The sequence below is a fragment of the Phaseolus vulgaris genome, chromosome 10 (assembly GCF_000499845.2).
Source record: "Phaseolus vulgaris cultivar G19833 chromosome 10, P. vulgaris v2.0, whole genome shotgun sequence".
Classification (NCBI taxonomy): Eukaryota; Viridiplantae; Streptophyta; class Magnoliopsida; order Fabales; family Fabaceae; genus Phaseolus; species Phaseolus vulgaris.
The window spans coordinates 7,971,890-8,043,978 of NC_023750.2; the positions used below are offsets into that span (position 1 = coordinate 7,971,890).

General features: G+C 34.7%; 5 protein-coding genes and 1 long non-coding RNA gene across 8 annotated transcripts; 5 read left to right on the top strand and 1 right to left on the bottom strand.

Annotated features, from left to right (window-relative positions):
• Positions 1 to 7,261: 7,261 nt before the first annotated feature.
• Positions 7,262 to 14,140, top strand: LOC137818715 (protein PIN-LIKES 3-like). Its single transcript, XM_068622289.1, has 11 exons — positions 7,262 to 7,399; positions 7,732 to 7,904; positions 8,100 to 8,179; positions 8,286 to 8,410; positions 9,802 to 9,923; positions 10,650 to 10,880; positions 11,685 to 11,792; positions 12,287 to 12,387; positions 12,505 to 12,557; positions 12,659 to 12,844; positions 13,840 to 14,140. Exons 2-11 carry the CDS (start codon positions 7,770 to 7,772, stop codon positions 13,962 to 13,964), a joined length of 1,266 nt encoding a protein of 421 aa, XP_068478390.1. The 5' UTR covers positions 7,262 to 7,399; positions 7,732 to 7,769; the 3' UTR covers positions 13,965 to 14,140.
• A 16,220-nt stretch (positions 14,141 to 30,360) lies between these two features.
• LOC137819452 (uncharacterized) lies at positions 30,361 to 36,270 on the top strand. Its single transcript, XR_011082293.1, has 2 exons — positions 30,361 to 30,674; positions 35,876 to 36,270. It is a non-coding gene; the product is annotated as an uncharacterized lncRNA (long non-coding RNA).
• Positions 36,271 to 38,148: 1,878 nt separating this feature from the next.
• On the top strand, positions 38,149 to 43,508 carry LOC137819453 (protein PIN-LIKES 3-like). Of its 2 annotated transcripts, none has more exons than XM_068623307.1 (10): positions 38,149 to 38,428; positions 39,239 to 39,318; positions 39,518 to 39,642; positions 40,411 to 40,532; positions 40,640 to 40,879; positions 41,211 to 41,306; positions 41,975 to 42,075; positions 42,342 to 42,394; positions 42,509 to 42,694; positions 43,227 to 43,508. In XM_068623307.1, exons 1-10 carry the CDS (start codon positions 38,294 to 38,296, stop codon positions 43,349 to 43,351), a joined length of 1,263 nt encoding a protein of 420 aa, XP_068479408.1. In that variant the 5' UTR covers positions 38,149 to 38,293; the 3' UTR covers positions 43,352 to 43,508. The 2 variants fall into 2 exon arrangements, with proteins under 2 accessions (XP_068479408.1, XP_068479409.1); XM_068623308.1 differs by having other exon boundaries at positions 42,509 to 42,690.
• A 2,445-nt stretch (positions 43,509 to 45,953) lies between these two features.
• On the top strand, positions 45,954 to 47,871 carry LOC137818571 (uncharacterized). 2 transcript variants are annotated; one of them, XM_068622077.1, is made up of 4 exons: positions 45,954 to 46,068; positions 46,220 to 46,340; positions 47,189 to 47,249; positions 47,331 to 47,871. In XM_068622077.1, exons 1-4 carry the CDS (start codon positions 46,035 to 46,037, stop codon positions 47,649 to 47,651), a joined length of 537 nt encoding a protein of 178 aa, XP_068478178.1. In that variant the 5' UTR covers positions 45,954 to 46,034; the 3' UTR covers positions 47,652 to 47,871. The 2 variants fall into 2 exon arrangements, with proteins under 2 accessions (XP_068478178.1, XP_068478179.1); XM_068622078.1 differs by having other exon boundaries at positions 47,334 to 47,871.
• Positions 47,872 to 55,318: 7,447 nt separating this feature from the next.
• On the top strand, positions 55,319 to 55,826 carry LOC137819649 (TPD1 protein homolog 1-like). The gene is made up of 2 exons (XM_068623553.1): positions 55,319 to 55,413; positions 55,498 to 55,826. Exons 1-2 carry the CDS (start codon positions 55,365 to 55,367, stop codon positions 55,800 to 55,802), a joined length of 354 nt encoding a protein of 117 aa, XP_068479654.1. The 5' UTR covers positions 55,319 to 55,364; the 3' UTR covers positions 55,803 to 55,826.
• Positions 55,827 to 59,351: 3,525 nt separating this feature from the next.
• Positions 59,352 to 59,672, bottom strand: LOC137813715 (secreted RxLR effector protein 78-like). The gene has a single exon (XM_068616116.1). It carries the CDS (start codon positions 59,670 to 59,672, stop codon positions 59,352 to 59,354), a length of 321 nt encoding a protein of 106 aa, XP_068472217.1.
• Between the last annotated feature and the right edge of the window lie 12,417 nt (positions 59,673 to 72,089).

Here is a 72,089-nt window from a genome sequence, read left to right on the forward strand (position 1 = left end):
GCAATCTTCCTTCAGCTTTGGCCAGTAGTACCCCGCGCGGAGTACTCTACTTGCCAAAGCTCGACCACCTACGTGGCTTCCGCACACCCCCTCGTGCAGCTCAGACATGAGTCTGATGCATTGCTCGCCGTGTACACAGATCTGCACAGGGTGAGAAAATCCAAATCTAAATAGGCTTCCATCTATAAGAGTGAACTTACTTGAACCCCTCTTTATTCTTTTTGCCTCTGCCAGATCGAGCGGGAGTACACCATCTTCTAAGTATAGCTGGTATGGCGTCATCCAGGTGTCGGGTTCCTTCTCCGCATGGACCTCCATCAACTCATCGGTCTTTGAGGGTCGCGATCTCACCCTCGGTGCTCTTAGCATTTCTTGGGTCAACGACCGATGACCGATCGTTAGACGCTCCATTGACTTGTATACATGAAGCACCTGGTTGTCTGATACGAACGTGCGCGGCACCTTCAGGGTCTCCTGAATGACAGTCCTCTGCTTCCCCCCCTTGCCCGAGCTAGCCAGCTTGGCAAGCAGGTCTGCTCAAGCATTTTGCTCTCTTGGCACGTGCACTAACTCAAACTCGGTGAAGGACGTCTTCAGGAGCTGCACATACTCCAGGTAGGCTGCCATCTGGGGATCCTTTGCTTGGAACTCCCCCGTAACCTGCCCGGTGACCAGTAACGAATCGCTCTTGGCCAGCAGATTTCTTGCTCCCATTTCTCTTGCTAGCAACATTCCTGCGATCAGGGCCTCATACTCCGCCTGATTGTTGCTAGCTTTGAAGGCAAAGCGGAGGGACTGCTCGATCAGTACCCCATTTGGTCCTTCCAGGATGACTCCAGCGCCGCTTCCCTGCTGATTAGAGGAGCCATCCACCGATAACACCCATCGGAAATCTAGCCCTCCTGCAGGTGTCGCGATTGATGATAGCTCGACTACAAAGTCCGCGAACACCTGCCCCTTGATCGGTCCTCGGGGCTCGTACTGAATATCAAATTCTGACAATTCTACTGCCCATTTGACCATCCTGCCTGCTACATCAGGTTTCTTCAATACGTTCTGGATAGGCAGATCAGTCATTACCACCATTGTGAAGCTGTGGAAGTAATGCCTGAGTCTTCTGGCTGAAAACACCACCGCCAGAGCAGCCTTCTCGAGGGCTTGGTACCTTGTTTCAGGGCCTTGCAGCGCTTTACTCACGAAGTAAACAGGCCTCTGGGCCTGGTCCTGCTCTTGCACCAGGACCGAGCTGACTGCTCTCTCCGTCACAGCAACATATAGACAAAGAGGGATGCCTACCTGAGGTTTTCGCAAGACTGGTGGGCTCGCCAGATACCCCTTTAACTTGATGAAGGCCTCCTCGCACTCCTGTGTCCAAAAAAATCTGCTGTTGCGTTTGAGACACTGGAAGTATGGGTGACCTTTCTCCCCTCCAGCGGACATAAACCGGGACAGAGCTGCCAAGCGACCGGTGAGCTGCTGCACCTCCTTCACCGTCGTTGGGCTCCTCATTGCCACGATCGCCGCACACTTCTCCGGGTTAGCTTTGATTCCCCGCTCTGTCAAGAGGAAACCCAAGAACTTCCCAGCCTCCACACCGAAAATGCATTTCTCAGGGTTGAGCTTCAGCCTGTACTTGGCAATGGTGGTGAATAGCTCTTCCAGATCAGCTGCATGATGCTTCTTCTCTTCAGACGTAACCACCATATCATCTACATAGGCGTGTACGTTCCTTCCCAGCATGGGCGAGAGCACCCTGTCCATGAGCCGCTGGTAGGTAGCCCCCGCGTTCTTTAACCCGAATGGCATGACTTTGTAGCAATAGCACGACCGTTCGGTCATAAACGCAGTCTTGCATTCATCCATTGGGTGCATCCTGATCTGGTTATACCCCGAGAAAGCGTCCAAGAAGCTGAGTAGCTTTCCCCCCGAGGCGCTATCAACTAGAGCATCTATGCTGGGTAAAGGGTAAGAATCCTTGGGGCACGCCTTGTTGAGGTCAGTGAAGTCCACGCACATTCTCCACTTGACGCTTGCCTTTTGAACCAGTACCACATTCGCTAGCCACTCGGGGTACTGGATTTCTCTGATGTGCCCTGCGGCAAGGAGCTTCTGCGCTTCGTCGTGGATCACCTTCCTCTTTTCCTCGTTGAATTTCCTTCGCCTCTGTCGCACAGGTCGAACCATGGGGTCCATCGACAGACGATGGCAGAGGAAATCGGGGTCGATCCCTGGCATGTCGGATGCTGACCACGCAAAGGCATTCATGTGCTTCTCAATCACACCCATGATCAGCCTTTGCTCTTCTTCAGCGAGGGATCCCCCTAACTTGAACTTTCTTCCCCCGATGTCCACTTCGACCCATCCTTCAGCTGGGTGGGGCCTTCTCTCGCTGGCGATGACCGCCCTCGCGATCCCTGACTCGCGAGGAGTGATCGCGCCTTCCTCTTCTTCTTCAACTTGGGCTACCTGGGAGCCCCCCACCGCAGCATCTTCCATCCTCTGAGCGCCCCGTGTCTCCCTGACCACCGATCGCTCTTCGCGCATGCCTGGTGGTGGTTTTGTGGTGACGTGGCACACACTTCTCTTTTGCTTCAAGTTGTTCTCATAACAGCGTCTTGCCTCAGCCTGATCCGACTTGATGGTTATCACGGTCCCCTCCATCGACGGCAGCTTCAACTTCATATGCCTTGTCGATGGTATTGCGCCCAGTCTATTGAGTGTTGGCCTCCCCAACAGGACATTGTACGCAGAAGGGGCGTTCACCACCAAGTACTTTATCTTTTCAGTGCGGGCTGTCGTTCCGTCAGTGAACGTTGTCCTCAGCTCGATGTATCCCCGCACCTCTACCTGATCCCCCGCAAAACCGTAGAGACAACCAGTATACGGTCTTAGCTGGTCAGGGGATAACTGTAGCTTGTTGAATGTTGGCCAGAACATGACATCCGCCGAGCTTCCTTGATCTACGAGTACTCTATGCACTCGTCTTCCTGCTGTGATGAGAGAAATGACCACAGGGTCGTTGTCGTGCGGGACAACGTCCCGTAGGTCAGCTTTCCTGAAGATAATGTCCACTTCAGGGTAATGACTCTCATTCACTGCATCTACCGCCATCACCGATCGAGCGTATCTCCTTCTTTGTGAAGCTGTGCATCCCCTACCAGAGAAGCCTCCCGCGATCGTCTGCACTTCCCCATGCACAGGGACTTCATGCTGTTGTTCTTCGATCTGGGATCCTGACGCGCGATCACCCTGCGGCTCACGTAGGTAATCTGCTAGGAAACCAGACTTCACCAACTCTGCCAGTTGGTGTCCCAGCGCCAAACAGGAATGAAGTGTATGGCCAAAGGCCTGATGAAACTCACACCATTCATTCTTCTTCCTTCCAAGTACCTTATCTGTCTTCTCTGGTACTCGTAGTCTTGCTGCTACAGCAGGAAGGGCGATGAGATCCGCCAATCCTACCATGAAGTTGTATCTCAGGGGTGCGTTATTCTCCCTTGCACGCCCCCTGCTCTGGTCTTTGCCTGGTGCATAGGGACGAGGTTTTTACCGCACCTTCTTCCCCTCCTTGGCCTCATGCACCCTTGCTTGCTGTGGCTTTCCTTGCCCCCCACGCGGTCTGGGTGGTGCAGCACTTCCTCTCTTCTCAGAAACCTCTGTTTCTGCCACTATGTGCGCCACCGCACGTCGTAGGATCTCTGCAAAGGTGCTGGGATGGCTCTTGATGAGAGACTCGCTGAAGGGGCCAGGCAGCACTCCCTTCTTGAACGCGTGCACCAGCATATCTTCATCTTTGCTGGGCAATCTAACTACTTGTGCCCCAAAGCGGTTGAGGTAGTCCTTCAGCGACTCCCCCTGGTATTGGCGCACGTCGAACAGATCGTAGGACACCACTGCAGGTGCCTTGTTGACGATGTATTGCTCAGTGAAGAGCTTCGAGAACTGAGAGAAAGACGTGATGTGTCCTTCTGGTAGGCTTACGAACCACTCCATGGAGATTCCGCTGAGCGTACTCATAAACATTTAGCAGTAGACAGCGTCTGAACCCCCAGACAACATCATCTGGGTGTGGAACGCCGTCAAATGCGCATCCGGGTCTTCTACCCCCTTGAACGATGCCTTGACCCCCACCAGGTTGGCAGGCACCATGGTTCCCATGATCTCAGGGGAGAATGGCATGGGGAACGCTCTTGGAGGTGAGGGCATCCTAGACACCCTTTCGTCAACCACGTGTTCCCTCTGCGCCTGCAGCGTCCTTCTCAACTCCTCGTTGACGCGATTCAGCTCGTCGTTCCTGCTTTGCGACGCAGCTAGCTCCGTCTGCATCCTCTCTTGTTCAACCTTTGACGCTGCGACGTTATCCTGCAGCGTGCGCACCATTTCCAGGACCTGCGCCATTGTCACAACTCCTTCGTCAGCGGATGGCGCAGGTGATGGTTGTCTGTTTCTAGGCATCTTTCTCTATCAACGAAACTGATAAGACTCTGGTAAGTCTTTAACACTGCGGTATATATGGGACAACGATTCACTCGGGCCCCACGGTGGGCGCCAAATGATCCTGCCGGCAACTCGATCGTGGAGGAATCGCTCCGTAGCACTCTCTGCCCTGTCTACGCGCTGCGTCTTCTGCAGAATCACCCTCAGAACCTTCTCTTGCTTCTCCAAACGTGGCCTGCAAAACACACAGACGGCGCCTCTAGCGGCCGTTTGCACTCCGACGATCAAGTTAGTCCACAGAACCACCAAAGACTAGAAAACTAGTAATGTGTGTGAAAAACTCTTGCTCTCTCTTTTTTTCTCCCCCCACTCTCACCCTGATTCTCTCTTTTATCTCTCTTTCCCTGCTTCTGGGCATAACAAAATTCTGTTATGCTTTTCTGGCATGTGTCAGAACCCTGTTATGCTTTTCAGAGAAAGCGTACCTTCAGAATCAGCAGTGGGAGCGTGAGAGTCTGTGCATGTCTGCGCGTCTCTGCGCTTGGCTGCGCCTGTCTGTACCTTTAGTGGTACGAAGTGCTCTTTTGTCTGGACCGCACCCCTTTCAGATGATGACACGTGGAGGCCTGCAACTCACATCTAACCACACACGTGTCACTTACTGGAAGGGCTCTAGCGCCTCTCTTTGTGTGCCTAAGTTACGCCCTTGCGAAGTAACTTAGGATGTTTCTCTTATCTGGGCAGATCGCATACTCTTGGGAGAACGTCGGGTGTGGCTGGTCTAGGCACACTCATCAGACGTTGCTCTCTGCGTATACAGCTTACCCTTCACGATGCCATGCACGTAATGGGTTGAGGGAATCACCAACCACTGACTGGTTTACTAGTTCCCTCAGGCCACTCTCGTGCATGATTCCCTGAGGTGTGCTCATGCGAGATCCATGCGTAACGCTCTCGCTGGGAACCTCATTCCCAGTTTAACTGCGTGTAACACGAGACCCCGATGACAATACCCCGATGACTGATCAGTGTTTATCTGTTTCTCGCGTTCTGCCTTCAGGCGTTAGTCTGAGAACTGGTCTGTTGGTGGTCACTTGGTTACTGACCACCGATCACCTCTCTTGGCGATCGTCCCCCTGACCTCTCTGCCACCTGGTCTACGTGTCACCCTGCGAGTGGTCCACGTGGTTCTCTGATGCTGACGTCATCGACTACCGATAACCGATCGGATCAATAATACTATATATTAATTTAATATTATTTATAGTAACTTTTTATAAAACGTTAAAATATTATAATTACATTTTCTTATTAGTAACATTTATATTAAAAAATGTTACTATAATGATTAAAATTGATATATTGTAACATTTTATGTAATGTAACTAAGAAAATGTTACTAATAAATGGTGGAGGGTCATGTCTCTTCCAATACAATTTTGTCTCCTATTTAAATGGTGAATTTTAGGCTTTAGGCTTCTTATAAGATTAAAAAAAGAATCCAATACGAGGGAATGGTGGAAGAGGAATTTTAATTTTTCTTTTTCTTTTTCTTTTTTAAATATTCACCACAAAATCTTTTTCTTGTTATATATTTGTCTTTTTCTGAGTTGGATCCTAGAATGGCTTAGAGAAAAAAAAAGTTGTCTTTTAAGGATACAGCTAAATCAACAACTTTGTGGTGTAATTAATTAATGTTATTAATTTATCTGTGAGATTATGCATAGATAACACATTATAAAATAAAAATATAGCCATTTACTAAAATATATAGTAAATCTTAAAATATAAATATAAATAATTAAAATATAAATATATAAATGTTAAACATTTACAGGATAGTTATTTAATTAAAGAAAAAATAATTTTACCTTTATTAGTGGTTCCTATAACAATGTATGTTTCTTTTTATTGTACCTCTTTTATATTCTTATTCTTTAAATATATTTTAAAATTAAAGTTAAAAATAAAAAAATTATTCAGATATTAAAAATAACGTTACATACTTCAATAAAATATTATAAATAACCCAGATCTTTATCTATATTTGTTTTTTTTCATGCTTCTTGTCCCGTCTCTTTCTATCTCTGTCTCTCTATATCTATATCTCTGTCTCTCTATATCTATATATAGATTATAAATAAATGTAGATGCACCAAATACCACCTAAAATTCAACCATTTAAAGAGCACAAGTTAGCATCACTCCCAATAAAATTTGGTTACTTCAATAAGAGACAGTAAATAAAACAGAATACTTTTATATTTTTTTTCAATAAATACATACTCATGATATAGGAAAAAAAATCAATTATGCTTAATGTTATCCTTACATTAAGTTTTGTTTGTCTTAAGTATAAAATATTCATCAAATTTAAAAGATTTCATAAAAAATTAATTACAACTTTCTAATAATTTTTTTTCAATTAATTATGAAATTTTTTTATGAATAAAAACACAAATTTTCTACTTGTGACTCAATTTAACACCCGAGTTTCTAATCATACATAGAACCTCCAACAATTAAAATCTGTCATTACAGAAGATTATCAATCTTTTAAGTTTAGAATTTAACCAGAATGATTAATATGAGAACTAACACAATGATACTAAACAAAATCAATTCTTCTTTCATTTCATCAAAACTCACTTTTCAATGTAAGATCAGCAACCACTGCATGGTGTCCACTTATTTGTCTGCAATGTAGGAAAATCCATGACACTTGGAGGCACTTCAAGGTAACAATGGTGATGATATGCATCGAATGAAGGAAAAATCACATGTGAATATGTTGAACACAGAAAATAAAAAAGGGTGATTGATTGAGTTGGGTTGCTAAACACAGAATAGACACAGAATAGATAGGTTCAGACAGCATTGAAAGTGTATAAAAACCACATATCAAACACATTGAAACACAGCTAAAAGGAGAAAGAAGAAGGAAGAAGGATTCTGAAGAAAGATGAGTTCATTCTTTCAAAAACATTTTCTCTTTGAATTTATGTTTATTTTCAATATATTCATTGTTTTGTTTCTTATGTGTTTTTATTGTACAAATCTGTGCATAGAACTTTGATGATGCAAATTCTGATTATATACTTCCTTTTTAACTGGGATGCTTAGTTTCTGTGTAAGATAAATTATTCTTCTGATAACATTTTGTTTCACTTACTTAAATATGAATCACTTGTGTTTTTTTTAGCTGAAGGAAAATTCATATAACAGATTTGAGTAAGAGAAAGAGAACTTTTTGTTACATTGAGATTAATGTTTTTTTTTTTCTACTTGTTCCACATATCAGAACTTGATTTGTAGAAAGTGGAAAAACCAACATGGAGATATTGAGGCTTTTTGTGATTGCATTAATGCCAAATCTTAAAGTACTGTTGATTACTGTTCTTGGCTCCTTCCTTGCTATGAAAAGATTCGACTTACTCAGTGAAACTGCCATCAGTAACATGAACACTGTAAGCTTCTTCTAACTCAAACATATCTCAGTATCAACCTCATGAATACTTGTTCTTTGCATTTTATCTGTCTTTAAACATGAAAGTAAATTTTCTTGATTTTGATAAGTAACTGTAAGATTTGTTTTTGAATTTAGATCACAATATATCAATCTAAATTTAGAAATGCTATATAATACTTGAGTTTCTTTACAGCTGGTGTATTTTGTGTTTTCTCCTGCTCTTGCTTGTAGCAGTCTGGCAAGTACCATGACTCTAAGGGGTTTGATTACACTGTAAGTTTGTTTTCTGTTTTCACAGTGATCTTCAAAATAAAAATTTCTCCATTTTGATGGGTTTGATAAAAGTAAATATGATTTAAGTTGATGAATGATTATGCAGGTGGTTCATGCCATTTTGTATTGTTCTCACAGTTGTTGTTGGGACAGCACTTGGATGGTTACTTGTTAAAATAACAAAAGTTCCTTATCATCTTAAAGGTCTTGTGTTGGGATGCTGTGCTGTAGGTATGAACAAACTTTTTTTTTTTATATTAATAAGGGATATACACACTAAACATAAATAGGTCTTCATCATGTCACATAATGAAATAGATGAGAAAATGTTTTATAAACTAAAATAATTAATTAAAAAATGAAATAAAGTAATCCAAAAAAATAATAAGTATCACTTTTCTTAAGTTTTATTATATGAGTTTTGACCTAAATTTCATATTTATTTATATTTTATTTTTTTAATAATATTTTTATATTATGGTGGTAGATGATGGTTGAAATTGGAGGTGTGAGTCAAGTTCTAATTAAGATATTAAGCTTTATAATAATACTTAATATTGTAATTTTTATAAAAAAATAAAAAGCTTCAATTTAACAAATGTTTGAACAATGGTATAGTTATCTTTAATTATTGTGCTACTAGCAATTAAATAGGCTGACCTCTCTCAATATTAAAAATTCAATCTTTAAAGATATATCTTAATTATTTAATTAAAATTTAAATACTAAATTAATCAGATAAAACTGATTTTAATTGATCATTTATAATATTAAATTTAAGTTTTATGAACTGACAATGTATAATTTTAAAAATTATTAAAAATAGTATATTTATTTATTTATTTTAATTATTGAAATTTTATTCTTTCTTCTTTTATGTTATACAACTATGACATTTACATTGAATAAAATAATGAATTTTTTATTAACCTATAAGTGAGTGGATTGATATATAACAGTTGAAGCCCTATATATGATAGTTTTAAAATTTAAAATTATACTTTTATTATAAAATTCATTGTATATATATATATATTATTTATACAATATATTTCAAAATATAATTTATTAAATAAACATACCAATTTTTTAAAGTTTAAATTAAAATATTATTTTTTTAGTTTAAAAAATATAAACCTAATCTTTTTAATACATAGACTAAGTCATAGAGTAGATAAATATTTTGATAAGAATTAATATAAGGGAACATTCTAATATAGTAGTACAAAGAAACAAACAATCTTCTTTTCTGAAAGACTCTTACATATATGAACCAAGATAACTATAGATAAGGTCTATGATATTAATAATTTATATTTTCTTTACAAAAAAAAAATGTTAGATTTGATTTTTGTAAAGTGAGTAAAGTCACATTTTCAAAAGGGTAAATAAAAAAAAAGTACTAATTATTGATTGATGAGAAAGTTAAAAACATGAAAGTATTAGAATATTCAAAGTTGATTTTTTTTCATAATTTTTTTTTGCTTAATCTACACTCACTTTCAAGCAGTCAAATTAACAATTTCAATATAAAAAACTAATAAGTGCAAGTTTGATAAATATCATTGATATATAAGAATCCTTTAATGTGTGTGACATTATTTGAAGTTTGATGTGTGCAGGAAATCTTGGAAATTTGCCTCTAATGGTGGTTCCAGCCATTTGCAGAGAGAAAAGCAATCCATTTGGAGATGAGACCGTTTGTTACAAAAATGGAATGGCATATGCATCACTCTCATTGGCAGTATGATACCAACTTCCAACATTATTTGCAAATTAACTTTCTCATATAATTCATTTTTTTAGTATTCCTCCAACCTAATTATAAGCAAAATCAATCAATATTGCTTATGTTAATCATGAAGATTATTAGTTAATATTTTATAAGAAACAAATGATACTAATAGTGTGATTTCTACCATTATTTGCCATTTTTTTATATAAAAATAGGAAAGATATTATCATTTAATTACTAATTTCATTTAAAAATAATAATATATTTTCTTTTAAAATGACCTAAAGTCTGATAGAAAAATATAATTTTTTGGTACTACATCCTTCAGGAGTTTGAGATTAATGATAATTTATATACTTGTTTTCTTTTTTAACTCATCAAGATGTCTTTTAAAGATAAAACTGTGACGGAGTATTGATTTCTATAATAGACAATACCTCGAATGCGAGAATTGACTTTACCAATGATATCTCATGAACTTGATGTTAGAATATTTTTAACTTTTTTTTTTTGATAAAAAAATAGTTAATTTTTTTTTCAGTTTATAATTAGGTTGAGTAAGTGTATTATTTATTATTAAAGGACTTATCATATAAGAACTAATTCAGTGGCATTTATGTTAGATTTATATGAATTTTATTTAATAATTAAAAAAAGGTGTGTTTCTAATTATCGATTTGCATCACATAACAAATTATTTTAACTTTTTCACCATATTTTTTTTTTCCTTTTCAGCTAGCATCCATCTTAGTATGGTCTTTTGCATACAACATTGTACGCATATATTCACCTAAAGAGATTTGCAATGAGGAGAAAGTTGATCAAATCACTCAAAATCCAACATTTGCATCAGAGAGTGGTGAAAAAACCCTTTCAAATTACAGTGAAAATGGGGATAGATCACATACTAACAATTGTGATCAACATGAAATTGAAACATATGCAGTGCCAGAAGCTAAAAAGAAGGTATGTAGAACATTGTTGCATTTGATGTTTGGGTCATTAGGGTTACATTTCTTTTTTAAATCACAACACTTTATAATTTTGAAAACTTAAAAAGGTTTAAGTAATCAATGGTATTTATCCAAGTTTTAATATAATATAATACTTCATATATATTCTAAAATAACTATAGTTTTAACTTTTTTTTTATTTGTAAGAAAATATTGTTTTATGTTCTCTATTTTAATAAAAGATTATTTTTTATTTCTAATTTTCTCACAAGTCAAATAGAAATAATATATTTATTGAAAAATAAATTTGTTTTAGTAAAACTTTTGCACAAGTAGTATTTAAAGATAACACTAAAAAAATATTTCAATAGAACCAATTTTAGAGACAAAAAATAATTAGTTGTTATATTGACTAAATTGGATACTATTTTATATACTAAAAAAATTATTAGCATCTAAATTAATTTTTATTTATTTATAAATAGTTTCTAAATTAGTATCTAATTAGCTACCAAGATTTTATTTAGCAACTATTTATCAATAATAGAAACTAATTTAGATATCAATCATTTTTGTAATCTATAAAATAATATATAATTAATCACTATAGCAACTGATTATTATTTTTTTTCTCTAAAACTTAATTTTTATTTAATGATTTTCTAGTAGTATAAAAAGATAAAGTTCTAATTTACTTACTCATAAAAAAAATATGGAGATTAGAAGTACTATTAAACCTAATAATAAAAAATTGTATTATTAGGGTTGAATGGAATAAAAATGAATGATTGGTGTTTTTTGCATTACATATTTTCAGATGGTTACTATGTTGAATATTTTAGAGAAGAAGGTAATACAATACCTAAAGATGTTAAGTAAATGGAGCAACTTGAAGCTAGTTTTTCCTCCTACATTGATTGGAGCGGTATGTGAATAGTTTTCTTTTTTTTTTCACTCTACATTTTTTATTTTTTCATCCATTATTGTTCAAGTATATGAGTTTTTTTTATCGGTTATAAAAAATAAATAAATGGGAACTACTTCAGTGATAGTCCAACCCTTATACATAAAGAGCAAAACATCTTACCATACTCTTATCAAGAAACACCTACCTGATTATCTAAGGAACAACCAAACTAATCACAGGAAAACATTAAACAACCATCCTCATACAATCCACTGGGTTCAAAACCCAATTAAAGTACGCGAAGAAAGCACAACGGGACGTTCAAGCATATAAGTGGTAGACTGAAGTACAATCACACTAAAAAAATAAGAATAATAACATTAGTGTATAAAATTTATAAAATAATTTTTAAATTAATATATAATATTAATTATCATAATTATCAAAGTTTTAGTTATTAACTATGTTTAAATTTTGTTAGTTGTTATGTTGAATTCCATTTGTGTGTGCAGGTGATTGGATTGATAATTGGAGTAGTTCCTCAATTTAGAAATTTAATAGTAAGTGGAAATGCTCCTCTCTATGTGATTCAAGACTCTATAATTATGATAGGGTAAGCATCATCATACTTCTAAACACCATCATTTGTGTATACTAAGTTAAAAAAAAGAAGAAGAAAAACAATACCTTATCTAATTCTTCTTTCTCTATTACTTTCCTTGCTTTATAGGAATGCATGCCTCCCAGCAATGACCATATTGGTTGGGGCAAATCTTCTTGAAGGTAACTTTAATTTTTCAAATTTGTCTAATTCATTTCTTGCAGTGTGAGATAAACTTTTTATAGTTCCATTTGGAAATGATAATTTTGATGATTTTTCTCAGGTTTGAAAGGAGACAGAGTGAAGTTTTCACTTATTTTTGGCATCATTATAATTAGAAACATTGCATTGCCAGTTCTAGGAGTAGCCACTGTTAAAGGTGCTGTTCATTTTGGCTTCATTCACCATGATCCATTGTATGAGTTTGTTTTACTGCTTCAATTTGCCCTTCCACCAGCAGTGGCTATAAGTAAGTTCTTCATCAAATTTAATGACCATTTCTTATTATTTTTCTAGATATCATGTTCATCAAATGGAGTGTTTCAGAAAAAAAAAAGTTATATACAATCTGTTTGGATATATAAAGCTAAAATGAAAAATGTTTCTGGAAGTTTTTCTACTGATTTTTTATGTTTCTAATTGAGAAATTACTAAAAAAAAATTGTATTTTGTTTTCAAACATAGTTTGTTTTTATATCATAATACTACATATAAGACTGTTCTTTTTGAGAAATTGCCTTTTACATGAATTACTTTTAAATTAAGATTCTTTTAATTACTTTCTAATTTTTATATTTCAATAAAAAATAAATAATATAAATTAGTAAACAAGAACTTATTTTCTATCTTGTAAGAGTTGAAAAACATTATTATCACACATTAGTTAATAAGCTAAAAAAGTGAAATAATGTATCTTAATATTATATATATATATATATATATATATAACAAATTTAATATTTTATTTTTTTGAACTAAATCAATTGACTTTCTTTTAATTTTTTATAAATTAGTTAAAATTTATTATATATATTGTGAAATAAAATCCAATGTATTTATGACTGAATAATTTATTGTGAAATAAAAGCCAATAAATTTATTAAATATACTTATTGGCTAAAATATATAAAAATAATAAATTTTACTAATTCTCAACTTTTTAATTAATGAACTTGGTTTATGAATTTATAATTTTTTATAAATATAAATCAATAATAAAATGTCTGGGTATTCAACTTAATTTGATATTCACTGAGAAAAAAACAGTATACATTTTTAAATATGCCTTCAATTTATACACTCATTTGTCCATACACATATCCTTAATTAAATACACATGTTGCTTACTATTCAACTATATATCAGTTCATTATTCATCTGTGTGTATAGTTTATTATTCTTAATTACTTGCAAACTATATATATATATATATATATATATTTATTTATTCTGTGGTTGGTTCAGGTACATCTACTCAATTGTTTGGATCTGGGAAAGGTGAATGCTCAATTATTATGCTTGCAACTTATTCCTTTGCTGCAGTGTCCCTTACTCTCTGGTGCACATTCTTCATATGGCTTGTATTATAGTTATATTTCTTATTGACAAGAAATAATTCAACAAATTGTACAACAATTTGCACATCCAAAAGACACAAACAATTTGTAATAGATGATGGCTGAAACAGATATAACTATGTTGTATAATTTGTTGTAGTATCATGCTCTTAATTCAATTGCAGTTACTTATTTATTGTGAATTGCTCATACATGCCTCAGAGATATATACTCAAATAATTGCGAAAAATATATTTAATAAAATATATTTTTTTCATACAAAGTACAAAATTTATGTGATAATTTATCAAACATAAAAGAAAAAAAGTGTGAATATTAGGGAGAGTGGTATTATAAATGTGTTTAGAAAGAATAAGTTTGAACTTTTTCTGAGTTTTAGCAGAAAAGGTATGAACCATTAGGTAAACTTGGCGAATAGGAGGTGTAAATAGAAATATTCGTCTCCTATTTATTCAACCTAAATCATTTTTTGATTGATTCCTCCCTTCTTTTTCTTTTAATATTCTTCTTTCATTTTCTTCTCCTTATTACCAAAATCAAAATCAAATTTTTTGAATCTAAGCTAAATCGCATCTTATTTAAGTTTTGTTGTTGTAGTGCAAGTTATCATGATCAGACTCTGATGGTTGTGCTACTGAAGCGTAGTTTTCTGTTAGCCTTGTAACTAACTCCATGCTGTTGCGGCATTGACAGTAAGAAGTTGTTAGAGTTAGTTAGATTAGTTTTGCTTATAAATAGAGGTTGTAAACAGAACTAAAAAATATATAGAGATTGATTTTACTTGAGATTACGTTGTTGTTGTTGTAATGCTCTGTTTTCGATTAATAAAATTCCCAACTTCAATACTTTCAAACTCTCTCAAGTTTCTCTTAGTAAATTTCACGTTAGTTTTCAATCACAATAGAGAGCCTTGTACCAACAAACTGGTATCAGAGCATTTGTTAAGATCCAATTTCCGCAATGGCAAATCAAAGTACGACGAGTTCCCAATTTCCAGCGAATCTTCCGGTGTTCAAAGGCGAGAATTACGATCGGTGGTGTGCGCAGATGAAGGTCATATTCAGATTTCAAGATGTGCTTGAAATTGTGAATGATGGAGTTGCAGAATTGGCAGCAGATACCAATGAGGCTGCAAGAACCTTGCATCATGATATGAAGAAGAAAGATGGAAAGGCTTTGTTCATCATACATCAATGCGTTGATGGTAATGTCTTTGAGAAGATCATTGAGGAAGAAACGGCGAAGGGAGCATGGGAGACTCTAAAAAGGCTCTATGGAGGTGATGAAAAGTTAAAGAAGGTGAAGTTACAGGCTTTGAGGAAGCAGTATGAGGTGTTGAATATGAAAGAAGGTGAAGCCATATCAGAATTCTTTTCAAGATTGGTAGTCTTGACCAATCAGATGAAAACATGTGGTGAAACGGTCACTGGTTTGCAGAAGATTGAGAAGGTGTTGAGGGCCTTAACTGCAAATTTTGATCACATTGTAGTTGCAATTGAAGAGTCTAAGGATCTTTCTGTTATGAAGCTTGAGGAGTTACAAGCTACTCTGGAAGCTCATGAGATGAGGCTGAAGCAGAGGAAAACAGAGAAGGGAACAGATCAGGCTTTGCAAGCAAAATTCACCAAGAAGGTCAAAGATGAGGCTTCATGGTTCAAGAAGAACAAAGAGAAGTGGAAAAAGAAGAAGGGTAATACTGAATCTGAGAACAAATGTTCAAAGAATCAGAATGATGCCAAGAACAAAGGTGCTTCTAGTAGTAAGAATCCAAAGAAGAAGGATCTAAATGAGGTACAATGTTTTTGTTGTGAGATGTATGGTCATTATGCAAGAGATTGTCCAAGTAGAGGATCAAACAATCAAGGGAAAGATGAGGCTCAGCTGGCAGAAAGTGACTCAGATGATGCAATGTTGATGGCTACAACACAATTGGATGATGACACATCAAATGTGTGGTACCTAGACACAGGTTGCAGCAACCACATGACTGGAAACAGAGGTTGGTTTGTAGATCTGGATGAATCTAGTTCTAGAGGAATCAGATTTGCAGACAATAGTCAAGTGAATTCTGAGGGCATTGGAAGCATCATGGTGAAGAGGAAGGATGGCAAAGAGGCTATCATCACAGATGTGTTGTATGTGCCAAGCATGAAGAGTAACTTGATTAGTGTTGGTCAATTACTTGAGAAGAATTATACAGTGAAGATGGTGGATAAACAAAATGAAGCTTTTTGATTCAAAAGAGAGATTGGTTCTTAAAGCTCCACTGTCAAGTAACAAAACCTTCAAAGTGTGCATTAACATGATTGATCACAAATGTTTTGTTACCACTGTTGCTGATGATCAGAATTGGACATGGCATCATAGATATGGCCATTTGAATTTTAGGAACCTGAGCATGTTGAATGCAAAGGGTATGGTGACTGGTCTTCCTAAAATTCAGGTTCCAAGACAACTTTGCAAAGAATGCTGCATTGCTAAGTCTGCAAGAAAGGCATTCAAGCATGATTTACCCATGAAATCATCACAGAAATTGCAAGTTGTACATTCTGATTTGTGTGGTCCTATGGAGGCTCAATCTATTGGAGGTAATCACTATTTTCTCACTTTCATTGATGAGTACACTAGACATGTGTGGATATATATGGTTGAGAAAAAGAGTGACACCTTCCACAGTTCAAGAAATTTAAGCTACTTGTTGAGAATGACAGTGGTTGTAGCATTAAGAAATTGAGAACTGATGGTGGAGGTGAATACACTTCCCTTGAATTTGCCAAATTCTGTGAGAATGAGGGCATAATTCATGAGATTGTAGCTCCATACACACCACAACATAATGGCATTGCTGAGAGGAAGAATAAGAGCATAATGAATATGGCTAGAAGTATGCTCAATGGAAAAGGAATGCCAAAGAGGTTCTGGGCAGAAGCTGCTGCTACTGCAGTGTACATTTTGAATAGAAGTCCTACAAAGAAGCTGCAAGGTGTGACACCTTATGAAGCATGGACTGGTGAGAAGCCAAGTGTTGGTCACTTTAGGGTGTTTGACTCACTGTGCTATAGACATGTACCAGAACAATTGAGAAAAAAGTTGGATGATAGAAGTCAAACAATGGTGTTCGTTGGTTATCACTCAACTGGTGCTTACAAATTGTATTCACCAACAGATCACAAGATGGTTAAGAGTAGGGATGTACAATTTGATGAGGCAAGAGGCTGGTGCTGGAATGAAAATTCAACACAGAGAGAAATTGTACCACCTACAGTTAGAGCCACTCTTGATGACTGTGATGCTGAAGAGAATCCTATCAGGGTTGGTACTGAAACTGGACCTGAACAACCAGCGGTCAGAAGATCAATTAGAACAAGGGTACCTTCAGTGAGATTGACAGAGTATGATGTGTTTCCTGATCAAGCAATAGGCCAAGAGGGTGAATTACTTGAGGAAAACATGTTAGCTGAATCAGAACCAATAAATCTCGAATTAGCAATGAAAGATTCAAATTGGTTAGATGCTATGAAAGAGGAATTGGCAGCTATTGAGAAGAATAAGACTTGGGTACTTGTGTCACAAACTGAGAAGAAGGCAATTGATGTAAAGTGGGTTTACAAGCTGAAGCTGAGGCCAAATGGTGAGATTGCAAAGTATAAGGCAAGGTTGGTAGCAAAGGGGTTTCTGCAGAGGGCAGGTATTGACTTTAATGAGGTATATGCACCAGTAGCTAGACTAGAGACTGTCAGGATTTTGGTAGCAATAACAACACAGTATGGATGGAATTTGCATCAACTGGATGTAAAATCTGCATTTTTGAATGGTCCATTAGAAGAGGAAGTCTATGTGAAGCAGCCACCAGGTTTTGAAGTTAAGGGTCAAGAGAGCAAGGTGTATAGGCTCAAGAAGGCACTGTATGGGCTGAAACAAGCTCCAAGAGCTTGGAATAAGAGGATTGATAGTTTTCTGATAAAGGCAGGATGCACTAAGTGTGTTTCAGAACATGGAGTATATGTGAAGGGCTCTAGTAAGTCTGATCATATAATCCTATGTCTTTATGTGGATGATCTACTGATCACAGGTGCAAATGAGCAAGAGAATATGAAGTTCAAGTCAATGCTGATGAAGGAATTTGAGATGAGTGATCTAGGAAATTTGTCATATTTTCTAGGGATGGAATTTAAATTCACTGACAGAGGGGTCTTTCTTCATCAAAAGAAGTATGCTGAAGACATTTTGAAGAGGTTCAAAATGGCAAACTGCAATCCAGCTATTACACCTATGGAGACTGGTTTGAAACTGAGCAGAGAATCACCAGGGGAGCTTGTAGATGCTACACTGTACAAACAGATCATTGGTTCACTGAGATACTTGTGCAACACTAGACCTGACATCAGTCATAGTGTTGGGTTATTGAGCAGATTCATGGAACAGCCAAGGTCATGCCACTTGCTTGCAGTCAAGAGAATTTTGAGGTTTATCAGAGGAACTACTGATCATGGCGTGTTGATGCCAAGTGAAAACAATTTGAAGAAAATTGAAGTTTTGGGGTATTCAGATTCTGACTGGGGAGGTGATGTGGATGATAAGAAGACTACTGCTGGGTATTTGTTCATGATTGGGAAGGCATTGATATGCTGGAGCTCAAAGAAACAGGATGTGGTAGCTTTGTCATCGTGTGAGGCAGAGTATGTAGCTGCATCATATGCTGCTTGTCAAGCTATGTGGATCAAAATGCTATTGGAAGAAATGAGGATTTGTGACAGTACCAAGGTGAAGCTGCTGATTGATAACAAGTCTGCAATTGATCTTGCAAAACACCCTGTTAGCCATGGCAGGAGCAAGCACATTGAGAGGAGGTATCATTTTCTTAGAGAACAAGTGAATGAAGACAAGCTTGATGTGGAGCATTGTAGAACCGAGGTTCAGTTGGCTGACATACTGACCAAACCTCTTAAGAGAGTGAGGTTTGAGGAATTGAAGAAGCTTATGGGAATGGAAAGCTTGGATAACTTGTACTAGGAGGTGTGTTGTTGTAGTGCAAGTTATCATGATCAGACTCTGATGGTTGTGCTACTGAAGCGTAGTTTTCTGTTAGCCTTGTAACTAACTCCATGCTGTTGCGGCATTGACAGTAAGAAGTTGTTAGAGTTAGTTAGATTAGTTTTGCTTATAAATAGAGGTTGTAAACAAAACTAAAAAATATATAGAGATTGATTTTACTTGAGATTACGTTGTTGTTGTAATGCTCTGTTTTCGATTAATAAAATTCCCAACTTCAATACTTTCAAACTCTCTCAAGTTTCTCTTAGTAAATTTCACGTTAGTTTTCAATCACAATAGAGAGCCTTGTACCAACAAGTTTTAACCTTTCTCTATTGTCTTCGTAGTTCTCCATGCACATGTTTGTTGGGTGCCAACACTTTCGAAATTGGAGTTTGATTTTATGAATGTTTTATGGGTGCCAAAAGTTTCATTCTTGAAGTGATTTAGTAACTTTTTTGTGTGTTCTTAATTCATCACCCCCTTCAAGAAAAATTAACTTAAAAGGGAAACTAGTATAGTTTTAACCTTAAATTAATGTTATAATTTGGCAATGGAATGATAAATTTGGATAGTTAGGTTTTTGCATGTAGCAGTTGAATAAGAATAGTTAAAAATGTTAACCTTTAAGATCCATCACGAACATCATGAATAGTTGTAGACTCAAAAATCTTTTTGATGATTTAGTATCTTTTAGTTTCAAATTTTACTTATGAGTTGTAAGGATTTACCGTATACCTATATTTTGTGATTAAATTGTAAGATGATTGAAAGATTTAAAAATGTGAGATCTTGCTACATTCTTAAGATTTGGTGGAATCGGATATGACAACAATGTATTAAATTTGGTGAATATATATATATATATATATATATATATATATATATGAATATATATATGGTGTAATCTCTTGAACAAATGTTGTGACTTTTCCTATGTGTATGTATCTTAAAATTAATCTTGTAATTTGTTGTTGAATCGTTGATAAGTTTAATTTATTATAAATTTAGTTTTAGTTTAGTAAAAAACTATTCTTAATCAGTGTTTATAATATAAGGGAATTCATAAAAATAGTTTAAATAAATAAAAGTTCAAACAGTTGAATTGCAAAATGTTGAGGTCAATGTAGTTTTGACTTAATTTAATATTTGTTGTAAACTTATGTTTAGTTAAAAATATTTGTTTTTTATCAATTCTATTAAGTTTTTTTTTTATCAGCAATAATAAATATATAAATGCGAATCACTTTAGGGGTGGATCAACCCTTATACATACAGAAATCATCTAACAATGTTTGCCAAACCAACAGACGAAAAGCGCTGTCCTTAAATACCCTAAACTACATCAAGCAACCAAACGCATACATTCCAAAGGTTCCAAACACCAACAGGAAAAGGAAACCGTAGCAGAGCCAAGTTTTACAAAAATTCAAGACTGAACCTTAACTTGCATCAAAGTACATACTTTAGACACGTCGGCCACCCTCCTTTTGAAAATAATAGAGTTTCCGTGAAGCCAGATTTCCTCCACCACTCCAACCCAAATTGTGCTCCACAAGTCATTAATCGATTCAGAGCACGTATTCATCCTGAATTGGGAAAAATTTGCCAACGGATCGTTGCGAGACACGAACGACACTCCCAAGCATCTAAAACAAAAACTCCAAACCTTCCAAGCGAAACTACAATCGAAAAACAAGTGACGGTAAGTCTCTTCCTCCCTCCCACACAGACAACATAAAGAACTTTCAACCGACACCCCACGCCTTTCCAAATTGACCCTAGTAGCAATCTTATTCTCCATAACTTACTGAAAACTGGAGAGAAATCTGCCTCGCAATCCCTCTTGACTAGAGAGTAAGCAGAGTTAACTGAAAACTCCTGATCACCCCCTTCCTTCCATACCCACCTATCCGGCTCTCCCGAACCCAGCCTCACCTCAAGTAAAGCCAGGCTCAACTCGTCCGCCAAAGGCTTCTCCTAGTCAAAGAAAGGTCTACGCCAGGTGAGATCCCACACCCACAAGCCATAAGACCAAACCCCCATCTCAGCCACCCTAGCAGTTCTAGTCGAAGAAATAGAAAACAATCTCGAGAATACTCTCTTCAGTGCGCCACCACCGGCCACCTGTCCTCCCAGAAAGATATATCCTTTCCATCGCCGACTTTCCACTTGACCCCGTCTTCAAAACTGCTACCCCACTCCTCCGGAGCCCAAACCTTCTTCAGGTCTTTCCACCACAGAGAACATATGTTGCTTTTACCATCCTTTCTCAAACTTCTCCACCCACCATATTTAGAAACAAGAACTTCCTTCCAAATACCTCCCTTATCCGATCCCAACCTCCAAATCCACTTTCCTAACAAAGCCAAGTTAAAAAGCTTTAAGTCAACGATGCCAAGTCCCCCGAATTCGCGAGGCATACATACCTTTTTCCAAGAAGCCCAAGTGATCTTCCTCCCTTCAGCGCCCCAACCCTAGAGAAAGTTCCTTTGAATCCTCACCAACCTATCAACCACCCCAAAAGGCATTTTAAATAACGACATAAAAAACAACGGGATGGAAGATAGAACAAACTTGATCAAACAAACCCTCCCTGCCATCGACAAACACTTTCCCTTCCACTTGCTTAGCCTAGCCTGAACTTTCTCAACAACCCCATTCCAAAACGCCCCCCTGCTTATAACTCCCACCAACAGGCAAACCCAGGTAAACAAAAGGGGAAACCATCATATCGCAATTAAGAATGGCTGCAAAACTCCGAAGCAGAAACTGACTCACCCTTGTTCCGCCAATCCTGCTTTTCAAAAAGTTAACCCTAAGCCCAGAGGAAAGTTCAAAGCATTGCAAGATTGCCTTAATGTTAAAAATGTTTTTTGTGTTAGCTTCACAATAGAACAAGGTATCATCTGCATACTGTAACATATTAACCTTCACTTTATCCCTGTCAATCTCCACACTGTCAATCAATTTCTTTTCTTCAGCCATCCTTGACACCCCGACCAACCCTTCTGCCATGATAAGAAAGAGAAACGAGACTAATGGATCACCTTGAAGGAGACCTTTCTTAGGCAAAAATTCCTTAGTTGGACTACCGATCATAAGAACAAAAACCACCGCTGATTCTAAACAACCCTTTATCCATCGAATCCATAACTCGCAAAAGCCCAACCTCTTTAGCATATAATAAATAAATTCCCAACTAACTGAGTCGTACGCCTTCTCATAATCGACTTTGAAGAAGACACAACTTTTCCTCTTTCTTTTATACTCTTCTATGACCGCTTTTGCTACCAACACACTGTCCAACAACCCCATTCCTTCAAGAAAAGTTGATTGTCTGACGTCAATAACTTTACTAATCACCTTTTTCAATCGTAGTGATAACGCCTTAGAAATGATTTTGTACATACATCCGACTAAGGAGATAGGTTGAAATTCATCGAGCCGCTGAGGGTTTTCAACTTTTGGTATTAAACAAAGAAATGAAGCATTTGTACCTCTTGGCCAATGACCACTAACCGAGAAATCCTTCACCGCCGCCATCACATCCTTTTTAATGATTTCCCAGCAGAATTTTATAAAACCCAAATTGAAACCATCAGGGCCAGGACTTTTAGAACTATCGCAACTCCACACCGCTGCCGTAATCTCTTCTTTAGAGAAATCACCAATCAACATATTGTTGTCAGGGCCCGAAATGGAACAAAACCTAACATTATCCAGTCGCACCTGACAAACATCGTTCTTAACAAACCTGTATGCAAAAAACTCTCGAACCTTGTCCTTGACCACTTCCTTATCCTCACACCAAATGTCGTTAACATAAACCCCATGCAACTGATTCCTTGCCCTTCTCCAATTAACCGACGAGTGGAAAATTTTTGTATTAAGATCCCCTTGCTTTAGCCACTTTTGCCTTGCTTTCTTAAACAAGACCGCCTCCTGTTTAAACTTAACTTTATTAAGTTCAGCAAGAAGAGTCTTTCTTTCCTCCCGTTCAGACTCAACTAACCCACACACGTCGTCGCGTTCGTCTAAAACTTCGATCTTTTTTTGTACCTCCTTACTAGCCTGATTCACATCACCGAATACCTCCTTATTCCATACCTTTAGCTCAGCTTTCAGCTTTTTCAATTTTTCTTTAAAAACAAAGATTCTGTATCCTACAACCTCAAAGGAAGACCAACATAACTTCACAAACTCCTTAAACCTGCTATCTCTTAGTCAAACATCCAAACAACTAAACGGTTTTGGGCCCTAGTCCGCAGACACCTCTCTGAGTATAACAACACAATGATATGAGATTGTTCTACTTAACACGAGCTGTTGGCAGTTTGGCCAAAAATCCAACCATTCCTTTGAAACTAGCACTCTGTCGATTCTGCTTTTTACTAACCCGTTTGGCTTGTACCAAGTAAACTTCCTACCAACCAAGGGAACATCAACTAATTGAAGCCTCTTATTTCTCTAGAATAATCTGACGTCGAAATCATACTTTTCCTCTCCTTTTGTCGTTTAATAGAATTGAAGTCACCAATGATACACCAAGCCTTTGACAGTTGATTCAGTCTAGCAGCATTGATTTCATCCCACACCTCCTTCTTCTCCGGTAACGAGCCAGAACAATAAACATTCACAACCGTTACACTCACCCCATTACCATGCTTCCATAAACCTTCGATCACAGAATAGTTACTTCCATTTACTGACCTGTACAACTGAAAAGACTTACTACTCCACATCGTAAAAACCCCACAAGCACTGTTAACGACTTTTTTCTCAACCCAATCAACTTCGTTAGAACCCCAAAGAAGACAAACTTTCTCCCTGCTGACACCAACACATTTCGTCTCTTGTAAGCACACCATATCTGCCTGTTCCTTGTAGATCAGATCCCTTAAATAATTTCTTTTTATGGTGCCACCTAAACCTCTGATATTCAAGCTAATTATCTTCATCAACAAACTTACTCCTATCATCCCTCAACTTCCTCGTATGAACACCACCTTGATTTGATAAGGACAATAAACTGTTTAAGATTGTGCCTTCGCAACCTAGGAAGGAGAATCCGACTTCTTTTCCCACGCACCAAACGTTTGACGTCTCATTCTCATCAGACTTGACCCAGAAGATCCTATTACAGTTCTCAATTGCACTGTCAGACGTGAAAAAGGAGTCGGTCCTAGAATCTGTTTGATGGACCATTAGGACTTGATCGACCCTTACATCCACCAAATTGCCCTCTTCGAACAAGTTATCCATTGAAACACACCCACCGCTGACAACACCTGCCTTCGGCCTTGGAGCTAGAGCCACAAATATAATTTCGGAGGAAGTCCCCATTACATTACTCAATCTCTTCACCTTCGTTGTTTTACCCCTAGGACATCTATCCCCGTACTCCTCCTTCCCTACCTTTACTTTCAACGAACTGCCAGACCCCAATCCCTCCCACACCAACGGAACCCCAAAGAGGGATTCCTTAGTAGAAAGGAGCGTGCCCTATACGTTGGACATGGCGCTAACAAGTCCCGACAAACAACCCTCCTCTACCACTCTTCCATCGTGCACGTCCACATACTTTTCCGGGACCACCCCCATGTCCGAGTGTTCCAACGCTTCAACAACTTCAACATCCACCCTTGAACCTGAATGTTCCTACTCTTCCAAAAGAACCCCATACCCACCCGGTTCTCCTGCCCAATTCAGAATTCCCACGTGCCCCATGTAGTCCCCATCAAAAGCAGGAACGTTACCAACATCCGGGGGAAGCTGTTGCACCAATGTAAGCTTATTGCCATTATCCACTACGTGTCCAACTTTCTTGACATTGGGGCCCACTTCATCTTTGGCACCACGTAAGCACCATCCCCCACACCTACGGCCCTATCCTTTTTTTCATGCATCACTTCAATGTTGGTGGTTGTTTTGACATTCCACACTTGCAATAAAGCCAAGTTGGTGGTGCGTGGAATACATGGAGCACCCTATATGACTTAACTCACCACTTAAAACTCCTTGGGAACCAGTGACCCCGTCACTCCTCTCCACACTATTTTCCAACCTCTGACCCGAGACTACATCGTGTTGTTGGCTCGGTGAGTACCTGATAGCATTGAGCTCTTCTCTTTGGTGGTTTTTGGGTGGTTTGCGGAAGCTTAGTGGTTTGTTGATGGATCAAGGCCCTCCTAGGAGGTGTGGCTGCCTTGGAAGTGCATGAGAGTAGGAAAATTGAGGGAGGTTCGGCCAGCCCCCTTTTGTAGGTGAAGGATTGAAGATTAAGACCTAAATCTTAGGCAAGGGAGTAAAGTATGGCTCAAGTTTGGCAGCATAACAATACTCAATTTAATCTTGAAATACATGAGGTTGGTTCCTTCTTTTATAGGCTAAAGAGGACCGAAAATGGTAACCTAAATGATGAGCAAATGCAAGCTAAATGAGATGCAAATGAGTAGCACATGGAGGCACATGGAGCACATGGCACATGGGTGCACATGGCCTTCTAACTTGCACATGGCCGGTCCTAGATTAGTGGGGAGGTTCTAGAAACCGTAGCTAATCTAGGTTAACTCCTCCTTAATCTTAATTTGCAGAATTTAAACAAAGGTTCACAAGGCTATGTTATTGACACCACAATTAAGACTAAGCTACACTTTGTTGGGCCTTCTTGGACGTCAACCTTCTTGGATGTCAACTCTCTTAGACGCTTCTTGTGTGGCCTAGATGCTTCTTGTGTGTCCTAGACGCTTCTTGTGGGTGCCCTCTATGCAAGGTTGGTCCTAGACGCTCTCTTGGTTGCCTTTCATGCAAGGTTGGTCCTAGACGCTCTTTTGGATGTTGGGGCCTCTTCCATCAGTACCCAAGGAAGCCATTAACAACTTCTTCTTGGGAACCAATGAACCCAACACTCTCATGCATAGTACGTTCCAAACCAAGGCTGCATTGCGCTTTCATGCAATCCTCTGAATCATCACCAGCCCGCTTTCGTTCTCCACCCTTGCAAAAAAGCCATGATGTTGCTGCGGGGAATATCCATGAATGGCAACTTTAATTGTTGCGACACCTGATTCTTCTTGGGAGCCAACAATCCCCACTTCCCCATGTGCAAGGTGTTCTTTTCCAGAGCCACGTTGTGTCTCGTTGCAGTGAACCGAGTCATCTTCCCCGAACCTTACTTCGTCGATTGCACCAAGCACCGAGCTCACTGAGTCGCATCCGCTTGCTCCATCATCTCCCGCGTTTGAGCTTGCTTTTGTGTCCACCTCATAGCAACCACCTCCCCACCTACCAAAGAGTTCTTTTGGATCCAGGGCCTGCACACATGCCTCTTCTTCGAATGACACCCTACACCATGTTCCATTGATTCAAATATCTTTCACCAGACTAACCGCACTGGCATCTGGATCTTAACCCTAACACGGGCAAACTCTAACAATTCATTCTTCTCGATTGCAGCATTAACCTCAATGACTTCCCCAACCAGAGACCCAATGCTAATGAAACATTGGTTACACCACAATTGTAAAGGAATTCCTCTACAGTGAACCCATGCGAATCTTTCAGGGACAACAAATGAATCGCGCCAAGGACTCAACTCCGAAAACAAGCTGTCAAACCAAGCTTTGTTGTCCTAAAGTACCTTTCCAAGGATGTCTCCCTCGTCACAGGATAACAATACATACTTCTCCCCGAGTAGTCTTACCCTAACCAGGCTAAAACCTCCCAGTATGAAGCTTTCCTTAATCGACTGCAACTTTGCAGACTCCCTAAGATGGCCGATAAAACAACCCTTCAACCAAGAAGAAGACTCCATGTCTACCGGAAACTAAAAAATCACACCCCTCCTCTCGTGAAACGCTTGCACTCTTTCCTGAACCACCCACAATAGCATCACCAAGAACCCCCTGTCCACCTTCACCCGCCACGACTTGAGAAAAGGATAGTTGTTGCTTTTGTTGCCCCTTCGGATTCCAGACTGCCCTATTAACCGCCACTCTCTTCTTTCCAAACTTAGGGGCATCATTCCTTCCATACTTAGGTAGATTCACCTGTAACTTCCACGTGCCAATCCAGATTGCGTCCAACTTTCTTTCCAGGGAATGCGCATCGGACACCCCATGGAACCTAACGAAACCAAACCTCCGATTCCTTGCATTAAGCTTTCTAGAAATGAAAACATCCAGGATTCTTCCCCACCTTTGAAACACTTTCCATAGACCTCTCTAAAAAAAATGGTCAAGAAAGTTAGTAAAGAAAAACGAAATATCAGCCATCTTCAGAACTCACACCCTTGCCGGAAAACCCCTCGCCGGAAACCTCTCACCCTCTCACCCTACAATGACATCGATTGACTAGGTCCAATCTTAGACCACTTTTTAATTTCATGTTGGGATACTCAGTGTGGCATGGTGATATGGGCAGATACAAGAGTTCTATATTATGTTGGTTGGTTCTATATAGAGTTCGAGTGATGTAGATCACTCATGTGAAATAGAGATTAAGAATAAGACTTTCGATTTTATAAAAGTGAGGAGTCTTTTGCTCAAATATCATTCCTATTGTAGTTAGAAGATCATTGTATGTAAGTTTTGTTTCAATTGGATATATCACTCAAGCAATAAGTCCTTATTCAAATGATATTCTCTTATTTTTAACACGTATTTTACTTGTTTAATTGTATGTAAATAATTTAAAAGGTAATATAATCATAATTAATGTTATATTATATGTTTCAAATGTTTGATTATAGTTATCATAAATTTGTTAAATGTGATTCACTTAATGACGTGATTTAGTGTGAGATGGTAGTTATTATGAAGATAATACTATTTATATAACATTAATATGAATATTAAGTTATAGGATATCTTTATTTACTAATAATCTAAATAATGTAAATTAATATATCATTTAATGAAATATTGATGAATGATTTTTTTTCTCTATTCACATGGAAGGATATTAGTTCAATACAAAAACAAATTACTACTTATAGAAAAATTTGGAATTTTAAATAAATTTAACCTCCCTTGTCTTAGTTTTTCTTCTACTTTAAGGAAAATAGAACTTGAAAAAAAAGGATTCCTTGAACACCTCAAATATGACTAATTCTCCCTGGAAGGATATTAGTTCAATACAAAAACAAATTACTACTTATAGAAAAATTTGGAATTTTAAATAAATTTAACCTCCCTTGTCTTAGTTTTTCTTCTACTTTAAGGAAAATAGAACTTGAAAAAAAAGGATTCCTTGAACACCTCAAATATGACTAATTCTCCCTGCACCAGATCATTTTTTATCTGCACCCATAATTTCTTTTTAAATTCCATATTGCCCTTGTCAAAAATTTTGGATTTTCGCATCTGGAATGAAAAAAAACTTTTCGAATTTTAGCATTCGGAAGATATTACTGTGTTGTGGATTGTCATATCCAGAAGATACATCTCAGTTCTGGATTTGTATATTCAAAACTGTCATATTTATATTACAGATATAAATATCTGAAAAAATAAGGGTAAAACAAACATTTTCTTTGTAGTGTTGGCTGTAGGTCATAATAGGTCTGGTGCAAGGAGAATTAACCCTCAAATATTTCAGTTATAATCACCAAACACAGCTCAAACTCAAAATTTGCTATACCCAACAAGCTCCAAGCCATGCATGTTTCAATAAGAAATAGAAATTGAAGAGAGGATATTGGAGAAAAAAGTTTACCCAAAAGAACAGTGAAAATTAATGTTATGCAATTTCTTTTAGTTAGCCTCTAAATGGAAGATTACAAGAGAAGAAAAAGGAAATTAGGTGGTTATTGAGAGGAAAAATGAAGACTTGAAAAGAAAATGAAGCAATTGGTTGTTTTGTTGAAATAAAAAAATTCAAATTTTCATTTGCAACTCAATGTAGGGTGTTTCTTCCTACACCCAATAAAAGTTCTGCCTACACCTCATCAATAACCGAAAACATGATTTTACCCTTTTCTTAAATCACTTTCATATTAGCTTTTTTGGAATCTTTCTGAACACCCCTTTTCAGAATTTATAAATGTACTATGGAAAACGTTTTTTGGAATTTCCAGAAAGCATTTTCTGGAAATGATTTCCGAAATAAAGTTCTGTAATGTGTATAATACATTTTGGAACCTATTTTTTAGAATAACTTTTCTAGAATATATTTTGGAAAGAACTTTTTGGAATGAGACCAAATTAGATGGAAAATTTGATCATTTTATCTATTTGATGGGGGTGTAAAAAGAACTTTGTCTGGGTGCGGGAAGAAACACTCCTCCTTGTATATATACTCAACCAACTGCCGTTTGATTTAGGATAAGTTCTTCTGACACCATATCAATTTTAACCTGCATCATATAATTTTTGAAATTTCTAAAATTATCTTTTATTTTGAATTTTAAAATTCAAAATTTAAAAAATATAATTTGAAAGTCAAAATCTTGTTTTGGAAAAAAAAATTCAAAAGACAAAAAATACATTTAAAAAAGAAAATTCGAAACACATAATCTAAAAATGCATTCAAGAATGTGTTTTGGAAATTCAAATTTCGAACACAAAATCTGAAAATGCATCGCAGAAAAAAATTTCCAAAATTCAATAATGTATTCTGAAAATTCAAATTGGGAACACAGAAACTGAAAATGCATTCTCGATAAAAAAATTTAGAATTAAAAAATATGTTATGGAAATATATTCAGAAAAAAAATGTTAAGTATTTTTTATCTACACCTCCTTTCATTTAAGTTATTTTTATCATTTGGTTATTTTTTATATCTTCATTATTTTGATTACAGATTGTATGCATAAAATTGATATCGTAGAAAGAATTTGCCATAATTAAACCATATTTATATATACTTTGCCAAAGCATGTCGAATCGTTCAACATCATTCTCTTCACTATAGACCAATTTTAATTTTTAAAATTATTTATTGAAATCTCATGTTACTTTCATGAAATAATCCTATTAATGGACACAGAATTTTATCCAATAATTAATAAAAGTATTATAAAAACATATAAGAGTGATCCTATAGCATTTCTGTGAAACATTTATTCACCAATAATCCATGGTTGTCCCATTGTGCACGTATAGACAATAGCTTATACAAAAAATTCTGTATTTTTTTATTATACTAATTTATTATTAGTATAGTGTCCATGTAATTGAAGAGACAATACTATTTTCTTAGTCAACTTAAATTTGGCTTTAAATGGCTCTATAACTCCAAGTAATTAAAATAATAAATAGCAATGGGCATCTTCTGAAAATACTGTAATATTGCCCTTTTTAATAGTTTAATGCTCTTAGATTATAAAAACACAAAAAATATTTTTTTATAATATTTTGGAAATATTCTAAATTTAAATAGCCCAATTTATCACTCAGCAGCCATTGTATTGACATTAAGAAAATAATTATATTCAGCTTAGAGCAAGATGAATATTGTGTTTATTTGATACTTGCTTCAGATGTGAATATTAGAAAGTGTTAGAATTTGCATAATAAGTTGAAGAAATTATTTTTCTTTTCTTCCACAATATGGATTTCTGGATGCTTTTCTTTGTTGCATTTACATCAATTATGAAACTTTTGTTGATCACTGTTCTTGGGGCATTGCTTGCACATCATCGATTTAATATACTCAGAGAAAATGCCACAAAGCACATTAATGCTGTAAGTATAATTTTTTTGGGTTTCATAATTTTAACAGTGATATCTTTCTTAACAAAATTTTATGCAAAATAAATAATGATCCTATATTTTTCTAGAGCTTATTTCACTCCTTCCTCTTTTATTTTGTTGATTTTTTTTTATTTATTTCCAATTTACTAATTAGTATCTACATGTATTTTTCTCTTGTGGTTAACACTTAATCAAACCATAATTTTCTTCATTTAAAATAAGCACAACATCCTTGCTTTGGGTGACTGTGCCGAGTGCGTGAAGAAATGTGCCAAGTGCTAGGAGTTTGACCCTCTCCACCTCACAAGGCCGGAAGAGCTGGACGATATTAACTCCCTATGGCCGTTTGACATTTGGGGGATGGACATTATCGGTCCCTTTGCGACAGGAAAAGGACATACCAAATTCCTCCTGGTGTGAGTCAACTACTTTACCAAATGGATCATTGGCGAACCCCTTGCATCCATCTCGGCCAAAAATGTGCAAAATTTCGTATGGAGGAGCATTTTTTGCCGATTCGACATCCTGCACACGATAATAACTAATAATGGCCGATACTTTATTGACTGAGGCCTGCAGTCCTTCTATGATGACCTGGACATCAAGTCTGTTACGGCCTCGGTAGAACACCCGCAAACCAACGGGCAGGCCGAGTCTGCCAACAAGGTCATACTCAATGAGCTGAAAAAGTGTATGGGCAAGGCAAAAGGCCGATGGACCGAAGAACTGATAGAAGTACTCTAGACGTACAAATGCACCCCCAGACTACCACCCAGGAAACACCCTACAGTCTGACATATGGGGCTGAGGTCATGATCCCGGTCGAAGTGGGCGAGCCCACCATACGAAGGCAGATGTTCGACCTCACCCTAAACGAGGAAAGCGTAGTAGTCAACCTCAATTTGGTAAGCGAGTTTTGTGACAAAAGCAGGATTCGGGAGACCGCCTACAAGATCCAGACGTCAAGGCGATACAACACAAAAGTCCGGTCGAGGAGCTTTCAGAATGGCGACCTCGTCTGGAGGATGCACAGCGATGCGAGGAAAAATGAAGGAAAGTTCTCGTCCAACTGGTAGGGACCTTTCCGAGTTCGAGAAGTCGCAAAGGGGGGAGCTTATCACTTAGAGTGGCTTTCGGGCAAAATTGTACCGAGGACGTGGAAAGCCACGCACCTCAAGTTTTATTATAGCTGAATTAAATAAAGTCACTCATTCTTTCCTCACCCGACCAGGGAGGTTTTGACGAGGCGTTTTCATCAAAATACTAGCATTGTTCTCCTGCAACTCCTCGACTTGGTTTGAATGAAGCCTTAATCAGCATACCCTATCGAGACCGATCAACTAGGTTTGGTCTGGACGAAACCTTAAACGACATACCTTGCCAACACCTCACACTCGGCTCGGTCTGGATAAAGCCTTAACCGACATACCCTACCGAGACTGATCAACTAGGTTTGGTATGGACAAAGCCTTAAACGACATACCCTGCCAAAACCTTTCACTTGGCTCGGTCTGGATGAAGCCTTAACCGGCATACCCTACCAAGATCGACCGACTAGGTTTAGTTTGGACGAAGCCTTAAACAACATACCCGGCCAACACCTCTCACTCGGCTCGGTATGGATGAAGCCTTAACCGGCATACCCTGCCAAGACCGACCGACTAGGTTTAGTTTGGACGAAGCCTTAAACAATATACCCTGCCAACACCTCTCACTCGGCTCGGTCTGGATGAACCCTTAACCGGCATACCCTGCCGAGATCGACCGAGACACCCAAGTTAACACTATAACTTGGCACAAATAAGCAACCACAATTAATGGTCGATCGACCATTTAACTTGTTCGATTAAGCAATCACAATTAATGGTCGATCGTCCATTCAACACGTTGAATTAAAGCAATCACAATAATGGTCGACCGCCCATTCAATTTGTTCGATTTACACAATCACAATTAATGGCCGACAGCCAATTAAATTTGTTCGATTAAAACAATCATAAACAATGGTCGACAACGAGTTACACTTTTACAATCTTCGTATTAGCGGCCGATCGCCCAAACAAGTAAATACCGACTTTTTAACTTGTGCAAAATTTTCTTAGAAACAAAAAAGACCAACGGTACAAATGATGAAATAAAGGGTGATACATTTAATATAACAAAGGGGGAGGCCACACCTCGGTCTCGGAGGAGAGAGAAAGGACAAAATAAGGCCACAGCCCGGCCGAAGGCAAATCTAATCTTGGTTATCTTCATGACCTTCGCCCTCTTCGCCTTCGGTCTGTCCAGCCTCTTGCGCTATCAAAGTGCTCGCCTTGGCACTGGGCATCAGTCGACCCTGATACACCTCATGGTCGAGGTCAAAGGCACCAGAGGTCGACGGTCCCCCATAGAGCACGTGGGCTTGGCGCACAACCCGAAGAAAGCTTTGCCTGAGCAACTCCTCGATCTCCTCAAAGTTGCGATCAAGCTCAGCCTTGGCCTCGTCTTTGGCAGCCTGGAGGGTGGCTAATTCATCGGTCGAGGACGAGAGTTCTCATCTCTCTCCTCGACCATCTTCTTCAGATTGGCATTCTCGGCCACCACCCTGACCATCTCGACCTTCATCCCCTCCAACCGACGGCTAGCCTCAACGGTCTCTTGTTGGGCCAACTCCCTCTCAACTGCCTCCCGAGCTATCTTCTCCGAGAAATCGGAGTTAGCAGCTAGAGCTTGCCTTAGACGCTCGGCACCCTCGCCCACCTCATGTTCCAACCGAGAGATTTCTTCGGCATGGCGCTCCCTTTCTTGGGTGCCCAACTGGACCATGACGAACGACCGAGTGAGCATCTCCAGGTCGCCCCTTAGCAAATCCGCCGAAGGCACGCCTCGGATGACCTCCAGACTGTCCTCGGGAAGGGCCACACGAACCCTTCGCGTGAGCTACAAGTCACCTCCTAGAAGGCGAAGGGGCGACATTGAGACCTCCATCACCCGGTCGGTCTTTGGAGGAGGAGTCGCCTGCTCCACGTGCCTGGGTGGGGGCGAGTCCACCTCGACCGTCTCCCGACGAGGTGGAGGTGTCGTTAGGGAGCCGGGGGATTGGGTGGTAGTGGCAATATTACCACCATCCCTCGACCTCTTCTTGAACTTGTGGGAAGGGTCGACTGAGCCCTTGTTAGCACGGGCATCCGAGCCCTTTGTGGAAGGAAGGATGTCGATGCTTTGACGCCCCTTCCTCTTGGTCGCCCTTTGCCGATACTTGTCCAGCACGCTAGCGTCGGCTAGTTTATCTTGAACCATATTTGCTGCAAAATAAAAAAACCACAATTGTTAAAAGACGAGAACAAAATACCGACCGACAAAGCAAAATACAAAAACTCATACCCCTAACGGCCGCCCATTGCGCCGTCTCGACATAAGCACCGATCAACCTCCTGCATGGAAGCTTCCTCGAAAGTGCATCGAAGAGGGAGAGAATCTCCATCTCATCGTCACTTTCCATCGGCCTCGGCCACACCTTAAAATCTCGAGGCTTGGCAATCCAATACAGGGGGAACCGAGACCGACTAGCCTTGTCAAAAAAGAAGGTCGTCGCCTCTAGCCGAACGATAACTTTTACAAACCTCTCCTTGAATCTCTTATTAGAGACAATAAAGGAGTCAAATAACACACACCCCGACCGACCGACCAAGGAGTGCCAAGAGGTAGGTTTGGCGGGGTGAGAGGTATAGTAAGAAAGAAAAAAAAGGGAGTGGGATGAAGGCGCATAACATCGCACAACAGGCGAAAGGCCTGGAGGGACACCCAGGTGTTTGGATGGATCTGGGTGGGAGCTACGTTGAGCGTCTGAAGGACGCCCATTGTGAATTTGTCAAAGGGGAGAGAGACATGTAGGTCCGAGAAAAGACAAGTGTACATGTAGAAGAAGGGGGGACCGGTATCCGATCGCCCCAAGCACACACACTCTCGATGGGCTCACAAGGCAAAACGCTAAAGTAGTGAGAATGTCCGCCCGCCTTTAGAATCGGGTGCTTGGCCAAAAACTTGGTCACAAACACCTCGGTCTTATAGGTGGACGAGATCTCAACCACCTTAGGGTCCACCCAGCTAAGGTCCACGAGAGGAATGGCCGTCGGGGGAGAGTCCGACCGGTCAACCGCATTGGCCGGATCGTCCCCCCTGACTACCTCTACCTGAGGTGGCGCCTCGACCACCCTGATTAACAAGGAGTCAGTGGTAGATGAAGAAGAAGAAAAAGAAAAAGAAGGTCCAAGGGGGAAGAGATGGGCGACCGAGAGGAGAGGAAGGGTGACCAGAAGAAGAGGACGTAGGCCGAGACAAGGTCGACATAACTAACCTTGTGAAAAAAGACGAGACTGAGTCTAATGAAGAGGGCGAGATATTACTCGATTCTCAGAGCTAGGACGAGAGATTGCTCGGCTATTAAACAATTCACAAAGAAAAAGCACAACGTCTCGGCACTGTTGGGACCACTATTTATAGGGCCTAAGGACCTCAGAATTCAAAACATCGGATCAATCTCAACCGTTAGATCTCCTAGATCCAACGGTCCACAACGTTTCCCGCCCGAAAAACCCCTCATTAATGCACGTCACGTCACGCCGCTGAAGATCACATCACACCTCGGGAAGCCCAATAGTCTCACACCGAAGGAAGGCCGACCGATACCTACCATTCAAGACTCATCGGATGAACCCATACTCGAGCCTGGGGGGCAACTGTACCGGTATGGCCGACCGACATCATGACGTGTCTTGGTCTCCCTACCCAAGATGACCGAGACACACGCTGACGTGTCCCAGTCTGTCTGACCAAGCTGGCCGAGACACCACGGGCGGCCCGACCGACCGACACGTACAACCATTAACGCTCAAACCAAGGTTAGTGAAGCTAAACCATCATTAAGGATTAGGTAATACAACCCTAAGTGTGACCCATTCCACTAATCAGGCCCAATGAGGTAAGCCCATTATAATAATATAAATAGTACACATTCCAAGGAACAAGGTACGTCATTTATTATTGTGCACCTACCCGAGTGCTGATCACCCGCTTTACTGACTTGAGCGTCGGAGTGCCAATTTGAAAAATCATTTTAATGTAGTTGAAATAACTGAATTTTGGGTTGTTTGATCAAGTAAGGGAAACTCAATGGAATTCATAATTGTTTCAATATTTTTTTTTTGCAGGTACCCCCCCATTCGGTGTTCACCTGAGACTGAGAGTCGAAGGTGAGAAGGATCCCAGCCCCAACAACCTGCTCGACCGAAGGAGGAAGACGAAAACTTCAATAGTTCTCTAGGTGAATGTAGTTTTAACTTGATTTAATATTTGTAGTAAACTCATATGTTAGTTAAAAATATTGTTTTTTTTTATCTTTTCTATTATGTTGGTTGGTTCCTATATAGAGTTCGAGTAATATAGATTACTCAAGTGAAATAGAGATTAAGAATAAGACTTTCGATTTTATAAAAGTGAAGAGTCTTTTGCTCAAACATCCTCTTGTAGCTAGAAGATCATTGTATTGTATGTAAGCTTTGTTTCAATTGGATATATCAGTCAAGCAATAACTCTTTACTCAAATGATATTCTCTTGTTTTTAATACCATATTATACTTGTTTAATTGTATGTAAATAATTTAAAATGTAGTATAATTATAATTAATGTTATATTATATGTTTCAAATGTTTGATTTATGTTAATTGTTTAATACGTTAATATGTTATTAACTATCATAAATTTGTGAATTGTGATTCATTTAATGATGTGATTTAGTATGAGATGATAGTTATTAGGAATGTAATACTATTTATATGATATTAATATGAATATTAAGTTATAGGATATCTTTATTTACTAATAATCTAAATAATGTAAATTAATATATCATTTAATGAAATATTCATGAATGATTTTTTTCTCTCTATTCACATGGAAGATTACAAGAGAAGGAAAAGGAAATTAGGTTGTTAATGAGAGGAAAAATGAAGACTTGAAAAGAAAATGAAGCAATTGGTTGTTTTGTTGAACTAAAAAGAATTCAAATTTTCATTTGCAACTCCATGTAGGGTGTTTCTTCCTACACCCCCATAAAAGTTCTTCCTAAACCTCATCAATAACTGAAAAGATGATTTTACCCTTTTTTAAATCACTTTCATATTAGCTTTATTGAATCAGAAAGCATTTTCTGGAAATGATTTCCGAAATAAATTTTTTGTAATGTATATAATACATTTTGAAATGTATTTTTTCAGAATAACATTTCAAGAATATATTTTGGAAAGAGACCAAATTAGATGAGGAATTTAGTCATTTTACTTATTCGATGGGGTGAAAAAGAACTTTGACGGTGCAGGAAAAAACACTCTTCCCTGTATCTATACTCAACCCACTTCCCTTTGATCTAGGATAAGTTTTTCCTGCACCATATCAATTTAAACTTGCACCCTAAAATTTTCAAATTTATCCTTTATTCTGAATTTCAAAATTCAAAATTTTAAAAATATAATTCGAGGGTCAAAATCTTGTTTTAGAAAAAAAATTCAAAAGGCAAATAATACATTCCAAAAAATTAAATTTGGAACACATAATTAAAAAAATGCATTCCAGAAAAAAATTTCCAGAATTCAAAATGGTGTTTCAGAAATTCAAATTCATAACACAAAATCTAAAAATGCATTTCAGAAATTTTTTTCCAAAATTCGTGTTCTGAAAATTCAAATTTGGAACACAAAATCTGACGAATAAAAAAATTTAAAATTAAAAAATATATTATGAAAATTTAAATCCAGAAATATATTAAAAAAATGTTTTTTAAGTATTTTTTTTATCAACACCTTTTCAAAAAGTTATCATTTCCCATGAACATTTCGTTATTTTGATTATATGCATAAATTTGATATAGTAGAAAGAATTTTCCATAATTAAACCATATTTAACAAAATTATTGTCATATATATACTTTGCCAAAGCACGTCGAATCGTTTGACATCATTCTCTTCACTATAGACCAATTTTAATTTTTAATTATTTATTAAAATCTCATGTTACTTTCATGAAATAATCTTATTAATGGAATGGACACAGAATTTATTCACCTTTCTGTGAAACATTTATTCACCAATAATTCATGGTTGTCCCATTTGTGCACGTATAGACAATAGCTTATACAAAAAATCTGTATTTTTTTATTATACTAATTTATTATTAGTATAGTGTCCATGTAATTGAAGAGACAATACAATTTTCTTAGTCAACTTAAATTTGGCTTTAAATGGCTCTATAACTCCAAGTAATTAAAATAATAAATAGCAATGGGCATCTTCTGAAAATAAAATATTTATAATATTGCCCTTTTTAATAGTTTAATGCTCTTAGATTATAAAAACACAAAATATTTTTTTATAATATTTTGGAAATATTCTAAATTTAAATAGCCCAATTTATCACTCAGCAGCCATTGTATTGACATTAAGAAAATAATTATATTCAGCTTAGAGCAAGATGAATATTGTGTTTATTTGATACTTGCTTCAGATGTGAATATTAGAAAGTGTTAGAATTTGCATAATAAGTTGAAGAAATTATTTTTCTTTTCTTCCACAATATGGATTTCTGGATGCTTTTCTTTGTTGCATTTACATCAATTATGAAACTTTTGTTGATCACTGTTCTTGGGGCATTGCTTGCACATCATCGATTTAATATACTCAGAGAAAATGCCACAAAGCACATTAATGCTGTAAGTATAATTTTTTTGGGTTTCATAATTTTAACAGTGATATCTTTTTTAACAAAATTTTATGCAAAATAAATAATGATCCTATATTTTTCTAGAGCTTATTTCACTCCTTCCTCTTTTATTTTGTTGATTTTTTATTTATTTATTTCCAATTTACTAGTTAGTATCTACATGTATTTTTCTCTTGTGGTTAACACTTAATCAAACCATAATTTTCTTCATTTCAAATAAGCACAACATCCTTGCTTTGGTATGTTACCATCATTAACAAAATAATTTTGACAGAAGTTCAAGGTCTGTAGAACATATTTTATTTGTAATTAATATATACTCAATGAAAAATAAACATGACTAATCCATATATTCATTTTTAATCCTTACCAAAAAAATACAATTTTTAATGCCAGAAAATAGATATTTTATCCTTTTGGGTTTTTGTTTTATTGATCCTTGTAATATTTATTTAGTATTGAATTAATTATTATTTACATTATGCGGATTATATATAGATATATATTAATTAGTTTATGGAATAAATTTTATTTTACTATGACTAATTGGAAAATGTATGTTTCTTTATAATTTTCGTAAGTAAGAGTGAAGAGCACTACCCAAATATATCCAAATATTTTTTATCTGTGACCATGGAAAAAAAATCAGGAGTTTAATTTTATGTAATAACATTAAAAAAATTACACTATAAATCAATAAAAACAATATACATATATATTTTTTAAATAGTTATTATAACAAATTTTTCATATAAATTATTTTTTTGACTCTTATATTGTTCTTTATTATTTTTTACAGATGGTGTATTTTGTCTTCACCCCTGCTCTTATCTATAGCGGCATCTCTAATACCTTAACCATAAAGAGCATGGTTATGTTGTAAGTTTATACTTTTTCTCATCATTATTTTTTTTATTAGTAATAAATTAATAAAATAAAACAAGATACTTTATATATATCCTTATCTAGTTTAAGAGTTCAACAATTCAAGATAATAAAATGACTTTTCTCACCATTATTGTTCCAAGTTTTGTATGATTAATTGGTTTATGCTTAATTTGCTTTCTGAGTTGTGAAGGTGGTTCATGCCCTTAAGTATTCTTGTAACATACATTACTGGAACATTTGCTGGATGGTTAATGATCAAAACAATTAGAGTTCCTCCTCATCTGCATGGTTTAGTGTTGGGATGCTGTGCTGCAGGTAGGTTTGTTTAAATATTTTATGTTAAATGTAACATATGATATGTGTAAATGTGATGAAATAAGGATGTGTTGATTTGAGTGTTATGAATAAATGTAACCTATATTTAGACCTCTTATTGTAGTTATAATATTCATGAAGCTTCTCCCTTAGTAGGATAAAACTTTTCACTATAAATAATCATACCTTATAAATCATATTTTAGTAATAATTTTAAATTGGTGCTTAATATTTCAAATTTTATAGATTTTGAATAGATAACCATACAAAATGTTTGTGTTCCGGAAAAAAATCCAATATGAAAAATCATACCACACACACACCAATAAGAATTTACTGTTATCCTAATTCTTGAATTTGTTCTAATTCAATTATATATAGTCAATTTTAAAGTTTAGTTAAAATCTACTTTATATGATATTATCAATGTTCATGATCTGATTTTGAGATTTAGTTAGGTTTAAAAAATAATTTTTTAAAATGGTATTAGAGTCTATTTTATAATTAGAGTATATCCTGTATATTAAAGTTTTTTAAGTCTATTGTATCACCTACTATATTTTGGTATAAAGAGGTGTGTCGAAAATCTCACATCAACTAAATATATAACTAAAATATATATAATACATATAATATTAAGTTAGACTTAAATCCTGCTTTAGGTATAATTAGATTAGATTTAAGTGGAATAATTCCAACCATGGTATAAATAAAGATAATTTATGCATAAACGTGTATATATGACCATTTGGTGTTTGATTTCTGTAGGAAATCTGGCTAGTTTTCCTCTAATTATAGTTCCAACTATCTGTGAAGACAAAAACAACCCTTTTGGAGATGAAGCTATTTGTCATAGAAATGGACTTGCATATGCTTCTCTGTCAATGGCTGTATGATAAGAGATTTGGATTTTTACCACTTAGTAAATATTTACATCACACAATGGAGTTGAGGTTTGAATGATTTAAAAGTTTTTCACATGATTCTGGTTTTTCAGGTAGGATACACTTATTCTTGGTGTTTTACATTTAACGTTGTTCGTATATATTCTCCTAAGATCGATGCAGTCAAAGTTGATGAATCCTCCATAAATCCAAAGTCTACAACAGAAACTGGCCCAAAAAATCTATTGAAATGCCCTTGTGGAGCATTAGTCATGAATGAGGATACAGAAAAGCTTAATGGTGGTACAGATCCACCTAAATTTGAATGTAAAGTGGCTAATGGACAAGAAAAGGTTATTGTCTTTTCTAATATAATATAACTACTTTAAGTAAACATTTTTGTATTGCATGAATTTTTGTGTCCTCTAATTATATAATCAATTTAATCTCAACTACAATGAAATGAATTAAAACCTTTTTGTAAGAAAACTTGTATTGTTTGAATCAGAGTTAAATTGTATGGAATAAACAAGAGTGATTGGTGGTGTAGACATAATGTATTTGCAAAATGCCTTGTTTAGTGAAATAAAAATAAAAAAAGATGATAAGACTGATATGTGATATAACATGATTTCATATCCTAAATTTTTTATGTGATAGAGATCTTATTTAAGATTTTTACAGGTACCAGAAAAGCTAAAGTTTATGAAATGGTTGAAACTATTAGCTGAGAAGATAAAAAAGATGAAGACACTAATTGCTCCTTCCACTATAGCAGCAGTAAGTCCATGATTGTGTTGTTATTAGAAAAAAAGTTACTTTATCATCATTATTGATTAAAATTTAAGTGAAAAATATCAAATATTGAGCATGAATCATTAAATAAGAAATGAAACTCTCATAATTTGTAGTTTTTTTACTTTATTTATCAATAAAGAATGTGTTCAAAAGAATCTTGATAGCATTTTTATCCATTACAAATATCCTTTTTTTTAAGAAATTCATTTGAAGGAGATGATATTTATAAAGTATAGGATAATGTATATATTAGTTACAAAACAAAGTTACATCACCTAAATTCTAATTTGTTTAGTCCATGGCTCATTTGAATTTGATATTTCTTGAGTCAAAATAGGGTAGACTTAACTAGGCAAAACTCTTCCTAATACCAACGTTTTCCATACACAACTTAAACTTGTGATCTACTTAATGGGAATCAAACTTCTTGTAAGGTGTTTGTAGACCAATACCCCTTTTGAAAAAGCTTCACTAAATAGCAATGAAAATATTTAACTTTAGTTCTTAAATGAGACATTGTTTTCATGATATGAGAATGTTAGACAAAGCAAAACCAACTTAGCCTTGTGCCACTTATTGACAATGGAATGTGATCAAACATATTTAGTTTTTCAAAATAATTTCACTTCCTTTCACTTTTGTGTATGTAGATTCTGGGTTTGACAATTGGTATTGTGCCTCAATTTCGAAAACTCCTAGTTGGTGACAAGGCTATCTTCAATGTGGTTCAAGACACTTTAATCATGTTGGGGTGAGTGACCTCTACCACAAGAAATTATAGTATGGTCAAGCATCATGATCCTGATCAATATTTATGTTTCATGTAACTCTTTTTCATAAATTTAAAAATACAGCTACATGCAACATGGGTGTTGGTCAATCAAGACCATGAACATGTAATGCTTAGAGATCATGTAATAACTTGTTCTCTATGTTTGAGTAATATACTAAAATATATTAAAAAAAAAACTATTTGGTTGTATATTATATTTATTTTCACTTCTTCCTGGTGTTCAGGGATGCAAGTGTTCCAACGATGGTCTTACTGCTTGGGGCAAACCTTGTTAAGGGTAATAATCATTCATTAATTAGAAAAATTAAATTTTTAACTTTTTCTTTTTGTCTCGTAGATTGAGTTTTGTTATATTTGAAAATGTGAGGACATAAATTGGATGTTTTTTCAGGTTTAAAAGCAATAGGTCAACAAGTTCCACTTATTGTTGGCATCATTGTGGTTAAATTTGTTGTCTTGCCGGTAATAGGCATATGCATTGTCAAAAGTGCAGTTCATTTCAACTTGATCCGCCATGATCCATTGTATCAATTTGTTTTACTGCTTCAATATGTCGTTCCACCTGCGATGGTAGTGAGTAAGTTGTTTATGATGCTTAAACAATAGCATTTTCTTTTTGTGTTATCCTTTATAAATTGAATGAACTCACTTAGATGTCTTATAGAGTGTGTAGTAAACTTTTTCTTAAAGAAAAGGGCAAAAGTAATTGATGGTGAAATTCCAACAATTTTGAAAGATGTGATAACTTTGAGATTTATAGCAAAACAAACTCCAATGGCACCAAGACATCACAGGCTCAAAAACTATTGTTTTGGCTTCAAAGATATTTTACTAAAATTTGTTCATATAAAAAAATTTTAACATCCATACAATAATCATATTTGTTCATATTTTAACATTTTCAACACTTAACAAATTGCATGCACTAAAATTTGATATTAACAAGCATTGTCCTAACTAAAATAATGACATTTCCTTCTTGTTTATTGAAAATCTTTGGATTCTCAATATATTTTACTTAGTTTACATCCACATGTAATAGTTTATTTTACATTATGACATATCCACACATTTAATTGAAACAAATGTTCAATTTATGATTGTTCTAGGTACAATTACTCAAATGTTTGGAGTTGGTGAGTGTGAGTGCTCAGCTATCATGTTAGCAACTTATTCCTGTGCTGCAGTTCTGCTTCCTCTTTGGTGCACATTGTTTATGTGGCTTGTACTATAATTGTTTATATATATAGTTTGTTTTGATGATTCACACAACACATGTTTCATTGTTAATTGTTAAGTGCAATAAGGAGCCAAAATTGAACATAGTTTGGCTAAATTATGAGTGTAAAGAGGGATAAAGATTTGAACAATGCAAAAATATATGAAAAACATACAAATGTCTTCAATATTTTTTCTTCAATATGATATATGTTTCCCTACACTACAAAAAAAATTTATTATATAGAAACCAACTTTAGAAGAAAAATAATTAGTTATTAAATTAACTAAATTATAGGCTATTTTAGAGACTAAAAAAATTATTGATATCAAATTAGTTTCTATTATTTATAAATAGTTTCTAAACTATATCTAATTAACTACCAATATTTTAAACCCTAAACCTTCAACTTTAGAATCTAAATAAATTGATAGCTAATTAGACACCAATTTAGAAACTATTTGTCAATAATAAAAATTACTTTATATATCAATAATATAATTTTTTAGTCTCTAAAATAATATTTAATTTAATTAATATAGTAACTAATTATTTTCTAGTAATATTATAGAAACATATTATTCGTCAATTTCTAACATTAAAAAAATGCACAGTTGAATAGACTTTTCATGAGTTTAAAAGTTTTTCTTATAAATTTGTCTATAAATATTTCTAATATAGAAGAAAAAGAATCAGTAAAAAAATTATACAAAACATTTTATAGATTAGTTTATACACAAGTTAATTTGTACTTATAAAAAAATTCTTTCATTTTTCTCTTTTAAAAATATGTTTTATACAATTTTTTAATCATAAATGTCATTTATATTAAAGTTGTTAATTTCTGTAACAGTTATTTAAAATTTATCAATACTATATAAGTATTTACACAAGATTAAACTTTCTTTTAAACACAAAATGAAACTCTGCTAGAGAAAAGTGTGTATTAAAAGTTTAAAAATGAAAGTATGTTTGGGTGAAGTTAATTATTGCTAAAAAAATTATAAGTTGCGTTTTAGAAGGTTGAAAAAACGATTTTTTTAAGTAAAAAAAAATCATAAACATAGAAAGTGATTCTAATCCAAAACGCAAAAGGTAAAAAAAAAGGGTAAAAGAGGATTTCTTTATTACGTATATGCCCGATTCGATTCTTCATAGATTTCATTAAATTTATTTTTTGTCTGAGAGAGTTTAAAAAAATATAAACCATTATTTTTCTGACAAATGATAAAAATTAAATCATTTCAGTTAAAAAAAAGTTAATTAATTATATTAAATAATATATGTAAAGCAAATCATAAATATCTTAAAATATCAATAAATAATATTTATCCTTAACTCACATCATTAACTGTATGTTTTAGTTAAATTAAAGTAAACATGTGAATGATATTAAATAGAAAAATCATTTTTTTTGTAATAATTTAAATAGAAAATTCTCATTTAAGACATGGTTTTTGGTATATTAAATAATAAACTTGTGGATGATATAGGAAGTCCACTTCTGGTTACTGTATATGGGTTGGGATACCCCTGAAGTATTCCCTTTAATTTTATTTATTCTTTGCTGATAAAAAAAATTATCCTTATCGTTAATCCGATAAATTTAGCAAATCATAGAAATTGAACATATTTTTTATTATTTAAATAATCTCATCACTAATTTCATTAGATAGGATAATTATATATCATTACAAAAAAATAATTAAATGACAATCAAATTTAAAAATAAAATATAATTAATCATTATATTTACTAAATTAGATAATATTTTAGAAACTAAAAATTATTAATATATAAAATAAATTTTATTATTAATAAATATTTATAAAATGATTTTTAAATTAGTATCTAAGTTATCAAAATTTTAGTTATTAATATTTTAGATTTTAAATTAATTTTTTTAAAAATAATAAAAATTAATTTAAAATATAAAATAGTTAATTAATAGCTAAAATCTTGATAGTTAATGATTAGATACTAATTTAAAAAATATTTTATAAATTTGTATTAATAATAGAAACTATTTTAATTCCAATAATTTTTAATTTAATTAATATAGTAACTAATTATTTTAATTTTAAAAATAATTTTTATTCGATAATTTTCTTTGTAGTGTAGGATTGTTAAACTTCAAATTGTTAATTCAATCAATTAAGTAAATCATTTCACTTTATATTACACCAATTTTAATTAAAAAAATTTATTTAATGTAGTCTTTTGAGGTAGGTTTTTTTTCTCACCGTTTTTTGAGGTAGTTGATTTAACTAGTTGTTACTAGTTTAATAGATTTTGACTTTCATGCTGAATTGTTACACATTCCCTTTGCATTATTCCAATAAAAAAGTTAGAACAATTCAAACGTACACACACACGTGTGTGTATATATATATATATATATATATATATATATATATATATATATATATATATATATATATCATTGGAATTTGCAGAAAAGAGGTTTCTCTCTCCCTCCATCATGCATATATGCCTGCTTTAAGCAACAGGCCAATTGAAGGCAAGAATCTAACAAAGAAATATAAAAAAAAATAAAAAATAGAAAGAATACCTTACTTTCACCAAACAAACATATATACTCATTTCCTTTACCCACGTTGTATCTTCTCATATATATTGCTCTTATCATAAGCTTTTGTGCTCATAAACTCAAACATTCTCACAGCACAAACACATCATGGGAATGGTTATGAGTTACATGGGAGGAACAGGTCATTTTTCTTGCTTTTATTTTGCTTCAGAATTCCAACTTCTGTTCTTCATAACTTTTTTTAATAGTTACAGGTAGAAAATGCATCATTTTCTGTTTATGTTCATGTGTGTAAAAAACATGATTTGATCTTAAATGAATGGATATATCAGGAGTTGAGCTTGCGAGCAAGGGGATGACTATGGTAACAGGAACTCTCTATGATAGGGTTATTGAAAAGAGAAAAATTGAAAACTTTGAAGACTTCCACACTGCCATTCTTGATATCTTCAAGTAAGTATGCATGTCATTTCAATTCATACCCTGGTAAAAGAAAAGGAAAAGAGGCAAGTAGAAAATATTCAAATTTTCACAACATCACAACTTTATTGATTTCTATATTAATAAGCATATATTAAAGTCTCTAGTTGATTTTAAAAGCAGAAAAGTTTACATTGAGTGTCCATATCATTAAACTTATTAACAATTTGGTCCCTACACTAAAGATTATCTTTTATCTTTTTTTTCTAAAGGACTAAAGTGAAACAAGTTTCATAATAGTAATATATATATATATATATATATATATATATATATATATATATATTACAAGAAAATAATTTAATAGAAATTAATTTTAGAAGTAAAAAATAATTATTTGTTATATTGACTAAATTAAATATTATTTTAGATATTAAAAAAATTATTGGTATCTAAATTAGTTTTTATTGTTGGTAAAATTTATAAATTACTTTCTAAATTGGTATTTAATAAGCTACCAATATTTTAGTTATCAATTAATTTAAATTAAAAAATTAGTAGTTAAAACTTTGGTAACTAATTAAATATTTTATAAATTTTATTAATAATAGAAATTAATTTAGATATCTTAATCTCTAATTTAATTTATCTAATATAGTGATTAATTATTTTTTATTTTTAAAATTAATTTGTATTTAATAATAATTTTTTTAGTGTAAAGTACAAATTTTTCCAAACTTTGATTATCCTATAGTTGTGGGTGAGACATAAACAAATGTTTGAAGAGTCCACAAAGACAAAAACTATAGAATTTTTTTCAAGAAACTAAAATGAACATTAACATCAGTTTTAATGATAGTTTGTCAACTATTTTTTCATAGTGCAATTAACATGGCCTTGCCTGGTAAGCATTATGATGCACCACCACATGATGATATAAAGGTGAGTTAACTCTTCTTCCCCTTTGTGTTGAACAATAATGTAATATCCATTCCTCCTTAACTGATCTGTTTCTAACAATAGCAGAAATGTTATGATGATGAATGGAGTAATGAATCTGATGATGAAAAGAGAAAGCAAAGTTTCACCAAATTCATCAATGATAATGTGAATCTGAGCAAAGCAGATGAATCTATGATGATCACTGGCTTAGTGACTCCACCACTTGCCATGGTAGTTAAGAAAACTGGACAGACTGTGCCCCAACTCAGTGTCATTAAAGCCATCCCTGATGTTGCTTTTGTTCCTGGAGCTACCATCTTGGCTCTCATTGCTATCAAGCTCACCAAAAGAATGGCCTTCAAGAATATCCCTTCCATTGATCAAAAAGAGAATGCCCTTTAGCCTTCCCTTTCATGCATCTTTCATCTTGTTTTCAATGCAAATATTTGTACATTCATAGTGTTGAACACAGATGAATTTTAGTGCCAATTAGCTTCTGCAAATATCCTTTAATTTCACCAAGCAATTTATGTGATCTCAGAAATCACAGAATGTAACATTCTAAGAGTGATATAATATGAAAATAGTCTCATCAGAGACTGAGAGATGATATTGAATGGCATCCAGCAGTGTTAATCAGATTTTCTCAAAGATTGCATAAAAAGCATTTGCTGACATTTGTGCATCATGCAGACATGGCTTGGTTTTGAAACAACAACACAACCTTTGTTCACTTCATCTATCTTGACAAATGACCATGCAAAGATGAGTGAATGAGGAAATATATCAGAGAGCATTAAAGAAGTAAACAAACAACATTTATACAACATGTATATTCAATAATATGTTCAAAATCAACATATCTAAGATAGAAAAAAAAGTACATAACCTATGAAGGGGCAAAACCATCCATTTACTATTTTTTTTATTGGAACGGACGTGATTATCTGGAGGTGGAAAGAGTGATACTTTGGGGAAGTTGAGCTTGAGTATCCGATGAAAGATTACCGAGTTGTTCATGAAAATTGAAGGAAGATCACAATCAGAATATATGACAATATGAGTTTTTGAATGAAAAGAATTACACGGCAAGAAAATCAAGAATGAGCTATGTAAGATTTGCGTTAACCAAGAGAAGGATGCGAATTGTGTCGGTCAAACCCATAATAAGCGCGCACAACAAAGGTTGTGTGGGTCAATACGATGCATGGTAGACGCTAAAGGAATTGTTGTTATTGCGTCGGCCTGGCTGATGCAAAGTGTGTGTCATTGCGACGTTTTCCATCGGTTTGAGCCGACACAACTGATGCAAAGTGCATGTCAGTTGTTGCATTGTTTTACGTTAGCCTAAGATGACACAAAGAATGTGTCAGTCGTTGCGTCGGCCTGAGCCAATGCAAAGAGTTTGATAAATATCAATTTCGTTTCCTCCACATTCAATTTCTAACCCTAACTTCTTCTCTTCTCCCCCCAGGTCATCCATCGATTACGCATTGTACAAAGGGGAGGTTTAAATTCACCCGTTCCCCCCTGCGCTGTCAATGCCTTCATCCCTCTCGTCGAGTCCCTCCATCATTGCAGTCCCTCTCTCCACTAGTCCTCCCACATGTTCTATTCTCTCCTTTCTCTCTCCGGCTTCTATCTTTCTCTTCTCTTTATTTGTTCATGTAATCTTTTTATTTATTCATTTCTTTATTTCAGCTCCGGTTCCAACTCCACCTTTCCAAAGCTTCAACTCCCTCTTCGTGGTATTTTCTCTGGCGAAGGTTTAAATTGTTGAAAGGTTTTATTTTTTATTTGGATTTGAGTTGTTGGTTTTGTTGTTGTTTATATTCTGGTAATTTTGGTTTGGAAATTTTATATGCTAGTTTTATGGTGTTTATGTTCTAGTAATTTATAGGTTTCTTATTGTTTCTGTTTATGATTGTTCGCTTTGGTTTGGTTTTGGAAATTTTGTGGGCATTTATGTGAATTCCGTGGGGAGGGAATTTTATTGTAAATAAGAGTTACTAACTCTTTAATTAATTCAGTAGATAATTGCTAATTAACATTATAATTTTATCTTAATATCTCAAATAAACCTTTTAATAATGATTTTTATAATTTAGATTAATAGGTGGATTTTTAATTTTAAAATTTTGCATCTAATTTTTACAGTATTTTATATCTTTTATTTTAATGATGTGGTGTAAGGAAAATCTATTTTTTTTTAAATTATGACCGACACAATTACGTATTTAATTTTTTTTTTTGGGCTTGGTTGACGTATGATGGCGTCCCTGATAGCATTTGCATCGGTCAGACCAACGATCGCGTTTATCTTACATCGGCTTGGCCCATGCAATTTGCACTGACACAAATGTTAGAATACGTGGCTTAAAAAACAAGATGGATGATGAATTATTTTCAAAAAGATTTTCACAACTTTCACAAATGTTTAAGTTAGATTGAAAATTTCATAAAAATCAACTAACTGAAATCAATGTTCAATTGATTGTAAAATGAGAAACATGCATAAAAACATAATATTTTCTGTTCTATTTATTTTTTAAAAAGATATGAATTACTTTTGTAGTTGATATGACACTACAAGAAAATAATTAAATATAAACTAATTTTAGAGACTAAAATAATTAGTCACTATATTTACTAGATTAGAGATCATTTTATAAACTAAAAAATTATTGGTATCTAAAATAGTTTCTATTATTAATAAAAATTGATAAAATAGTTTCTAACTATTAGCTATCAAGGTTTTAACTACTAACTACTTATGTTCTAAATTAGTCTTTATTAGTCTTTTAGAGACTAATTTGGAATCTAAAATATTAGTAGTTAAAGCTTTGGTAGCTAATTTAGATACCGATTTATAAACCATTTTATAATATATTATTAATAATAGAAACCATATTAGATATCAATAATTTTTTAGTCTTTAAATTAGTATCTAATTTAGTCAATATAGTAACTAATTATTTTTTGTTTCTAAATTTAGTTGTTATTTAATGATTTTCTTGTAGTGTGATTTCATTATGATTGAAAAAATATACAAAATTGTTATTTTATTTATAAAAGCTTTCATGTTAGGCATCACTATGCAACTTGACATCTTAGCTAGGCTGACATCTCAAGTAACAATAATCATTTGTCATCACATGAAAAAAGTATTATTAAAAAAAATACAAAAAATATGGGGGGACTAAACCAAAACTCATATGTTAACAAAAATGATACCTATGTAGACTATACCTATTCATAAAGAATTCTAAGAACAAACTAAATGGAAGCTATTATACCAATGAAATGATTCTCTATGAATAAATGTTAAATTAGTCAACTTATCAGCATGCATATTCCCTTCACGAAAAATATGAGTAACCCTAACCCTGATTTTCCCACAGTAATTAAGATAAGTATTCCATCAATTACGAAACATCCACGGAACATTAGTCTTAGTAGTAAACACAACACAAATCAGGGAAAAATCTCATTCAAGCCAAACATTAGTAAGCTTCATCTTTTGAGTTTCCTCCATAACATGTATAACTCCATAAAACTCGGCAACCATAGCAGACTAAACTTCAAGAAACGTAAAGAAAACACTAATAAACTCCCCCACACTCCCATAAAAAATATCTCCACAAGTAGCAAGACCAAAATACCCCTAGCAGCCCCATCAGTGTTAATTTTAACCCTGCCTGGTGAAGAAAACTCCCATCTAACAAGAAGAGGACGAAGAACTTTACCACTACGAGTATTAATACCAAAAAACTTAATCACTTTGAAATTCAACATATCATTCTTCATTGAAGCTTTAGACGAATTTTCCACTAGACAAGTTAAATCTTTAATTACTGTAATAGCCCTAGAAGCCTCAATCTTATCCTAAAATCTAACATAATTCCTCCTATGCCATATCATCCAAATAGAAAAAGTTATCACAACAAGTTTAATCAATTTAACCAAAGGACTGTCATTACTCTTACTATAAGAAAGAAGATCATCCTTATTAGATAAATGAGAAGTAAGAAATATTTGTCGAACCCAACTCTAAATATGCAAAACATTAGAACATTCAAAAATATAAATGTTGAATAGATTCCTCATGCTTTTCACAAAGTGTACACATAGAACATATATGCAAACCTTTATTCTGAATATGTTGATCTGTAGGAAGTCGGCCATGAAAAACTTTCCAAAGTACTAGAGTTTTGGAAGGCATAATAGATGAAGACCAAATGAATTTACCCCAACCACAAGGAACTCCTGGTTCCAAGAAAAAAGTCCTAGCCAATTTAAGAGTGAAACGACTAGACTCATCTAGAATCCAATTAGGAATATCTTGTTCCTCACTAATCATTATATGATTAAAAAAATGAGGCATCTGCTCTAAAGATAAGGTAATATTTCAATCACAACCTGTCCAAAACTGAGAGACTGTATCCAGAATGCTAGCACCATCAGATAACCTTGCAATATTTGCTAAAGAAGTAGTAGAACGCCATTTATTATTTCAGAAATTAATAAAAGAACCTGTACCAACAGTCCAAGAAGTATAATCAAGTATAGTAGAATAAAACTGCTTAATTTCAGGCCAAAGAGATGAGGATTTGTAAACCATTCTAAATTTGTATTTTGATTTAAGAACCTTGACTTTCAAGAAAAAAAGACCAAGGCCTGTTACTATAAGCAAAGTTCCAAACAAGCTTAAGAAGATGTGCATTATTTTCATGACGAAGATTAATAATCTTCAAACCTCCATTCTCAATAGGAGAACAAATCGTATCCCAATTCACGGTGACTATGCCTTTTCTTCAAAATATCATCAGTCCAAATAAAATTTTGACACCACTGCTCAAATTGGTTAAGAAGTGAAATAGGCCATTTATACATATTAAAGCTATAAGCTAGAAATCCAGTAATCACCGTATTAACCAACTGAATCTGACCCATCATGCTAAGAGATTTACCTTTTCAAGATGCTAGCTTCAATTTGACTTTATTAGCCAAAGGTTGAAGAAATTGACAATTTGTAGCATGAACAAAAACAGGCACTCCTAAATAATTGAAAGGAAAACAACCAAGACTACAAGAAAGAATACGTTGAATTTTGGTGAAATTTTTTGCAGAATTATCCATGGTGAAAAAACTACTTTTAGAGTTATTAACATATTGACCAGAAAAATCACCATATGTTTTAATAAAAATACTCAATTTTCTAAAAGACTTAATATCTCTCTACAAAAAATGAATATGTCATCAACATATAAAATATGAGAGGGAGTGAGATAACCTTGCGAACAAGCCATATTTAAAATTTTCTTATCATTCACAAGTTTAAAGATACATCTACTAAGAACTTCCTCTGCAAGACAGAAAAGTAAAGGAAACAAAGGATCACCTTGTCTGACACCTCTATTGCAAGGGAAAAAAGCTACCAAACTACCATTTATTTTGATAGAAAGCATAGCTGAACGGAGAATTGTACTAATCCATCTGATAAACGAGGGGTGAAAACCAAAGCGTGTCAAAACTAATAATAAGAACTTCCAAATCAGAGTGTCAAAGGCTTTATGAATATCAACTTTGTAAGCCACATTACCTTCTCTAACCTTTTTAGAATGTATGTTAATACCTCCAAAAGCAATACCAATGCAATCTTGAATCTGTCTACCCTGCACAAACTCATATTGATTAGGAGAAATGATTCTAGCAGCCACAAGAGCAAGTCTATCCGCCAGTATCTTGGAAATAATCTTAAATTTGAAATTAACAACAACAATTGGCCTGTAATCTTTAATGGAGTCAGCACCCTTAATCTTAGGAATAAGAGATACCACATTACTGTCCATTCCAGGGAGAACTCAATTTTGTTTAAAAAACTGTTGAACTACATTGCAAACATCTGTCCCAATAATGTTCCAGCAAGAATGATAGAAAACACCACCAAAACTATCAAGACCAGGAACACTATTATGATTAAGATTAAAAACAACAGTCTTGATTTCCAAAAAATTGGGACATTTAATCAACATCATATTCTCCTAAGAGGAAACTAGCTCAGAAATATAAGAACCAATAAAATCTTCCATATTACTTGTATATGAAGCATTATAAATATACTCAGCATAAAGATTTTTATAAAAGTCCAAAATATGATCCTCAATGAGTTTAGGATCCTTAGTAACCTCATTATCAATCCGTAGACGATAAATCCCACTAGAATTATTTCTTCTTTTGACCACAACATGGAAAAAAAAAGCAGTATTTCGATCTCCATCTTTGAACCATAACATCTTAACTCTTTATTTCCAAAACATATATTAATAATGAAGAACATGATCAAGCTCCTCCATAACAATCTTTTCTTGATTGAGAAGCCCATCAATATCAGACAATATACAAAATTATTTCATCTTGCTTATATTTATTATTTTAAATCCTAAGATAACCTCCAAATATAAATTAATTTAAATTATTATTATTACTATTATTATTTTATTGTTTTTAATGAGTGTACTAACAATTACCATGATACATTATTATATTGATTAGAATTAATATTTATTGTATTTCTAATAATATACCTATATTTTTTTATTTATTTACTAACCAAAAACATTGTAAATTAATAAATACGTATATATAACTACAATAAAAAAAATATTAATTAATATATCATTGTTAATTAAATAATATAAAATAATCAAGCAAGATACACTTAGGAACACAATTTATCATATTTATCACTTTTAACAATTCAACATTTTGTTGATATAATACATTACTAAATAATGTCTATAAGAAACATTCACTATATTGCAAACATAAAATTACTATAAAAAAAATATCTCAAAAATTATCATTAAATATACCATCCATATAAAAAACTCAATACTTTAAATATTCTTAAACGAAACGCATTCTCTACACAAAAATCAACATTAACATTGTGACAAACTCATATCCCCTAAATCACATACCTTAAGTGCTATCAAAAGTATAATTAAGGCTTAAGTTCCTAATTTTACTGCTCTAACAAGAAGGCTAAACATATTCATAAAATACTCTAAAAAATAATCTAGACTAAGAATCATGTTAATAAATATTATTTTTGTCATATAAAAGTAAAACTCTAAATCACAGACATGCACCATTTTCATAAAACCAACTAAAAAATGGAGAAAGAGAAACTTACTAAAAAAATGGCATTTAATCTCACAAAATTGTTCTATTTGTACCAAAATTTCTAAAATAAACTCATGAAAAAAACGTACAACCATTTCTTAAATTTAGAAAGAAAAGAGAAGAACAATATTTTAGACAGATAATAATTTCTGTAAAATAAATTTCAAAAAAATCATCTTATATGATAATTATTTTTAACCCAAATTCAACATCTCTTAATTAATTTATAATAAATTATTCAATAAATAAATTTTGTTTCAAAATAATAATAATTATTATTATTATTATTGAGAAAGAATCATAACTCCATAAACATTTTCCCCGTTATACAATAAGAATTTAATAAAAATATTTGGGTAAAGAAACAATTATGATTAGTCCAAATGATTTTAAAGACAATTTTAGAAAATACAATTATTAACAAATTTAGAAATAATAACTAAATTAATTCATTTTTTATTTTATTTTTATGAATTACTTATTATACATGGAAACAAAATTAGTTATTAAGAAGAATTTTAATTTGAAATTAATTGTTACAAAGGTGTTTTTGAAAAGAATATGAAATGTATTCATGCATTACCTCCGTTGAATTTTGAAATTAATTAATTGCATTATTATTGGAATAATCTTATCCAGATAGGAATGACTAGTCAGTTATTACTTTTATGTGATTATTTTCTTCTGTATTTATTGATATAATCATGTATATAATTAAAAATATATATGTTCCTAATTTAGATTATTTTTCTAACTTATGATTATTAAATTTTAATTTACTTCTTTTAGGGTGTCAAATTTCAAATGAATCTTATTTATTAAAGTTAATGGAACTAATTCAAATATGCCTATAAATAACATGGTGTTCAATGTTAGTTTTTGGGATAATCAATTGAATAATTGAAGTTATTATTTGTGTTATTAGAAATGGTGAAGAATTTCATTGTAGCTTTCTTACTTGTCTTTGTCTCTCAAGGTGAGTTTTGTTCCCAATGAAAGAGATATAGTAATTGTTTATAAAACATTATTGATAACTTGTGTTTGTGTTTGATGATTTTAGCTTATGGACAATGCTCTTTGAACGATATTCATGTGACCCAATCTAGAACAGGACGTACAGTAGGTGGAAAGCCAGAATGGAGTGTGACTATCACAAATTGGTGTGCATGTGTTCAACAAAATGTACAATTGAATTGCAAAGGGTTTAAAACTGTTGAACCAGTCGAATCTTCACTTTTGAAAGTTTCAGGTGATGTTTGTCTTCTTAGTTTAGGTCAACCTGTCTGGAAAGGTGCTATCGAATTCAACTATGCTTGGGACACTCAATTCCCACTAAATCCAATTTCCTCAAAGGTTGCATGTTAAATGTAATGTAAATCATTTTCTATAATAAATTCATCTTATTACTCCAATCTTGTTCATCATCATTATCATTTTATAATAAAACATTAATTTGATGTTCTTTGATTTTTTTTTTTTTATAATTTATCACTTGTTATTCAAAGTAATAATATATTATTTTAATTATTAAGAGATAATTATTTATATATTATTTTAATTATTATGAGATAATTACTTCTACCAAATATCGACAAAATTAAATTATGAGATAATTTTTACATTATATATTTTTTCGACCTCATACACACATATAAATTTTCTTACTATTCGGAGAAAGAAGGTGACTTATTTATCTATAAATTTTTTTCTTTGTTTATTCTACTAGTTTCTTTACATAGTTGGTGAAAATATATTGATTAAGAGATTGGTATAGATGGTAGGAGACATATAAAAAGTGATCAATATATGTCTTTCCAAAATAACAGGGGCTTCTATGTTAAAGGAAAATGTTAAAGTTAATAGTCTTGTCCTTCTAAAAGTGATTGAATTAGCAATGATATATTTATTCTAAAGAAAAACTATTGTGAGAATAGCAGAGAATGAATTTGAAAATTCCAGAGATTCCATCTATTTAAATTGATATTTTTATTTGCATCATATATAAGAGACAAAAATAAGGAAGTGAGAACAAATATAATGTAAAGTAATCTAATATTAATATATATATATATATTTATACTTTCATTTTCATTAATACGATTAATAATAAGTCTTATTTTGATTAATACGACTAATATGACTAATAGTTCTCAATTGTTAAGGAAAAAATGACTAATACAACTAATAATAAGTCTTATTTTGATATAGGGTTTGAGATTGTGAGTCAGTCTAAAACCCTTGTGTTTTTATCCATGTTGTAACTCTTTAAGATTTAGTAGCGTGTTGGTCATCCTCCATCCTAGACAAGTTGTTTTTTCGTCAGGGTTGGATGAGACTCGATTATTTACTCGATGCATTAAGTTTTATCCTACAAGTGTTGCTCGTATCAGTGAGTACTATTTCGATCTTAAACCTTAAACCAATGGTAGGTGTCAAATGTTCTTACTAGAAAAGAGTGTGATTTTTTTAGGGTGGAAAGAGTGATACTTCGGGGGAGCCAAGCTTGAGTGTCCAAGGAATGTGGAGTTATTGATGAAAAAGACCTAAGGGAGATCCACTTGCAAAAGATTCTCCGAGAAGTCAATAAAAGTTAAAGAAACTGATGAATGTATAAGAATAAGTGTTTGAATAAAAAGAATTGATTGAACACTTCATGTGTGATCAATCTATATTTATAGGCTTTTAAGCCTAAATTAAATATTCAATTGATTAATAAGTAATTTACATTCACTTACTTATAACCAATTTTGTTATTATATACATATAAATATTTGATTGTTTGTTATATTATATATTGTCTTTGTATATATTGAAATCTCTCTGTCGAAGACGAGTAGTACAAAATTCAATTAATACTAATAATATGTCAAAGTTTAATATAGAAAAAACATTGTTGAGGTATTCCTTCAATTTGTCATTGACAATGAACAATTCAAAATGCCTTAGCCTTTAGAGAATATAAGGTGCATAATTTATTTATTTATTTATTATCAGCAATAATAAATAAATAAATAGAATCATTTCAGGGGTAGTTCAACCCTTATACATATCATGACACTCTAGCACACCTCACCAAAACATTCACTCCCAAACGAGGAAAAAAACCACTACCTAACAGAAAACAACCCATAAACAACCATAGCCTCTAAAGGGAATAACAAGGTAACCCAAACTCACAAACATCCATCACTCAACCCACACATGAAAACGAACCAAAGAAAACAAAATTGAACAACTTATAACAAATTGAGACAAGACATAGGGGCCAAACACCAATCAGAATAGCAAAAATGAGCACCGGGAACTTTATAAGTAACCCAAGACCAAACATTCAGTTGGGCCAAAGAAAAGATTTCAAGGTGATCCACCACTCCACCATTGAAAATGATCTTATTCCTATGATTCCATATCTCCTTTACCACATCAATCCACACGCTTCCCAAAACTGAGTTGACAGATACATATGCCTTACATAAAGAGAACATAATAAAATTTGAGAAGGGATCAATGGGAGCAGCCGACACCAAACCTAACCACAAGGACACGGGTTCTAAACTAATCAGGTAGTTCTACAACCAAAGAACAAATGATTTGTAGATTCCTCTTGTACCCCGCACAAGCAACAAAGAATATTGTCAACCACCACCCCACGCCTATCCAAGTTAACTTTAGTAGCAATCTTGTTTTCCAACACCCTCCAGACCAAAACCTGAGCAGCAGGTAGGACCTTACAATTCCAAAACAGATTATAAAAATACGATAACTCCCATTTGCCTTCTCCCCTCAAAAGACGATAGGCAGATTTCAACGAAAAATAAGGGGGCACACTACCTTTCCAGGACCACCAGTCATCAGAACCCAGAACAAGGCCCAACCCAAAAACCTCCTCATAAAGTTGATAGACCTGGGTCTTCTCCCACTCAAACAAACTTCTTCGCCAAACTAGATTCCACTTTCACACACCGTTAGCCCAATCTCCACAATCCTCCAGCAAAGACTCTTTATTAACGCTCAGGGAAAACAATCTCGGATATTTACCTTTCAAAGCAACATTACCCACCCAAATGTCTTCCCAAAATAAAATAACATTCCCATTACCTAATTCCCACTTAACATGGTCTTCAAACTTGTCACCCCATTCCTTCGATGCCCACACCTCATTCAAATCTTTCCACCAAAGGGATCGAACCTGTTTGGATTGGACACTTTCAAACTTCTCCAGCCTCCATACTTGGACTCTAAAACCTTTTTCCACAAACCGCCCTTGGAGGAGCCCATCCTCCAAATCCATTTTCCCAATAAAGCTACATTAAAAAGCTTAATATTAATAACCCCAAGACCTCCAACATCACGTGATTCACACACCTTTTCCCAAGAGGCCCACACAATCTTTCTCCCTTCGGACCCCCAACCTCACAGGAAGTCCCTTTGCAATTTCACAATCTTCAAACATAGAAAGATAAAACAGAGGAATAGCAGAAATAACAGACTTAATAAGGCAAATCCTTTTGGCCATTGAGATAAACCTACCTTTCCATCTTTCCAATCTAGTCTTTATTCTATCCCCCACCCCTTCCCAAAACACTTCTTCCTATGGCACCCCCCCCCCTCCACAATCATCCCAAGGTATTTGAAGGGGGTTTTCATCACCTTACAGTTAAGAATATCCGCAAAGCGGCAAATCATATAATGATCGACCCCCACCCCACCAATATTGCTTTTCAAGAAATTCGCCTTTAGTCTTGAAGCCAACTCAAAACAACTTAAAATAACCTTTATATTAAACACATTTTGATATTCGCTTTGCAGAAAAAACAGAGTATCATCAGCATGCTGAAGTATATTGACCTCAACCTTTTTAGCCCAAACCTCCAAACTATCCACCATATTTTTCTCAACTACATTCCTTACCACTCATGCAAGGCCTTCAGTCGCTATAAGGAACAAAAATGGAGCAAAGGGGTCTCCTTGTCTCAAACCCTTTTGAGGAACAAATTCCTTGGTTGGGCTACCACTCACAAGCACTGACACCGAAGCAGACTCCAGGCAAGATTTAATCCAAACAATCCATTGTTCACAGAACCCTAATCTACCAAGCATATAGTATATGAACTCACACCTCACAGAGTCGTACGCCTTCTCATAATCCACCTTAAAGAAAACACAACTTTTCCTCTTCCTTTTTGCCTCCTTTAACACCTCGTTGGCCACAAGAACACTATCCAAGATTCCCATTCCCTAAAGAAAATCAGATTGCCTTGGATCAATGACTTTGCTAATCACCTTTTTAAGCCTTAACGAAAGCATCTTCGTGATGATTTTGTACAAGCACCCGACCAGAGAAATAGGCCTAAAATCACAAAGTTGTTGTGGGTTCTCAAACTTAGGGACCAAACACACAAATGAGGCGTTCGTCCCCCTAGGCCATTTATAAGACCTAGCGAAATCATTCACAACCTAAAGAATATCATCCTTTAAAAAATCCCAACAAAATTTAATAAAACCAAAATTAAAACCATTCAGCCCAGGACTTTTGGAACTATCACAACTCTAAATAGCTAACTTGATTTCCTCTTCGGAGAAAGACTTAACCAGCATTTCGTTGTCAGCATCAGAAACAAAATTAAAGGGTACATTGTCCAGCCTGACTTGAGGACCATCACCACTTTCAAACCTAGCCTCAAAGAATTCTCTTACCTTATCTTTAACCAACTCCTTATCTTCACACCAACACCTGTTAATAAACAACCCATTAAGCCCATTCCTCATCCTCCATTTAACGGCTGATTGAAAGAACTTTGAATTAAGATCAACATCTTTCAGCCACTTAATGCGAGCTTTCTGATGAATAATAGCTTCTTGTTTGAAGAAGTTTTTGTTTTGTTCTGCCAAGAAAGACCTTTTCTCCTCTCTTCCCTCCTCATCTAAGCCGCCAGCATCGTCGCACTCATCCAGCTCCTGAATTCTCTTTTGTAGTAACTCCCCTACCTGGTTAATATTGCCAAAAACTTCTTTATTCCAAATTTTTAAATCGAATTTTAACTTCTTCAATTTTTCTTTAAATACAAACATCCCTCTTCCGTGAATCTTATAACTGAGCCAATGACTACGGACGAAATCTCTAAATCTGCCATCCTTTTGCCAAACATCCAGACTAAGAAAAGGTTTTGGTCCTCATTCTGAAGATGTATCTTTTAACAATATTTCCAACCTCAATTAAGAAATACCTATATGTGATAACTAACACCATCCAATAAAAATTAAAGAATAGAGTATGCAACCATATTCCCAATTCCCAATGTAAAAGAGTATAAAATTAACAAAACAAAAATTTACACATTTATAGAAGTTCTCCCTGTTGGACAACTTCTCAATTCCTTCAACGATCATTCCAATCGATTTGAATTAGAAGAAAAAAACCAACACTCAGGTTTATATAAAAAAAAAAAACTAGAAATAATAATAGCTTATATTTTGAAAATAAATGATAATAGTAATGCATACCCATCAACATCAATTAAAAAAAAAGTCTCAAATAAACTATTTTTATCTCGATTGAGTTGACAACGTCTTTGTCTCAATTAAGCTCAAAGCTGATAATATTCTAATCGTAGTTAAGTTAATGACAATAATAATCAAATTAAGGTAAAGAAAGTATGAGAAAATAATGCAGATGCGAAAGAAGAGAGGATATAAAGAATTTCAAATTTTTTAACTTTTAGATAAAATTTGAAATTTTCTAATTTCAAATAATTCAAATTATTTTTATAAAATTTTAATTATTTTAAAAGGATTTTTTTACTTAAATATCATATTTTTATTATAATTAAGAATTTCAATTTTTTTTATAAAATTAAATTATCGTTTAAAAAGTTTCCATTGATTTCTTTCAACAAATACTTCATTACGAATGGACTCTAAATCGAATTCTTGTATACACTTAGCAATATCACGTTGTTGGTTAAACATAGTTAAGAATCTTCAAGTCAACACAATAATAGGAGGATTTGGATCATTTATATAAAACCTTAATCTCTTGTTACCTTTATTTGTCATTAGAGAACAATTAACATTTAAATCTATTAAGCTATATTTTATCCTCTCTTTTTTTTTTGTCTATATAATGTAAGTAATATATGGGGATGGTTGAGTTATGATTTATGAGAACGGTAGAATTTACTAGTTTAATCTTTTCGTACAAGAGTTAGAATATCCTTAAATACTCTTTTTATTCTATTATATTTTTATAAAAAAAATCTATTAAACTAAAAACATCATAATAATAAATGTGAAAATTAGATGAGAAACAAGAAAGTGAAAATGAATGACAAGGCAACAAATGGAAAAGAATAATACTAGAATAAACTATATATAGCCAAAGAAAAGGGAATTAAAATTTACTATGGTGAAAAGAAAACTCCCATAAAATTTGCTATAAGTGTTTGAAACACCATGCTAGAATGTCTCACTAATCCCTTCTTTAATTGTACATCTCACTTCTTCCACCTTATTTTCAAAAGAACAAAAAAATGTTACATGATTTCCATCAATCTCTAGGGACACACACATGAACAAGTTCCATTTTCCCTTCGGTAAAAAATTTGAAAAAACTTGATCACACGTGAAACTATAATAAGACTGATCAAAACTATAAAACCACATGGCTATCTTGCATGGATCATGCATGTAATAATTTCTTCCAAAGAATAACCCAACAAATTTTGAATATATATAAAGGGAAACCAAGAACTGAGAGATGAATGAATGAATGACAGATAGGGAAATCTCAATAGCATCTAACTCCCTTGTCTTTTTGTTGTGCAGACAAATCCTCAAAACTCCAATCTCTTCTCATTCCACTGCTCCTTACCAATTTTGGTCCAACACCACCTTCACTATTGGTGCGTCTATGGTGTTCTGCCTTAACCTTGGCCAAAGGTCCACTGAGTGCATATTGTGGTTCCATGTTCCCTGAAGACCAGCTTCTGTTATGATTGCTACTCACTTTTCTATTCATGTTGTTGCTGTTGTTGTTCTGAATGTTATTAACAAAGGGTTTGGTTGATTCTTGTGGTGGGAGACATGCACCATCGTTGTTTGAATTCACCCTTTGGAGGACTGGGCCACAAGCAAGGCAATTGAGGCTCATGGTGGTGTTATGTGACTCCCAAGCAACCCTACCTTTGAAGGGTATAGGTTGAATGGTGAGTTACTTAGGGTTAGGAAATTACATCCAGATGATGGTGACGAAGTTGGAGAACACAGAGTCAATTGGGTTATGTTAAAAACTTTGAAAACTTGTTGAAATAGCTTCTTCTTGTGTTCTTCCATTAATTTCTCACCCTCAAAATCAGCTTTGCCTTTCATTCCAATTTTGGCTTCTGCAAGATTTCCCACCTGTGCATTATTATTGGTTTATGATTACAATTATAAGGAATCATCAATTTAAGATTTTATTTAGGAATTTTAATTTTCATTGCCTATATATGTCCACTTTATTTCAGATATTTATATCCAAATATTATAAACTATAGCACACTATTTTTGTTATATTTTAAAAACAAGTTATACTATATAATTTATTAAAAAAATCACTAAGTTGTCGAAGAAAAGAAAGAATGAGGAATGAAACTTACTAAAGTTGATTATTTTAGTTAAACTTCTCCTTAATTAATGTAAGAATGCTAGCATTTATTTAGTTCTATCAGTGTGGGTGAATATGAGGAGAGTTGATGTTTGGAAACTATTCTTTGAAAAAAATAATGAGGAAACAGTTGGCAAGATGAAAGGGTTAGTATTTGTTCATTGAAGAAGAGTTTCTCTCATTTGAATTGTTCTGGGTACATGATCTCTTATTTGTTTTTTTGAATGTAAATATTTTTTGGATGGTGTGGAATCTTTGTTATGGTTGGCTAGGCATCTCTTCGATAGTCCTGATTCAGGCTCACTCTATTTTTTGCAATTTTGGTTGTGTAATGCTTCAGAGTAGGTCTTATTAGAGATGCGGAATATTTGGATTGCGATGGTTAGTGAGATTTGGAGTCACAAGTTAGTGAGGTTAGGTTATGATGTTTTTCACCAAGTTATCTTTATCTATATAAATGGGGTTGGATCACTCCTGAAATGATTATGTTGTATATATTGTTTTATCGTTGATAAAAAAAAACTATCTCATCATTCGCCAGATTGTTATTTGCTTGTGATGTTGGTGTAGCTCTATAGTCTTCAAAATTCGTTGGAAATAAGTGATATGATGCCCTAAGATATTCTACCAAGCACTTTAATTTAAATCTCTCTTCTCTGTTTGAATTAAAGGAATTTTGAATCCTTTTTGTTGTTTGGTTTCTGTACGGATCTCAAGGAATTGTTTAGGCTTTTTGGTCTGGTTCTGATCATGTCTTTGTATAGTTATTATGGAAGTTTTTTTTAATTCGGTTGAAATATCTCTTACATATTTTTATTTTTTTATTATTAGTAAAAACAAAATATCTGAAGGGTAATCTAGGAATTCAAGAGACTTTAGAGAAGTTTTCCAAAAGAGTTAGAAAAATCAATTGGGTCACTTGGAAATTATCTGCAAATCTAAAAGATGTGGATAAATGGAAATTAAAAATTCAATCAAAACACTTCATGTAACTTGAGGTTATGTGAAGATAACAAAGTACTATTGACTTTGGTGTATTTTTTTTATGTCTTGATTAAAATGTTTTATATATTTTGTGCATTTAGTTTAAACTTATGGGTATGTCTAAGGTTATCTTTGCATTTTTTTTTGTAGTATTTAACCTATTTTATGTATTTTCTTAGGGTGAAGAAAATTCTTCTATGCAATTTGCAAAGTCCAATTCCAGGCATGCACAAAATACCTGTTACTATTAGAGGTTAGAGCAGTACATTTTAAAGAATTTTTTCATAGTGCTACTTTGAAATCAGATGGTGTTTTTTGTAGCAGTCCTGGGCGTGCTTCATTTGCTCTGTTATTCTTTTTCGGACACATTTGGTATGGTGCTAGAACTTTGTTCAGAGATGTTTTTGCTGGTATCGACCCAGATTTAGATGCTCAAGTAGAATTTGGAGCATTCCAAAAACTTAGAGATCCAACTACAAGAAGACAGGTAGAATAATAAATAACTATTTATTACTTTTATTAAGACCAACATCAATCTTATCACTTTTATCAAATGTATGAGATTTTGGTCTACAAACTTATACATGATATAAATAAATTTTAATTCATAAACTGCTTCAATAGAGGTTCGTTTCTCGATCTTTGGTTCCAGTGGTTCAGGTGGTGGTTCAGGGGATTCTAGTGATTCAGGAGGCTCTAGTGGACTAGAAGGCTCTGGTGGTTCATAGGCTCGGGTGGTTCAGGTCCAAGGGTTTAGGGTGGTTCTGGCAGTCCCAATGGTTCAGGTGATTCCGGTGGTTCAGGAGACTCTGGTGGTTCAAGAGGTGCTAGTGGTTCAGGAAGCTCAGATGGCTTAGGAGGCTCGGGTGGTACTGGTGGTTCTGGTTCCCTTGTTCACATTGTGTGTGTATGTCAATGTGATAATCGAGCTGGTGAACATGCTATTGGGTTAACCCCTAGTTACCCCGTAATAGAAAAATCCCATATCGGGAAGCAAAACACGTACCACTCAGAGGCACGGTGGTCATAGCTCTGCCTGCGAAACAATTCTCTCTTCTCATGGTTATACAATGTTCTTTTTCTCAAATTTCGCAAATGGTTTTGGTGAACTGGACATGATCAAGGTCTTTCAAAGATGGGCTAGGGTGAAAGAAGTTTTTATTTCACGTAGGCTAAATAAATGGGGGAGAAGATTCGGTTTTGTGAGATTCTTTTATGTGAGAAACGTGGGGCGTCTAGAGAGGGAGTTAGACCAAATCTACATAGGAAACATGAAACTCTTTGTGAGACATGAGCTCGAATCCAATAGAGATGAGAGAAGGGACTCGAGGACCCTACACACGGAGAAACCAAGGGACTATGGGAAGCTGCATTTGGATGATCCTGAGATAAATGGGAAGAAGAGAAGAAAGGAGGTTTGGGTGGAAAAGAGAGGGAAATTCCTTTGTTGATGTAGTTAAAGGAGAAACACAACAGAAGTGGAAGGGGCATGTTATTAAAGAACAACATCATGTCTTGTCGTGGATGAAAAATAGTGTTATTGGTCAGTTCAATGTAGATTTGGACTTTGATCAGTTGGGTGAAGAATTTGTGAAAGGGGGTATGAGCATGATAAAAGTGAGGTATTTGGGGGATGACCTAGCACTGCTAACACCAAGAGAAGGGGAGAACATGGATGATTTAATAAAGCTCAACAAAGAGTGGTTCGAAAGTGTCTTTGACAGTGTTGAGCCTTGGTTGGAAGCTCATGTTGCGGGCCATAAAATCGTCTGGGTGAGGTGTTATGATTTACCGATTCATTTATGGAACAAGAATTGCTTTGCAAAAGTGGTTGGAGAAGGGGCTACGTTGGTGTCCATTGATAAATCCACGTTGTTGTGGGAGAACCTTGAGTATGCTAGATCACAAGTCCACTTATTGAGAAATTACAATGCTAGGTTGACAAAGAGCATGCAGATCAATGATAAAACACTTAGTATTTCCATTGAAGAGGAGTTCCCAATAAAATATGGAGGTCAGTGCAAGCATAATCACAACTCCTTTGATTCTTCTGATAGTGTTTCTTCATCAGAAACATATGTAAAAGAAACAACATTCTCTAAGAAAAGTTGTGAGGAGGAGGTCAGGCAATGGGTTGGGGACGGATGTCAGTCAAAAGGGGAGGTGGAGGGAGGAAAGGTGGTGGGAGGAGGGGAACAGAATATGCATACGACAAAGGTGTTGGTTCAGGAATCCTCTTTGAAAATCAAAGCAAGCCAGAGGAAAGTTGATAAATCTTTCACGAATGAAGAAAAGAAGTTTCAAAAGGCATATGAAGAGTTTGATTTCATCAACCTAGTCTGTATGTACATGCTGAGTTGGCTAAAATTGTGGTGGATATCGAGTGCAAAAATGCTTAGTGGGAAGTCATTGTAGATTCAGCCCAGGAGGGCAAGGTAGTGGCCCAACTAGGTAAGGGTCTGGATTTTGAGCTAGCCCAGACAGAAGAGGCAAATGGCAGGTCAGGGTTTGGGTCATCGCATGTTGGCTTCGAGTCAAGGTGCGAGGAGGGAAAAGATTTTGATGAATGCGGAAGCTTGTTGGGAGGCTTGGAAGTGCGAGAGTTTGAGGAAGCTCAAAACAATATAAATAAGGCGAGCAACTCAGATAACTCTGTGTCGGATAGTGGGTCATCGACGATGTTGCGGAAGCAAGATGGGCTGCAGAAAAACCAAGTTATGCACGGAGTCTGAGATGACAGTGGCGCACTAGGGGTCGCTTGCTTAGGCGTGAATTTATAACATATGCTAGAAGAGGAGGGAGCGTCCGTGGGAAGCTGATGTGAGTTGATTTTAGGATTGCTCATTTTATGGTGTGACACTTTACTTAGATTGGGATTTTAGGAATTTAAGAGTGAAACCCTTAGAAAAATCCCCACTGGACATTAACTTAACCAAGTGGTTAAGTAGATGTGAAGGTTCATTTCACAAAGGTCAAAGGAAAAGACAATTATAAGGTGAAAATGATGCTAGAAGGTGAGAAATTAAAGAACAAGGAAAAGAAACCAAAATAGAATTGTTGAATGGAAACAAGGAAAACCAAAAAGAACATGATACAAAGAGTAAAAATGGAATGACAACAGAAGAATAGATGAAGGAAGGAGAAATCTTATCTGATGGATTTGAGAAGTGGAACACGCCACTTGGAGTGTGACTGGCCTCAAAGATAAGTGAAGATAGCCGCCACTTGAAAGCTCTCAATACTCACAAGATAAGACTAAAGACTAAGGGGAACAAGCCTCACTAGCATCTCACACAAATTGTGCAGAGTAACTTTTCTTCTATTCAATTCAACTTGTAAAATACACTAGGTAGGCCTCCTATTTATAGGTGAAGGAGCCTTAGAGAACAAGCTAAAGGGGTAGGATGGGAAAAGGGAAATCAAACCCACATCCTAGGCTTGTCCTTCTAGAAACTAGGTCAAAATGCCTTCCAAAAGGGTTAGGAAGCTAAAATGCTACTCACACCCCCTACTATGCTAAAGGTACCTTATTTTAGCCTATATTTGCTATTTGGACCCCTAAAATGAGCCCAATTTATTTACATAACTTTTCTCTTGTGGAAAAGACTAGAAGGAAGAACTTCTGATATTCTGGTTTATAACTTCTTCTTCCGTTGATGCTTTCTCGAGGTTTGGAGGGGCTCGACTTTGTATACTGAGATGACTGACCTTTTTGTGAGGTGCTTGATTTGTCCTTAGCCATCCGCTGGTTGCTTTGATTTGTATAAGTCCCCCCAAGTTGGAAAGAATTCGTCCGAGAATTTAGAACTCTTGCAAATAACATAGTTAGTTTGTTCCCAGAGAAGATATTTCTAAGTTTAGGATGTGAAACAAACTTATGTTCATGAAGCTTAGGGAGTTCACATGATGAATTCTAGATACAGGATATGGTTGTAGAGAATGTTAAGGGAAGTGATGATTTGTTTGTGAAAATCCTCTTAGAAGTGGATAACCTTCAGGAGGTTTTTGAAGATCATCCCTAAACTTCTTTAACAAAGATGTCAAGTATTTAGAATTATTTGGGAATGAAAAAGAGAAGGAAGAAGTATACCTAGGAGGTGCAGTGATTTTCGTAGAGTCAACAAGATGAGACCCACTTTACTTTCCTCTTCTTTTTCATTTTCTTTTCTGGCTTTTGTTTTAATTTGATCTTGATTTACTTCTTGTAACATTGTGGTTCTTTTATTTGGACAATTGAGAGCTATGTGCACAAAACCTAAACATTTAAAACATTTTGTGCTTGAAGTTTTGGTGGGTGACTTAGGGGTAGAGGTAGAAGGATTGTGTTTAGAAAATTTTTGGTGAGAAGTGGTTTCTTTTGAAAAATTGGAAGGAGAAGTTTTTGTAGAATTTTTGTTTGTATCCTTCCATGAAGATTTGTAGAAGCCATCATTATGAGTATTTTTGAAAATTATTTTCTTCAAAACTTGTGATTCCACCTTGATGGCTAGGTGAACCACTTTCTTTAGAGAAGAGTACTCATATAATTCTACAATATCTTGAATTTCTCTCCTCAAACCAATTACAAATCTAGCTATCTTTGACTCTTCATTATCATGCATATTAATTTTAGTCAAAGTTGTTTCTAAGTCTTTAAAAGTATTCATCTACCGTCCTAGGTTCTTGATGAAGCCGTTGGAGCTTCAACAAGAGTTCCTTCCTATAAGGAGGAGAAACAAATCGCGCACCCTTACATTCTTTCTAATCATACCAAGAGACCAAGACTGACCTTTTGTTTAACCCAATGTCCATTACAGTTTGTTGCCACCATTGGATGGCATAGTCTAAAAAACTAGGGAAGCTAAACTAACCTTTTGGTCCTCAGTGACCGTATACACATTAAAGAGATGTTCAACTTTAGCTTCTCATTCTAAATACAAAGTAGGGTCATTGGACCCATTAAAACTAGGTAACTTTACAAAATCAAAAGAATGTTGTGGTTGGTGGTGGTGTTGATGGTGCCATTTTGCAAAAGTGTGCACTCGTCAATCATGTTCTTGACTTCCATTGTGCATGGATGGTCTAGGTGGTCTTGGTGACTCCAATCTCCTTTCTTGATTTTGCCTCACTTGAGCTTCTTCTAATCTTTGCAATCTTTTTGCTAGTTGGCTTATTTTTTCGTCTTTGTGGACAAGTCGCTTCTTGACCTCCACAAGTTCTCCGAAAAGGTGGTTTTGTGATATGATTGCGGTTTTGAAGATTCACCTAAAGACAAATTACCCATAATTTTTGCACAAAGGAACAAACAATTAGTGAAAACAATTTAAACACTTCTCACATTTGCATCACTTTTGGTGAAATTCAAGAAGAGGACACTCAAAGCACTTCAAATAAATTCTTCTCCCCTTCACAAAGGTCTTTATTGAGGTTGAGAACTCTCAAATGAAAAGGTCAAAGCCTTCAACACTTGATCTTAAAGGACACCACCACAAAACTTTAAGGAAAAGAAATAAAAGACAAACAAAAAAAGCTTAAGCAAGAAAAGCTAAACCAAATCTGAGAAAGAGATTATGACAAAACTTGAAGAAAGACAATCAAGAAAAAAGGCACACAAAAAGAACTCAAAGATACTTACTATACTTTTAACAATGAAAGTTTTTCTTTAGAAATTGCTAAAACAAAGGGATAAAAAATTCCACAATGGTTGAAATCAATTTTTCAATCAAGTTGAATTCAAATTTGGAAAATGTTTTTCTTTGGTAATTGATACCACAAATTTGCGCTTTCACTTTTTTTTATACTAGTTTTTTTGAATTATGGAAATGAAATGTCCATAGTTTTAATCATGCATAATTTCCAATAACTCCAATTTTCACAAAAATTTTGGGATTCAATATAATTGAACACTTGAAATTTTTTGTTTGGAACTTTAAATCTACTTCTACTAAAACAAGTTTCTAATTACTTCTTAAACTTTCAAAATTAAAAGAAAAGTAAATAGAATCAAAGTAAGGACTCCTGGAACACTAATGAACTTATGACTCAAAGAAAAAGGCAAGACACAATAAGACTAAAAAAGTAACAATCCAAAAGTGAAACAAAGCTATGGAAAATAAAAGTGCTGAATGAAAATTGCAAGAAAAATAAAGGGCTGAAAATTAAATAGCAAGAATGTAAAGACAAGAATTTAAAGGTACTTGAATTTAAAGACAAGAAATTAAAGGTGCTTGAATTTAAAGACAAGAAATTAAAGGTGCTTGAAAGTAAAGAATGTAAAGTGTCAATCAACTCAAAGAAAAATAAAACCTAAGCTCTAATAACCACATGATGTGAGTTGATTTTAGGATTGTTCATTTTATGGTGTGACACTTTACTTAGATTGAGATTTTAGAAATTTAAGAGTGATACCCTTAGGAAAATTCCCACTGAACATTAACTTAACCAAGTGGTTAAGTAGATGTGAAGGTTCATTTCACAAAGACAAAAGGAAAAGACAATTATAAGGTGAAAATGATGTTAGAAGGTGCGAAATTAAAGAACAAGGAAAAGAAACCAAAATAGAATTGCCGAATGGAAACAAGGAAAACCAAACAAGAACATGATACAAAGAGTACAAATGGAATGACAATGGAAGAATAGATGAAGGAAGGAAAAAGCTTATGTGATGGAAGATAAACTGTCTTGTAGCTGTTTTCTCTGCGGAAGGAATAAGGGATGTTGCGTGGCAATATGAAAGTTCAAAGAGTTCAGGACCTGATGGTTTTAATTTCAACTTTATCAAAAAAATTGGGAGTTTATAAAAGATAAGTTTATGGCAACAATGGCTCTTTTCCATGAAACCGAAAGTATCCCGAAGGGTTGTAATGCTTCATTCATAGCATTAGTACCTAAAGGAAGGGATCCAACTAAGCTTGAGCAATATAGACCAATCTCTTTAGTAGGTGAAATGTACAAAATAATATAAAGGTGTTGGTTGGCAGAATAAAGAACGTGTTATCCTCAATTATTGATGAAAGCCAATCGACATTCTTAAAGGACAGAAGGATACTAGATAGTGTGCTTATGGATAATGAAGTAGTAAAGGATATCAGGAGGTATGGGAGGAGCAATTTGTGTTTGAAGGTGGATTTTGAAAAGGAATATGATTCATTTAGGTTGGACTTCCTATATGACATGCTACATAGGACGGGGTTCCACATTAAATGGATTCGAGGATGTTTGAAATCCACTACAGTATTTGTGTTAGTCAATGGGAGTCCTATGGAGGAATTTAAGTAATCGAGAGGGTTGAGGCAGGGTGATCCTCTAGCTCCTTTCCTCTTTATTGTGGTAGATGAAGGCCTTTTCGGGTTAGTAAGGCAAGCTTTGAAGGCCAAATTGTTGTCTGGTCTTACGATCGGAAGAAAGGAGGTAGAGGTGAGCATTTTGCAATTCGCGAATGATACACGATTTCTATGTGAGGACTCTTTCGACAATGTGGTGACTATGAAGGCTATACTTAGGGGTTTTGAACTAGCCTCGGGTTTGAAGATTAACTTCCTTAAATCAAAGCTAGGAGGCATCAATGTTCATAGAAGTGCTTTTGACTGCTACACAAAGACCTTGAATTGCACTCAGATGGGAATATCTTTTAAGTATTTGGGCCTAGAAGTGGGAGGAAACCCAAGGAAGAAACAGTTCTAGGAGTCTGTTCTAAAAAAATTAAAAGTTAGGCTCAACGTGTGGAGAATAAATGAGGTAGAGGTGAGCATTTTGCAATTCGCGGATGATACACTATTTCTATGTGAGGACTCTTTCGATAATGTGGTGACTATGAAGGCTATACTTAGGGGTTTTAAACTAGCCTCGGGCTTGAAGATTAACTTCCATAAATCAAAGCTAGGAGGCATCAATGTTCATAGAAGTGCTTTTGACTGCTACACAAAGACCTTGAATTGCGCTCAGATGGGCATAATTTTTAAGTATTTGGGACTAGAAGTGGGAGGAAACCCAAGGAAGAAACAATTCTGGGAGTCTGTTTTAAAAAAATTAAAAGCTAGGCTCAA

Bases quoted from the DNA above. Each gene is read 5' to 3' on its own strand.
- LOC137813715 (XM_068616116.1), bottom strand. From the start codon at position 59,672: ATGGGAATCTTGGATAGTGTTCTTGTGGCCAACGAGGTGTTAAAGGAG.
- LOC137819649 (XM_068623553.1), top strand. From the start codon at position 55,365: ATGGTGAAGAATTTCATTGTAGCTTTCTTACTTGTCTTTGTCTCTCAA. The intron at 55,414-55,497 runs GTGAGTTTTGTT...TGATGATTTTAG, and splicing joins ACTTGTCTTTGTCTCTCAAG to CTTATGGACAATGCTCTTTG.
- LOC137819453 (XM_068623307.1), top strand. From the start codon at position 38,294: ATGGATTTCTGGATGCTTTTCTTTGTTGCATTTACATCAATTATGAAA. The intron at 38,429-39,238 runs GTAAGTATAATT...TATTTTTTACAG, and splicing joins CCACAAAGCACATTAATGCT to ATGGTGTATTTTGTCTTCAC. The intron at 42,695-43,226 runs GTAAGTTGTTTA...TGATTGTTCTAG, and splicing joins TCCACCTGCGATGGTAGTGA to GTACAATTACTCAAATGTTT.
- LOC137818571 (XM_068622077.1), top strand. From the start codon at position 46,035: ATGGGAATGGTTATGAGTTACATGGGAGGAACAG. The intron at 46,069-46,219 runs GTCATTTTTCTT...TGGATATATCAG, and splicing joins GAGTTACATGGGAGGAACAG to GAGTTGAGCTTGCGAGCAAG. The intron at 47,250-47,330 runs GTGAGTTAACTC...TTCTAACAATAG, and splicing joins CACCACATGATGATATAAAG to CAGAAATGTTATGATGATGA.
- LOC137818715 (XM_068622289.1), top strand. From the start codon at position 7,770: ATGGAGATATTGAGGCTTTTTGTGATTGCATTAATGCCAAATCTTAAA. The intron at 8,180-8,285 runs GTAAGTTTGTTT...ATGATTATGCAG, and splicing joins CTAAGGGGTTTGATTACACT to GTGGTTCATGCCATTTTGTA. The intron at 9,924-10,649 runs GTATGATACCAA...TTTCCTTTTCAG, and splicing joins ATGCATCACTCTCATTGGCA to CTAGCATCCATCTTAGTATG.